Genomic DNA, 60,948 nt, shown 5'->3' with positions numbered 1-60,948 from the left:
AAAAAAATGAAAAAAAAACAAGAAACCAATAAAAGAAAAAAGAAAAGCCCCCATAAGACTGAGTCTATGTCTCTCTCTGAATGCGCTTTATTCTGTTCAAATTCGATACTTTGTTTGCTGTTTACTAAGAACGAGGCTTAATCCTTTGCTTTGTTGAAAGACAAGAAGCAGGCTGCAAGCTTCATCTTTCTCTCTCTTGAAAAAACTTTCTTTATCTCTCTCTGCTGCTGCTGCTGCATTGTCTTGTTCTACCTCAAGAATCTTTAGTCTCATTTTCAAGCATTCAAGTCTTTGTGTCTCTCATTCACTTTCTCTTTCAAGTGTCTTTCTACAAATAATTTTTCTGGGTTCTTTGCTTCTTTGTTGTTTAACTCTAGCGTTTTATTAACATAATATCACTGGAAGAGCAAAACAAGAGGACCCCGTTGCTGTTTGTGTCTCTAAGCTTGTTCTTTTTCGTTTTGCGAAACTTATAATCTTGGGGGATATTTTTGTTGATTCTATGCTAACTGGGAAGTGGGAAAGGGTTAAAAGAGAGAGCCTTATATGAAGTTGAAGTGATTGATTGAAACAATGAGAGATGGCAACTCTAAGAAAAGCAAGGTTTTCTTTTTTTCTATTTTTATATTTTAGAATGATCTCTCTCATTTTTTTTCTTCATTGAAATTGCTATGGAGTGTGCAGTTTATTGTCAGCTGAACTCTTTTTTTTTTTTTTTTCTCCTTTGGTGAAGCTCTCATGGTCCAAGAAAATGGTCAGAAAGTGGTTCAATATCAAGAGCAAGACTGAGGAATTTCAAGCAGATGATCCTGTTTACGGAGGTCGATTTTTTCTTTTTTTATTTCTCTTCTCCTTGGTTTTTCAGATGATTGTGTGATTGGAAAACCTGGTCGGTTGCTGGGAAATGTACATGCTCTTGAACTTCATACATTTCAAATTCTTTAATTTTTCAGAAGGAATCCATTGAAGATTCAACATTTTTGTTCTTTCCTTTTACCTCAATTTCTTAGCAACCAAACAAAGCAAAGTGTATATTCCTTCATTCTGAACTATCAAGTGCAGAACATACTCTGTCTCTGTCTTTTGCTTTTTCTTTCCTTCTTTTATTTTCTCAGATTGTTACTGTGCAGAACCAATTCAGTACACCATTTTTTTTATGTTGAATTTTCTCACATAACCTGTTAATTACTTTGTGTTTTATGATTAATGATTGGTTCATTAACAAATATTTCTTCCTTCAGGAGGTGATCAAGTTGAATATAGGACCAGCTTCTCAGAGAGGGAGCCTTGCACGATCAAAAAGAGTAAAACAGGTACAGTATTGTTAGCCACCTCCATTTTCGTGAGCCACATCCTTACAAACCCACCAAAATTCGGCAATTTCCTTTATAAAATGTCTTAGGAACTTCACCTACCGTGGACTTTTTTATGTCACTATTTCTGAACTTTTCCGTCGTTTGATGCTCAGAGAAATTTAGCAAAAGTGGGGAGCCAGTTCGGCGAGGGAGAATGAATCTTGACCACCCTCGAATAATAGATGTGCAGAACCATAGGTAGTCCATCAAATTCTGTTTTGCTCACAAATATTGCTTTCATGATCGTATATATATGTGGGTCTGGCGTTTATTGCTTTTATTTTTTCAATTTTGGGGCAGTGTTTTTGTTGCCACATGGAATGTGGCTGGAAGATCCCCACCAAGTAATTTGAGCCTTGATGATTGGCTTCATGCCTCACCGCCTGCAGACATTTATGTCCTTGGGTATGATCTGGTCTTATTCATGTTCACATTTCCCTACCAAACTCTTCAAATTAACCATTACTAATAATAGCATTTCTTTTCCATGTCTTTCAGATTTCAAGAGATAGTTCCCCTAAATGCTGGTAATGTTCTCGGGGCAGAAGACAATGGCCCTGCCAAAAAATGGCTGGCTCTCATTCGAAAGACTCTTAACAGTCTTCCCGGGACAAGTGGAAGTATTGGTTGTTATACACAGTCTCCCATTCCTGAGCCTATTGTAGAAATGGATGCAGATTTTGAGGGATCAGCTAGACGGATGAACTCGTCCTTCTTCCATCGTCGATCATTTCAGACAACTCATAGCTGGAAAATGGACAATGACCCTTCCATTCCGCAACCGAGACTTGATCGGAGATTTAGTGTTTGTGATAGGGTGATATTTGGTCACAGACCAAGTGACTATGATCCCAGTTTTAGATGGGGTCACAGGCCTAGTGATTACTCGAGACCTAGTGATTACTCGAGGCCTAGTGATTACTCGAGATGGGGTTCATCTGATGATGATAATGGGCCTGGTGATTCACCAAGTACTGTATTATACTCGCCAATGTCTTACAGTGGATCTGGATCCATGGAACATGGTTATAGGATGCCTGGGAATTCAAGGTATTGCTTAGTTGCCAGTAAGCAAATGGTTGGCATATTTCTCACGGTTTGGGTGAGGAGTGAATTGAGAGATCATGTTAAAAACATGAAAGTATCTTGTGTTGGCAGGGGTTTAATGGGTTACCTTGGAAATAAGGTATGCTCGTGAGGGGGGTCATGGTTCCTTTGATCTTATTTTTTCCCCATTTATTTTGATGTGATTTCCTTCAATTATTAGGACCTCTCATTAAGTAATTACCTATTGCTTTTGCAGGGGTCGATTGCAGTTAGCATGTTATTGCACCAAACAAGCTTTTGCTTTATCTGCAGTCACTTAACCTCAGGACAGAAGGAGGGGGATCAGCTTAGAAGGAATGCTGATGTAATGGAGATCTTAAGAAAGACAAGGTTTCCTCGAGTTAATAGTGCGGGTGATGAAAAATCACCAGAAACAATCCTTCAGCATGAGTAGGTTCCCTTTTCATTATCCATCTATAAGCTTTTGGTCATATACTTGCAATGAGTGAAAAAAAAAAAAGAATTACAACAAAAAGGAGAGAAGGGGAGTCTGGAAGAGCATGGAAATGAAATTGCTTCTTTTTTCTTGGACATCAATTTTTTGATGATAATGGACTTGGAATTATATTGCCATCTTGTGAATAACTCTGTTTATGTCCTTGCATAAGATCCCTATTTTATACATTTCTAACAAATCTTATGCATAACATGTGTGCCCAAAAGGAGAAAAAGTTTTCCTTTCTCATTTCCAATTCAATTCATTACTTATTTACCTTCAGTATTTTCTAAATGTGTTTTGTTTCAATTATAATTGTTGTATGTTATGTTCCAGTCGAGTGATTTGGCTTGGGGATCTGAATTATCGCATTGATTTGGCTTGGGGATCTGAATTATCGCATTGCCCTCAATTACCGATCTGCCAAGGCACTTGTTGAGATGCAAAACTGGAGGGTATTATTAGAAAATGATCAGGTTTGTTAACAATCCTTTCCCTGAACTCTGCCCTCCTCCTCTTCTGTTTAAGAGCCCTCCATCACTTAGGATAAATTTGTAAGGTACTTTCTATCTAACTTGTTGATGGTTCTCTTGCAGTTACGGAAAGAGCAGAGACAAGGCCGTGTTTTTGTGGGATGGAATGAAGGAAAAATTTATTTTCCACCAACTTACAAGTATTCAACTAATTCAGACAGATATGCAGGAGACGATATGCACCCAAAGGAGAAGCGTAGGACACCTGCTTGGTAAGAACATGTCTCCTACCTGATGGCATGAGAGCATACTGAAGGGCAATACTAACAAAATATAACTATGACTTCATGAAATGTAGAGATAAAAAATTCTTCGGATAAGTTACGGGCAGCTATATTTATGAATGTTAACTATCTAAAGTACTAATATAACTACTTTTGTTTGTTTAAGGTGCGATCGAATTTTGTGGTATGGAGAAGGGCTTCACCAACTATCTTATGTACGTGGCGAGTCTAGGTTCTCTGATCATAGACCAGTTTATGGTATATTCTGGGCTGAGGTTGAGTCAAGTCATAACAGATTAAAGAAGAGTATTAGCTATTCTAGTTCCAGGATTGAGGTGGAGGAGCTTTTGCCATACTCACATGGCTACACCGAACTAAACTTTTTTTGAAGGAGGGGAAGGGGATAGTTATGATCCATATGCAAGTATGCTCTGTCTCGGTCTCTCTCTCTCTCTCTCACACACACACACACAAAAAAAATATATATATATATGCAATAGAAGTTCGCATTTTGTAAGAATGGTAGACACTTAGGCTTGTGATGCTTTGCTTGGGCTATAGTTTTCTTGTCACTTTATGTAAGCTTTCCTATGAAGTAATTAAAATGTCTATTCTTACTTGCAGTTACGTGTGCTTTTCAGCAACCAAGTGATTTCAATGGGTTGTAACCAGGTTGTAAATATCAGTGGAAAATTTTTTATGTCTTTCTGCATATCAAGTATGGCTTGCATCCTCAATCAATCAGGTGAAACCCCCTATCAAGCTTTTCAAATATTTTATTTAATTTCTATGGTTTTACAGTATGTGTGGCTGCAAGTACATAGAAGGGCACTTAATCATAGTGGTCCTCAAGATGAATCAGCACTTACACGTTATATAAATCTTGAACTGAATCGTGCCTCTTCCAGTTATCTAGCATATGGATTATGTGAGTCTAAAAGAAAACACATCCCGAGGCAGGATAAATTCTTGACATATCATCAAAGTGTTTCGCATTTACATTATTTTGTAAATTTTCTTGAGGAGATTTTATGCTTCTTCCTGTACTCATGTGGAATTTGGTCCCCATCTGCAGGCCGGAATCACTTCAAAGACCTTCATCCTTGTGGGGTGATGGAGGCATTCCATTGCTCACTAACCAAAAAAGGTTGGTCAGCCTCCTCTCTTTACTTTTCTTTGTTTCACCATGTTTTGGTTTCTTTCCCTAACCTTATCTTTACTTTCCTTTTGATCAGATGTAAATTTTGTATTTGACTGGATGACTAACGCCAAAGATAGCCAACTCAAATGTACCTTTTGATCATCATACATTGTTAGCAAATTAACAAACATGCACCTTCTTGGCATTCAAAAGTTTTCTGCACCAGCGTTTGCATTCTGGCACGATAAAGGGTACTTTAATTTTGAACTTAGTGGTTATCTCTTTACTTAAAAGTTAATGATAACTTCCCTACCTTATAATGATCAAGCTTTTGTGTTTTGCAGGATGAACTCACACTTTAGAAGCCAAGTGGGTAGATGAGGATTATTTTGTTCATGATTCTTTTGTTAGTTTAGGACATTTTTTTATGACTGAAAGAAGGTGAAAGATGGTCAATTTAATCATTTGTGTACTTACATTTTCTTTTAAATGCAAAGAAGTAAAGATTCCATGGATACTCAATTACCAAAGTGATGGAAAAAAAAAACATCATTAAAAATCGATTTTAGTTTATATGATTGAAATCAGAAGGCGTGTTCCTCTCCCTCTCTCTCAGTTGCTGCTAATAATTTTACTGAAAAAGGTTGGTTTCTTGATAATCTCACAGGTTTATTGCCATACACTTTCACTTTTAGCGTGGTGTGAAACAGTGCATAACAAAACTAGAAAAGCACAAGACAGAATTTACAGATTTTGCAGTCATAGTAGAAGCAATGATTAATATAGAGCGGCTGCTCTTTTGAAGAGCATTCTTATTCTATTCTGTATCCACGCTTGCCTTTTACTGTTAGCAGTTAAAACTAGATTATTATTAATTGTTTTTTCTTTCTTTATGGGCAACAAAGGAAAACAGTGAAAGCAATTGTGGCAGAAAATAAATAAAGAAAACAAAAACATGCGTGCAAATGCGACTGATTTATACCTTTCAAGAGCTATAATTGTTGTGGCCTAGGGGTACGATTTGCACGTTTATTGATGAATGAGCTTTCCCTCCTCCCCGCATGCATTAATAAACTTTCACGGGAGGAATGCAATGAACGAAGGAAGCATGATTTTCTTGGTTCTGAAACTTCCTTTTAATATTATTCTTTTCCAAACATGCATGATGAGAAGAACAAAACATAACATTGCAGATTGGCATCGGCTTTATCCTAAATCTATGATGATGACAAAGCTGCTCTTTCTCTCTCAAACGCAAAGACAAATACACTAAAAAAGAAGCAAAGAAAATAAAATACCCAGATAAATTAAACCAGCATTTTGAAAGCCATTTGCCTGTTGCATTACATGCTTTTAAATTTGAAGGTTGTGGGGGCCAACTGGGGCTAACATTGTCTTCTGCTCTTCAGCCAAAGCATGCTGCGTAAATCAAAGGCTTTTTCTCTAAAGTAAAGCTGGACTAGCTGTGCAAACTTGCAATGAAAACATAAAGCCAACCGCTGCGGGTTGTTGCTGTTTGATGTAACTCCATCTATTAACTACTAGCCACAATCTGCAATCCTGCAGGCTGCAGTAGCGGAGAAGAAAGTTGAAAAATAAAAAAGATAAAAACTTCAAAATAAAAGCATAAATTGCACGATGGGAACCTTTCCTGAAATTTTCATCTTATGCAGCCAAATATTATTGCAGCCGGTGCCATCAAGCTTCAACTTAGATGTTACTAATATATACTTTGTCCCTTTGTCTCCAATAAATAATACAATAAACACTTGGATTCTAGTAAGCTCAGATAGGTCCCCAAGTATTATGGAACCTATTGAATTCAGCTGCCCAGAAAAATTGACAAAATCAAGTTGTCTTGATCCAGTTTTGATTAAGTTCAAGAGACAAATGAGTGGCGTGTTCAATTGGTCCCCGCTTGCAGGCGGGAGTGGCTTCCAAAAAAGAAAACACAGATGAGTGATTGAGATTTGAGAGCTCCAGCTTTGCATCAATTGAAAAAGGATGGTCCCTGTGTGCTTTTCTTGATACTGCTGAAATTATTTATAGACAATGTCATTTTCTTTGACCTTGATCTGTTATATCATGACTAATTTGTCCTCTAATTTTCACACTGCGCCATTTACACTATATGTGCTCGATAAATAGCAGCTCTGTTAAAACTGTCAATTAAAGAAAGATAAAAGCTGGCAAGAACAATCATTCTGAAAATATAGATATTTTGTTGGTGGGTAACCAGCCTAGGTAAATAAGCAGAAAGTAAAGCAGAGACCTGCCATTCCTTCACAGTCAAAGCTGCTGATAAAAGTATTATCTTGACCATTCTTTTTCCAGTAAGGACCAAAGGTGAACAACAAAAATTGAAACGCACAGGATAGCTTACTTGTCTAACGGTTGCATTGGAAAGTTTTGAGTTGTAAACTATTTCTCTTTTTAATCTTTGCATTCATATCTGCCGTTTGTTTAACTGACTAGTTTTTGGATTCACGAAGAACATAGTGAAAGTAAATTTATAATAAAGTGAAGTAAACCAGAAAAACAAAATCGACGACAAAAAAATACAAAATCACAAATCTGGGTATCTCATTTTCTTCGTATCCTGCAGAGCTTTATCTTTTTTGAATTTTTTTTTTCTTTTCTGGTCCTGCCCATCAATATTAGAGCTGTCTGCATGATCAGAGGCCTTTAGTGGGGAGTGAAAATAACATTGCATAGATAATTGGTAAAAGAAGGCCAAAGCATGTGCTTTTGGTCTCTGGAATGCAGACAATGGCAATAGTGTGGTCTTATTCTTTGCTTCACAAGTCTTAACTACTTATTCTGTTGTAAAAGCCACTGCTATAGCACAAGTAAAACACACTGCCTGAGTCCTGTTGACAAATTTTCTAATAATTTCTTCACAAATAAAAGCAATATACATCCACAATAGAACTAATGCAAGGTCATGCTACAATGTATTTATGTTGATGGATGATCATGAAATTATTCATTTGGTGGTCATCCTTATTTTATAAGACTGAATTTAGGATCATCTACCATTTCAAACATTATGGGATTCAAAACCTTGAATTTAAATCCTGTCAAATTCATGTATTGCAAACAAAACACAAGAATTGAAACCTTTCCATTTCAAATTTACTTTCATTGAATCATATTCACAATTGATCAACATAACTGAGGCTGTTAACAGACGTGCATGCCACATTTGTTGGCTTTACACGTCATAGGCTTAAAAATAAAACTCAACAGTTGTAACAACGAAACAATGAGTAAAATTTGTTCCAAGATAAGATAGATCGCATATGTAACTCAACAGAACACAAGGACGTGTCAGCTGCAGAAAAAAAAATCAATGTGACATAGCCCGCACTGCAGAAGAGCAAAGCTGAATGCAGAAAAACTAACAGCTCTGCATCTCAGCGGTTAGCAAATGAAGTCAGTCAACTACTTAAATCTTTTAGTGCCAAACCCCTGCCTGTCTTTTGTCGAGATCATTCCACCCATTTCCATTTTTGATGGTTCTCTAGAAACTTCTTTGTCAAACCCATCCAGAGCAATCTGATCATCTCGGCATTCAGCAGAACAAAATGCACGTAGGTAACTGCAGAAGCATAGTTTCATACAGATAGTATAAGGTGCACAACTGTAGATAATCAAAGTCCAAATTGCAACAATAGAAACAAGTAGAAAGCAAAATCAGAAAAGGAATGGTTATTATGGCACAACTATTCTATTTCACCCTCTACCTTTTGACTTCTGATTTATATTTTTTCTGCTTTAAGTTTGAAAATATAAGAGTAGAAAATATATAGTTTGGCTGCATTGCATTTTCAAGGGGACTTATTGCAGCTTAATTATCAAAAGCGCCAAGGAGAACATTCAGCATAAGGTCTAATTTTAAAAAAATTATCGCTAGCAACTCAAAATACTCTACCAAACATGTTCTCACATCTGGAAAAAGAAAAGTTCAATATCTAATTTTTGCTAAATTAAGGAAATTAGGGAAGAACAGATCAAAACTCCATGGTTAATTACCGAGACATTGTAAGGCACAATACTATGAACTACTTCTTACATGATCTCATCAATTATGACAATTAGGATACACCATAATAAAATGCCCAATTGAAGCAATGATCCAAAGAGTTCAAATTTCATTGTAATCTAATCGATTTCTTTAAAGAATTTCACAATTAGGATAACACAAACACTTACCCATACATATAAACATCAGCAGTGACCTTCAACTTTTTCTTGCACAAAGAGCAAGCCTTGAGAAACCCGCAAAACCCATCATCAACCTTCTTCTTATCCGACTGCGAATCATCCGTCCCAGGTGACCCCAACGTCCACTCGACCCGGGGCGGAGGCTTCTCCTCGCGTGACTTCGCGATAGTGACCGAAGGAGCCGGACGTTTCTTGATCTCCAGAAAACTCACTGGAGACTCAATTGGGCGAAGGTGGTTGACCACACTCAACTCCCCCTGGCTCGAGGACCTAAAAGCCCGACGACGTGCTGCCGACATCGCTGGTCACTTTAGGGTTTAGGGTTTTGGCCGAAGTTTCTTGGAAAGCAAGGAAAAGGGATGAATGTTGGATTCTGAAGAAGTTGAAAATTGCGAAAAAAAAACAGGAGGATGATTAATCAATGGGTGTTTGGTTTGGTGATTCTTGAAGATGTTATTGTTAAAAGAGAAAGGTACTGGGCTCTAGGGTTTCAATTTCTAAGTAGGAAGTATGTTTTTTTTTTTTTAGAAGATAAGTAGGAAGTATGTTGATGCGGGAGTTAGGGTTTTGTTTGGAGTGCTGAGAAGTTAGTTAGTTAAGATACGGATCTGGGTTCGCGCCTTTTACGGTTTTGACTTATGTGTTTCGTTGAGGCGGTTGGGATTCCGTGGAACCCACTCTGGAAGATATTTTGGACGAGCGTTGAAACAGTTTATTCAAATTATTGTTGTTATAAATAATGGAACCAATTCGACTATAAAATTTTATTATAAAAAAATAATAAAAAATTGGGTGAATCTAAAAATGTGTAATTTTATTTTTTAAAAAAAGTTCAGATCTACTTGTGTATAAATTTCCTTCAAATGAATATGATTATATTTTGAATCCAAGTTCAACATTACAAATATGCTATATCAAAAATGTAGATTTTGATATAATAATTATCAATAGACTTATAATCTAATATGTAAAATAATAAAAAAAGTGCAAATAAAAAAAGAGTTTGGTCCAAGTTCAAGGAGAAAAAGGGGGAAAAAATGGAAAATTAATGGAACCATGAGTGAAATTATGCTTTGGAGTAAGCAGACTAAACGAGCTTGCCAAGCGCCGAATGAACAACGATAGCAAGTGAGGCATCAAAGATTAGACCGAAAAAGCATATTGGCCCAAATATCACAATCAGAATCAGATAGCCAAATGAACAAACCCAGGAGGCAGAGCCCATACAAATCTGTGACGAGTTGGGCCATTGGCACCCCTACAAAACCCTCTTATTAGAACGCCCTTGGCAGCTAGCGTGCCACAATAAAACCAAATCTTGTTCTTGTGTGTACTTTAACTACAAATGTTATGTAATTCAATAACGTCCAGAGAAATTAAAATGCATCAGGCTAACTCTGCTTCGTCTATTATCTCTGGTATGACCACGTGAAGTGATCATCGGAACGCGGCGCACCATTACCTCTTTACAAAGTGACAAAAAAAGGTCTCTGTCGTTTTATCAAACACATGTCACCTTGCATGCAATCACAAGCCAAATGTAATATGCATGCAAACTCTATAAATCGACTGAACTCCCTTCACTGAATGATCAGCACCCCAAAAAGAAGCAACCAGCTGCTATGGTGATTATCAAATCTTAAGTTTCCTTTTCCTTTGTTATTCTCTTTCCTGTTCACTCTCTTGATCTCTTCCAGCTATGAGATCCCTGCAGGGCAGAAAACGGCGGTCGACCGATGTATAGATCGATGCCGTGAAACGGAGGAGGAGTTGTCAGGCTTGTTTTCTTGTTCAGCTCGTTGTGAGAGGAGGTACAGTGAATGGGAACCGGAGAGCTCTCCACGGGAGCTCGAGCAGTGCCAGCAACGCTGTCTAGCTGATGAGAGAGCTGACCGGGAGCAGCAGCAGCAGTGTCAGAAGCGCTGTAAAGAGCAGCAGGCGATTAGGGAGCGTGAGGAAGAGCGCCACAGAGAGCAACGGGAGCGAGATTGGGAGAGAGAAATAGAACAATTTGAAGACATCAATATCGTGCCACAAGACCCGGAGGAAGAGTACAAGCAGTGTAAGCAACTATGCGAGAAGCAAGAGGCAGTGCAGAGAAGATGTGAGAGACATTACAAAGAACAACAAGGCGGAGGAAGAAGAGATTATGTTGTTGATGATGATGAAGAAGAAGATGAAGGCAATAATCATCACCGGGACCCGAAGTGGCAACACGAGCAATGTTTAAAGCAATGCGAGAGGCGGGAGAGTGGGGAACAGCAGCAGCAGCAGTGCAAGAGTTGGTGCGAGAAACACAGACAGAAAGGGCAAAGAAGAAGAGAAAAAGAGGGAAAGTTTAACCCCTCAAGCAACTGGCAAGGATCAGAAGAAGAGGAGGAGAACAATCCTTACTACTTTCACTCACAAAGATTCCGGTATCGGGTGAGGTCCGATTCAGGTCATATGAGGGTTTTACAGAGGTTCAGTCAGAAATCTCATCTTCTTCGCGGCATCGACAATTACAGATTGGCCATTCTCGAGGCAAATCCCAGCACCTTAGTTGTGCCACATCATTCTGATGCTGAAACTATTTTGGTTTTACTCAAGGGTGAGAATGATGAAATTAATTAACAACAGTTTATATGTTTTTTTGGCTGTTTAATTAAACAATTTAAACATGGTTGTTTAATTATTTATTTAATTTTTTTTTACAGGAAAGGGAGTGATTACACTTGTGTCACATGAAAGAAGGGAGTCATTCAACATGGAGCATGGGGACGTAATCAGAGTTCCAGCAGGGACTACTTACTACCTCAGTAACCAAGATAATGTCGACAGGCTACATGTGGCCAAGCTCCTTCAGCCTGTTAATACTCCAGGCCAATTCAGGGTACTAATTTTCCTCTTAATTATCAGAATTTTTTTTAACTTGTCCGCCAGTCTCCAACATAAATGCACAAATCGCAGAACATTGCTGATGTGTTGTACAGTTGACGTCTAATTATTTTCTCGTGATTAGTGTGTTGCATATGAATTTTTTATCTTGTTTGGCTGCAGGAATACTACGCTGCTGGAGGTGGATTTCCAGAGTCATATTACAAAGTCTTCAGCTATGACATCCTTGAGCGTGCACTAAATGTAGTGTTTTTATTTTCTTATTATTATTATTTCATTTTTGTTTGTTCTCTTTATGTATATCTTTCTAATTAGACTTATGGTCTTGGTTTTCACAAGACACCACGTGAACAACTACACAGTCTGTTTGAGGTTCAGCAGAGGCAGCAGGGTACAATCAAAAGAGCCTCACAGGAGCAGCTCAAAGCATTAAGCCATCATGCTTCTTCACGAAGGCGCCACGGCAGGGGATCTACTGCTCCGTTCAATCTGCTTAGTAGAAAACCAATATATAACAACAATTTTGGACGGTTTTTCGAAGCAACTCCAAAGGATTACCAACAATTACAAGAAATAGATGCCGGTGTCACTTATGTCGAAATCAACCAAGTAATTACAACAGCTCTACTCATCATTTTACTGCAAGTGTATATTATATATATAGAGCAGTATCAGTTCCGGTGCTATTATCATCAATAGGCAGTTTGTCTTTCCGAATACCATAATCATTGTTCATCCATCCTAAGTGAAGAAGAATTCTCTCCTTCCATACTTTATAGTTATCACCTTTCAACTTTGGAGTATCACCTTTCTGGAATCAAATGTGACATTCCCAAATTAAAAGATGATAACTATAAAATATGGAAGGAGAAAATTCTTCTTCACTTAAGATAGATGGACATTAAATGTGCTATTCTAAAAGAAGAATCACTTATATATATATATATATATATATATACTGCGGACACACTTTTAAACTATACGGTTTTAAAGTGTTAAAAATTAATTCTTTTAAACCCTATGGTTTTAAAGTGTGTCTGCATGAAAAAAAAAAAATGCGGGCGCCCGCACTAGAGAAGCACTACATATATATGTAGGTGTACGTAGGTATACGTAGGTATGTATGTATGTATATATGTGTATGTGTGTGTAGATATGTAGGTATATATATACATACATATACATATACATATATATAGGATTTTTCAATCAGAGATTTCTGACTTTAATAAAGTCAGGGATTAGTTAAAAGACAAAAAAAATTAAATTTTAATACAATACATGATAAAATATAGGGTGCGTTTAGCACATTGTATTGTATTATGTTGTATTGCATTATTTTAATGCATGTGTATTGTATTAGCATTGTATTAAAATAATGTATTGAATTAAAAAATTATATTTATTTATTATTAAAAAAAGTAAAAGAAAAAAAAAGAGATGCAAAAGCAAAACGTTAATGCGGCAACTGCCGCATTAAGCTAAATCTGACTCACAATCGGATTTAGCTAATGCGGTAGTTGCCGCATTAGTACACCCCTTTTAACCCAACACAATTTCTTTCTAAACAAGAATTTGATATTAAGGCACACCCCTTTTAACCCAACACAATTTCTTTCTAAACAGGACTTTGATATTAAGTTAACGTGAACAATATCTTAATATACTATAATCCCATGTTCCAAACACATTTATAGTGAATTAGAGTTTGTGTTTATTTTGTCTTTTATCTTAATAAAGTCAGTGATCCCTAATTGGAAAACTACTTTTCTAATAATTTTGCAAATTTTGCAGGGAGGTATGATGGTGCCACATTACAATTCTAAGGCAACAACAATTGTTTTAGTTGTAGAAGGAAGGGGCCGCTTTCAAGCCGGTGGAGCCAAGAATCACAACGTGAACAAGAAGAAGAAGAAGAGGAAGAAGAAAGCAGTAGAGAGCTTCAAAAGATCAGCGCCAATTTGTCGCCTGGAGTCGTCTTCATAATCCCGCCAGGTCATCCTATTGCCCTTGTAGCCTCCCCAAACGAGAAGTTACTAACAGTTGGGTTTAGCCTCAACGCTAGGAACAACCAGAGAAACTTCCTTGCAGGTATAAATAATAAGGCCTATCTATTTATGTGTTCATGAATAGCAAAGACCAAGATTGTATTATTCTCAATTTGTGCCACTTATTTTGAATGATCTGTTTCTATTGTGAAGGGAAAATTAACATAATGAACCAAGTGGAACGAGAGACCATGGAGGTGGCTTTCAATGTGCCAGCAAGATTAATAGAGAGAGTTTTCGGTACCAATCCAAAGGAATCTTATTTTGTTGCTGGCCCTGAAGAACAGCAGCAGAGAGATGAAGCTGGCAGTGGCAAATCCTTGCCCTCAATTTTGGACATTGCTGGTGTCTTCTAGGTAGCTGGGGGATAGAACAATTGACACAGAGAGTTGAGGCTATGTTATATATCAATGTATGTTAGTAAGCAATAAGCAGAGGAAAGGCGTATATATTGTTAAGGGAGTGAAGTTTTGTTGGACTTTGCTATGACTGTCTGGTATAAATAAATAAACTGTGCTGACTTTTTCCTTCTCATGTCCATCTCATTATCATAGGCACGATGCAGGCGTTACTGATTAAGGTCGGTATGTTGCAATGGCTAATGCAGGACAAAATATCTCAATTTTGTACATCACCCTGCGAGATAATTTCATTATCCTTTGATAGCAAGCACACTTTTTCCCTAGGCACCTTGTAATTGATTAAGGCATAGCGCACCGAAGATGAAATAGGGAATCGATGAAATTTACATAGACGATAAATCGGGACCGACGAAATTTACACAGACGATAAATCGGATTTTGGAATATTAATGAGACGAATTGTCGTCAAGAGTATGCGTCGACGCAAAATCGGCACAGTTTTGACATTGTCATAGTTATTATAAATGCATAAAAGAAAAGTCCTCTATGAGTTCAACAAAGAAGCGAAAAAATTTCTCAAGGCCCCGATTTCTCCGCCTTCTTATCTGGTGTCCAAGTTCATTTTACCAACACCTGTTTTAACTGATGGGTGTTTTCAAGGTTCAGAGCAAAAATGGCGGTATCTTCAGTAAAATGATGATATTAGAGCCTGAAATCAATGAGCTTGTTGCCAGTTGCCACTACTGTTAATCGGAATGAATGAGTTTGCTGCGCATAAAACTTGATAAAATTTTCAGGAAGGAGTTGTATCATCAATGCTCACTGGTTTATTCCTCTGAATTATATTTCTGCGCTGAACATAGGCTTGTTCAAGGTGTTTCATATAGACAGCTTTAAATTAGTAAGATCGCACTTGCATCTAAAACATTTCCAGGATGTGTATAAAATATTCCATTAGAGCTAGCTTCTGTGTATTCTTTTTCAGGAATGAACAGAAGAACACAAGTTTATTGCCAAAAATACTACAGTCTGACTGTCTGAAACTGTAACTTCTAAATGAATCTTTTTCTGTAATCAATCTGGTCTCCTGACTACAAAATCAACGGGCCATGAATCGGCACATTTTACTTTTTAGTCCTTAAATTTCCATCTACTTTGGGATGGGCAATAAAATGACGCTTATTGCATTACCACTACACGGGTTCAATATTTTATTTATGAGATAAAAGCTTGATGCAACAAATATTGCATGTACCTGGGATGCAGGACTTTTCTCACATTTATTCAATAGGGCAAGAAAAGCCTTACATCATCAATAGAGTGCAGGGGATAAAAGAAAAGAAAATACAGGAAAAAAAGAACTCCCAATTATTCATCCTGGCAAAGGGAATTTAGACAAAACATACCAAACTCAATTTAAGTAGAGACAATTCCAAGCTTCTAATTGTTCATTTTGGCAAATGAGACTTTGCAATACGGCCATCACCTCCCTTCGGATAAAATCCTCCAGGGACACGTTCATTGCCAGATCCATAAACAATCCTCAGGACTTCTTCAGGAGTTCTGTCATATGCAACTGAGTTTTCATCTCCTGCAAGCACATTGCCTTCGATTTTGCCTTCAGCTCCCAGGGCTTTCGGAACAACAAGGCCTTCATCTTTTAATCCTGACCGTCCAAGAGTATTCCTCAGCTGTGAAATTTTGTTCGTGAATTCTGCAACTCTTATCCCATATGGATGCACTTTCTCATTTGCTTTTTCATATAGGAATGCTCTGATCACGGCATCTTGCCCAGATTCAACACCCAAAAGACCTGCAACAAGCTGATCTTACAAAGCAGACATAAGCCAAAATGTAAAGTGTGTTGTTAATTTCATTTGTTTTGTGAGTTTAGGACCTACCCTTTTGGAAATAGCATTTTGGAGGTTTGGATTTGCACCAACATAGCCAGTGAGTCCAACATAGGGAATAAGATATGATGCAATAAGGTAATTGATGCTATTAGCGTAAGGATCAAAAGGAGGATTTAATGGCTTCCCAAATGCTTTATCAATCACTTTTGCAAATGATCCGGCACTCAAATCCAACAATGGCCTTGGAAATCCTTTCACTGTCTTCTTAATAGCCCTGAAAATCAGAATAATTAATTATTTTTTTTCAACCGTTATATAACAATTGGATAAAGAGAAATCACGGTAGTTTTAAAATTGAAAGTTAGTAACTTCAAGTGGCCAACTTCTTGCCAAGCAAATTGCAAGACAAGGTCTTTAGTGAGAGGATCAAGATTGGCCTTTTTGGCACCAAGGGGAGCTGGGCCTCCCAGTGTTAAGTTAGGTGCAACTTTGTCCAAGCCATAACCCAATGAACCAAACAAAAAGAACTCAGCTTCTAGATACTCTAAATTCAATGGGAACTCTAGAAGATCAACATCAGATTGTGGAAGACTTGAAGAATGGGAGCCTGGAATCAGTAACAGGATTAATGAAGCAAAAACAGAAAAGAAGGTAGCCATTGGTGTACTTTTTCTTTCACAAGTAGTGTGTTGTGTCCTCACAAAGTGGTCTTTATATAGATGTTGTGGAGGACTAGAGGTTATGAGTGAGTGAAGCATAAAAGAAGGAAGCCATTTGTAACGTACAAGTAGTTGTATCCACTGAGGTACATTGGAGTTTCCATATGAGATGTTTTTGTTAGGCATATGATCGATACAACCACCATAGACAAGTTAATTCGAGAGACAACTTAATGCAGTTTCAACATTCTGGTTGGGTTATTTTTTATTTTTTTTTATAGTAATTATCAATTATATATCCTTTTAAAAAATGAAAAAATAAATGAGAAGAGGATTCTATTCCTAACTAGTCAAAACTTATGAGATTTTTATTTTAAGAAATTACACTTTAATATATTAATGATCTTTCCAAATGCATGAAATTTGATAAATCAGCATGCGTTGAGAAGATCAAATTCAAAATGAAAAGGCAATACGAGCGTTGATGTAAAATTTGTTGCTTGGAGTTAAATACAAAGGGATTAATGATGCCGACCAATTTGAATGAAAAATGGCGGCTTCAGTTTTTTTAATTTATGATTGAACGCACTGTATACTGGGAACCAATGCAAAATGGTGATTTAAAGACTTTTGCTATTTAATGTTTCTATTCAAACCATGTCATTCTTTTTCATGAGCAAACCTTTTGACATCTAACAGCCATCAACGGAGGTTCAAAGATAATAATTTTAGAGATGAAACCTGGATCTGAAAAAATTCGAACGTTTTGAAACCAGTCAACAAGGAAGTCATGAACCCCGAAAACCGAGGAAAATCAGAGACCCGACCCACAACTTAGAAGTTAATCAAGCCCAACAGCCCGTGAAATTTTCGTGGAAAATTTTCAAGAGCAAAGAAGCAAATTTTGCCCCACTAGTACTTCCAGGAAAACAGTTGGCATACGACATAAAGAAGTGTAAAACTATGTGTAATTAATAAGTAAATCCTTACGGATGGTCCCGTTTAACACAGCATTTCTGATCTGCTTGGTAGAGGATACACTTCTCATGACTACTTCCTCAAATCCTTGACCTATAAAAATCATCATCATTGCCAAAACATTCGTACACCAATACACTTCTCTTTCATTTCATCTTTTCTTTTGTCTTTGGTCATCCTAGTGCTTGCTTCGGTCTCTCAATATCCATGTACTCGCACACTTCTGACTGCACATAGCTTGTTCTAGTTAATTGCCATGCATTTTGCACTTATGGTTAAAATTGTATTAATATCTTTAATGTTCTTTGCATGCAGTTGAAACTATTGTACCAAAAGTGAAAGCTGGTGCACGTACACAAGCTGCCATATGTGGTTGCTGTCCTGATGCGAAGGCGGGCATGCCTGAAGTATGCCATCCGTTTTACTGGGTAGTCGGTCATATATTTTCAGGCGGTGGGATAAGGAATCGCTGTTTATAAGTGTGTTTGTTCATTTAAACGTGGTATTCCTTGTAATCTACCGGCTACAATAAGATGTCATTATAAAACAATGATAGGTATCTTAACATGTAAATTCTAATTTGAAAAAGTAACGTTGTAATTAATCATTTTATGAACACCGTAAATAAATCAATAAAATGTGTAAAATCATTTAATAGTTGATTTTTTTAAGGTCTAATCAAAATAATAATCTTTAATTTTAGCTTCAAGTTTTAAAAACACTCCTTTATCTTCATTTACTGTTCAAAAGATGAAGACAAATAAAGGGTGCATTGATTTTTTGTTTTGTTTTCCTTTCTTCATTATGTAAAATGGGGTTAAGTTGACTAAATCATATTGGTAGTCGTAGATTACTCCTACTTTACATTAAAAATAGGCTCTTATATCAATGGATTGACATGGAAAAAGCATCATGTTCCTGTAGGGTGTTTATTCATTTGGGAAAGGAAAATGCTAGGGAGCGAGAGGAACGAGAGAATACCGAGAGAAACGCGAGCAACTCTTCTCGTTCTTCTCGCTGTGTTAAGATATTAAAATAATAAGAGAGTGAATAAGAGAGAGAGCATTTTTATCGGTGCGTGCAGAGGGAATCTTATCAATTTATCTCCAGCCTGACTTTCGTCTCTCCCTCACGCTCCTCTCACGCAAATCGCCATCACCAAAGCGAGCTGTAAACAAGCTGGAATTAACAAGGAAGAAGAATGCTCAGAGTGGTTTGCAGGCATGGATGTCGACCCTGTCATCTGTGATCGGAGAATGTGATGATGATTACAACAATGCTTAGATCTTCTCTTAATCCATTTTTTTTAGTACGCACAAGTCTCTGATTTTGTGTAAAGATATAGAAAATTTTGACTCAAAACTCCTGATAAATGTATAGTTGTATGTCATGGTAGTGTATTTAGCAGTTGTACATTATGTATTCGCTGAAAAAGCTCCTGGGACTAGAGTCCTACGAGGGCCTATTGCCAATTTTTGTGGCCCCTTATCCTGAGTTGCTGTAATAGGGATCAAGCTTTGTTTAGTTGTAATGAACATACGTAAATCAATTTGTATTATTTGTCTGCATTACAATTATTGTTGTATTATTCCCAACACCTGTGGTATGGGCTGTTCAATATCTACACACTGCAGATCATGCGTTTGCACGTATAGGAAAAAACGATTGCCTATGCATTTTCATGGTTGGCTTTTCACATCATCTTGAGCCAACTGGCACACCAAATCGGGAGTTTTGACAACATTTAGTTGGAATCTTTATATTCGATTCTTAACAGGGGCGGATTGACTATAGGACCAGTGGGGACTTAGTCCCCACTGGAAAAAAAAAATTCTTTAATAATTAATTTAGTTTTCTTAAAATTCTCAATAATTTTTTCTAAAGCCCCCACTAATTTATAGTCAAGCCTACAATACATAGTTATACTTAAATTCTCATACTCTAATTTTTTAAATTCAAATAAAAAAAGATGGGCTTTGCAAACTAAAATCAAACCCATAAATATTAATATTAATTTAATTTTTAGACGGCCCACAAACTCATTAATAATTTTTTCTATTAATCTTACTTTTCCAATTCCACCACTAATCCAGCGCCCATAAAAAATCCCTAAACATCATTTTATTTTGGTTGTTTACATAGAAAAATTTTTATTTAATAACATTGATAATAAAGTTATAATACAATGTATTAATGTATGAAAACTCGTAAAAGACAATTGTAAACATATGCTGAAGTACTATAAATCTTTTAAATTTATATTTTTATTATTTTTTAAATTTTTTTTATATTACTGTTGAATAAGCCCCAAGTGAATCACTATGATGTCTCCGCCCCCGATTCTTAACGTTAAATGGTTGCGTTTATGTGATTGGTTTGCTATGTATTAGAATATCACTACCACACTTCTGGATACCAGCATCCACTTGAACAACAGATTCAGTAAAGCACTTGCATCATGAACTTTGGTGGCTTATGACGATGGTGTGTTGTTAAAAAAGCGCTGCAGATGAACATATTCTTATTAGGCAACTAACATAAAGAAATCATGACTGTGATATCAGATAGCCCGATAGCTAAAATGCTACATCTAAGTGCTGCTTTTTTCCTTTTTTTTTTTTTTAAAACAGTTCATACTTTGGTTAGGCTGCTTCTGCGTCTTCAGGAAGCACTGAGACAACCATATTTTTTTTTTGAAAAATTTAGCATTTAACATAAAGATTTAGCTTCTTCCTACCTCTGGAAATGCATGCCTTTTGGGATTAGAAAAAAAAATAAAGTTTGCATGATAAACAAAGAGAGCAGAACAGAAGAGGCAACTGAAGAAACACCCGAGAATTCCATTTAAACTAAATCCACTAAACAAAAAACTGATCTGATTTACAAAATCAAACCCCGCATGAAGTCAGAACTCATAATATATCCCTATAACATCAATGAAAAAGACTGCTTCCTTACCCCGTCTTTCTCTGTTGTTGCAATGATTTCTGGAACCAAGAAATGTTCATGATCTTCTCTATGCTCATTCTCGTTTTCGGATTCGGATCAAGGAGCTGATAAATAAGCGATCTTGCGGGCTTTGAAACAAAAGACGGGAACTGATAATCTCTCCGATTAATCTTCTTATACATAGCCAGAAGATTGCTATCATCAAACGACAGGTAACCCGCAAGCAACACAAACAGTATCACCCCACAAGACCACGCATCGGCCACGGCTCCGTCGTACCCGCGCCGAGCCACCACCTCCGGCGCCGTGTAAGACGGCGTCCCACAAGCCATGTGCAGCATCCCATTCTTGATCTGCTCCGGTAACGCCGACAACCCAAAATCAGAAACCTTGAGGTTCTCGTGTCTGTCGTGAAAGGCTGCCTGGACAGGCCATGAGCAGTTGCTGGTCGCTGGCTGGAGAGGGAGGAGGCCGTGACCGGTTGCTGGCTGGAGATGGAGGAGGCCGTGAACAGTTGCTCTAGCTGGAGAGGGAGGTCGTGAACAGTTGAGAAGATAGTGATTTGCGTGAGAGAGGAAAGTGAAGAGTGAAGCCTGCGTGAGAGAGAGAGGAAAGTGAAAGCTGAGGAAAGTGAAAGCCTGCTAGATTTTATGCGCCATTTTTTTATTCAATTTTTTAATATTTTTTTAATGATTTAACAAGTGAGAGTAACGAGAGGCAAAACGGCAGCACTGCTGCCATTTCTCTCGTCATTCTCTTGTCCCTCTCGATACTTAGCAGCACTCTTTAGGAAAAATTAAAGATGATTGGTAATCTAATGTCCCAAAAAACATCATTAGGGTGCGGAGTATTGTAACTAAAAAAATGAGATTAAATAAATTAAATACAACTTTAAAATTTATTTTTAAGGAATGAATCCCCTACTTGAAAAAAAATTTATCCAAGATTATGGACTCGTTTGAATTGAGGTGTTGTAGTTTTTAAGGTACAGCTGCTATAAAAAAAACTATAATTATGAAACAAAAATTAATAATATATAGTAAATATAAATTTTAAATAATAATTTTGACAAAATTATTAAAGATATAATATATTTTTTATGATACAAGTGAAAAATCATATCAACATAACTTCCAAGTTAAAGCAGTTAGTGTTTACCAAACACTTTAATCATGTATTTTTTAAGTTACAATTGTCTAACCTCATTTCAAACGTACTCTATAATTGATACTAGTGGACAACCCCCTATGGCAGGAAACTAATTATAATACATTGATCACATGAAACTTTATATTCATTAATCTTTTCTTTTTTCATTTCTAATATGATAAAAAATCTTTATCAATGATTCTTTTCAATGAAGATATAGTTGCCTAATATTCATTATGGCATTTATATATGTTAAGAAATCATAGCCATCTTATGAATGATATTATATATTAATTTGGAGTACGAATCCATGATTTATGATGATTGGTTACTTACTTTTATTTCACTGAAAATTTTGTAAAAATTAGGCCTTAAAAGCCAATGTTCATCTTCTCTTTATTACATAGTAGTATTCTACAAAAGCAAGTTGTGAGAATCACCTACCGGTCCGTCAAAGAATCAACACAGATGGCCTCTCTCTCAGTTTCAATAATTGCGTTTCTCCTTGTTCTCTCAATAGTCAGTCCAGGTGTGTGTGTGTGTGTGTGTATATGAAATTAATTATTGCTTTAATTAATTACGTTACGTCTTTATTAACATTGAAATTATGGGTGTGTTGTGTGTGCATGCATATACAGTTCAAGGGTGTGAAGTAACGGTGAGGGGAGGCGGGTGCCCCGGTGATGTGGAAGAGTGCATGAAATTGTGCGGGCCGTGCTGGCGGAGAATTGGAAAAGTAACGGCGTTTTGTCGGTCTGCCGGCGGAGGAATCCCCTTTGATGAGTGTGTTTGTTCTTTTAGCGACGGCGCTCCTTGCCCTCCACCAGATCCTCCTAGGTGTCCAGGACCGTGGTCACCACCCAGCCCTCAGATTACCTTCAATCAAACTCATGTTTAAAGTTTAAACATCATTGTTTAATTGCAATAACATATAATAATTATTTATCTTTGTTTTTTTTTTTTTATCTCTTTATTTTAACTCAGTTTGGTGCGCTTGATAATATTCTAGCCTAGGGATGGCAAATTTTTCCAGACCCGGCCCGGACCCGGATAAACCCGGACGATCCGGGCCGGGTTAAACCCGCCCCGGGTACATAAAAATGCGGATCCGGGTAGCATTTTTTCAAACCCGGATACATGCGGGTCCGGTTGCGGGTTCAACCGAACCCGGATTCCGGGAACCCGGACCCGCACTACAGTATTAATAATTAATTAATTTTTATTATTCAATATAAATATAAAAGCCAAAAGTTAAAAAAAAGAAAGGAAAAAAACCAAAAGAAACCCTAAATCCCCACCCCAGCCGCCACCTTTATTTTCCTCTTCCTCAACATCAATTCAATTCATCATCATCCACCCATCGTCAATTCATCATCAACAATAATAACAATCAATAGCATCCTCAACATCAATTTAAATCATTGTCAATTCATCATCAAAAGCAACAAACAATCTTTGGCACCATCAAATTCAACCTTATCTCTCATCTCTCATCAAATTCGATCTCATTTCTCTCTTATTCTTGGATGCTAGATCTCAACCCTTGCTCGGTGCTCTCATGGCTGCCGCCTCCTAGACTCGCTGGTGCCTCAACCGACACCTCAAAGAAACTGCTAATCCACTCTTGCCGCTGCTCGATCTCATCTCTCTCTTGTTCGTGGATGCTGGATCTCAAACCTTGCTCACTGCTTTCATGGCCGCTGCCTCCTGGACTCGCCGGTGTCTCAACCGACACCTCAAAGAAACAGCTAATCCACTCTTGTACAGAGCCAAAAGGGGCATGCACAAAGGCTTCATTGTTCCAGAATCCAACCTTCGGGGTTTAAAACCCGCAATCCGGAAACCCGGATTTTTCCGGGTTGAACCCGTACCGGACCCGGAGAAAGAAAATGCGGGTTTTTATCCGGATCCGGGAAGGAGAATTGATATCCGGGTCCGGAACCGGAAAGGCCAAACCCGGACCCGGACCCGGTTTTTGCCATCCCTATTCTAGCCTAGTAATACGATACAGCTCCCTTATGCTATAATACTCATTACACATGCATAATCTAAGCTGAACACCGTCCATTGAACAATCTTGTACGTAAGTAAAGCATAACCGATCCATAATATTATTAATTCTTTTCACTTTACTTATGATAATATGGTCCCCTGGCATTCATGACTCGATGAGTTTGTTGATCGATACGTAGATATCACTTGATTCACCATTCTTTATATATCAATTACAAAACAAATAAATGCACGTTAGTAGATGTCTTGAATCTTGAATATTGCTATTCGCACGTTATGAAAATAAATATATCACTCTTTCCTACACATGTACACACATACATATATAGAGGTACGGTGGAGTATATTACAATACAATTGATTTCTTTATGGTAGCTAGAAGCTAGCTAGCAAAGGGGCATTTGCTCAATGGTTAGGGATAACGATATATGGCTTCACTAATTAATTAGTTAGTTGACAAAAAAAAGTACAGTATAACTAATTAATTAACTAAGCCAGATCGTTACGAACATGATCTATAAAAACGTATATATAATGTATGACCTTGTGAAAAGAAAATAAAGTTGAATAATATTACAAGCACCGGTTTTCTTGCTGCAATTAATGGGCGTCACACTGCATCTCACAAATGGTGTATCCAATTCCTTTATCGATGCAACCCTTGAGGCATTCTTTGAAGAGTTTAGGGGTATTTTTGTAATTATAAATAAAATAATTATTTTATTTAAATTCTTTAACAAATTCTAACTATGTTGGTGTCAAAGTAGTTGATTATGTAAGTTAAAAAATTAAGATGATGTAGAGAATATGCTAAAAATTTAGGGATGGTAAGGGGTGGGGTAAGGTAGGGTGGAGAGGCCTACCATATTTTCCATCCTACTGAAAAGTTCACACTTATTCCTTATCTTATTCTCTAATAAATTTAGTGGGGGTGAGGATGGGAAAATTATTGTCAATACTACAAAAATAACATTTATTGACACTACAATCACTTACACTTTGTAAAAAGTGTCAGTAATTACGTACATTTGTATTATTTTTTTGTATTTAACAAATAAATATCATAAATTAATGATACTAGTGTGTCAGTAAATTAAACATAAGAAATTATTGACACTAAAGTATCAGAGGTTAAAAAAAAATTATTAAAACTTGTAAATCTTTCAACTCGAACCTATGACTTCTAAAATTTAAAATGCTTACATTTGGTTTGCAAACCACTAAGGCAAGGTATTATGTTAAAAATTAAAAAAACAGAAGACACAAATATCATCTCACATCTCTTTTCCTCCATTTATAATATTGTGAATTAAGACATAGAAAAAAGAACTTACAAAATCCCTAGATCCACCACACCGACGAAGCAACCAAAACCTCTCCCATCACTGCTGTCATCATCTCCCTTCACCAAGATCTGGACTCTTTTGTTTCTGTCATCTCCTAAGCACCAAATAAAGTTACAAATCCACTACCGTGACTTCTGAATTTATACTGTCACTGATAGCTTATCTGCTCTTCTTCTTGGTAGTGACCCCTCTTATCCTTTAATTGTCTTTCATAATCTCTTTCTTGTGTTTAATTTTTTTTACTTTTTTTTCGTTGCAGCTTTTATTATTGTTTTTAAAATTTGCTGACCTCACCTAAAAAAAAAAAAAAAACCTGGACTATCTTTGTTTTTTCCATTTTTATGTGCTTTGACTATTGGGATTTGTAATTGAGGACTATAAAGACTGACATGCAACAATCATCTAGGAAACTAAAAATTGTAGATTTTGATACAAACAATCTTTTTCATGTGATGATGTTAGAGTATGGGAGGAAAAAAAAAACAATAGCCCACATATATATGTACATATGTGTGTGTGTGTGCGTGAGAGAGAGAGAGAGATTTATTCTTGATTGCTCTAATGTAGTGTTAATTAATTAATTAACTAACTATTCTCCTGCATAGGAATATGATACGTACAATTGAATTAGCATTTTCATTTTTTTATTTTGGTTTCTTTAATTCTTTCAATCTGTTGAAAGACACACACACGTGTTTATCTACACACACATAGACACACACAATGTTTACTATAATGTCACTATTTTGGTGATATTATAGTGTCACAAATTATTGACACTAAAAATTAGTGTCAGTGTGTTCTGACTTGAGCATTACTGACACAATTAACAAGTATCAGTAAAAGTAATTATTGACATCAAATTGGTGTCAATAAAGCCTATTTTTCTAGTAGTGTGTCCACATAGGAAATCCACATCATCACTCCATTCCCACTTATTATTTTATAATAGGTATGAATACATAACTTCAGTAAATTAAAATTAGAGACTTAAATAAAATCATCATTATATTAAAAAGTATTTAAATTATTAAAAAAATCTCCAGAAATTTGAATCAATATCCAAACTGTAAAATGTTTAGATAAATAATAACTAAAAATAAAAAATAATAATGATATGGTTTCAAATCCTTCTTTATAAACAACTTCCTCTTTTCTTTATCATTTTCATATTGCCTATGATCGTAAGGTTTATCATTCTTTTTATAAATGAACTAATGTTTTATGGTTGAATAAGAATTATATTGTAGGGTTTCTTTTAGTTACAACAATTTATATTAAGTAAAAAAAATTATTAACCAACATTATAATTGATAAAATAAAAATTAAAAGAATATTTACATATAATGAAGATTGAGATGGGGGTAGAGTGAGGAGTATGAAACTAAACCTTATCCTATTAAGAATTTGAGATTTTTTTTTTCTCATTCTCCACCCCATTTCTAAAAATTATTCAAAATTTACCCTATTTGAGGTGGGGCCTTAAATCTGTGGAGAATTTCACTATTTATAGTAGGGGTGGCAAAAATACCCGCCCGGTCCGGACTTGGACCGCACCCAAGCGTTATAGGTAGGGTATTACCCAGCCCGGGTATGAAGCCGGGCTGGTCTTGGGCATCACTTGGAAAACCCGGAGCTCGGCCCAGAACCCGAATTTTATTATAAAATATATATTATTTTAAATATTTATATTTATTTGACTCATTTATTACACATATATAAAATTTTAAACACTTAAAATTTATATTTTCATGTCAAATTTTATGGAAATAAATTTAAAACTTATAAAATTATCAAAAAATAAAATACACATATAATATTAAAAAATATAAAATCTCAGGTACCCGAATTAAAACCCGACCCGGTGCCAGACTTAAAAAACCCAGCATCTAAAAATTACATCCAGATTGAATCCGGACATTCTTGCCAATCCTATTTATAATTTATAGATTAAAATTTTATAGAATTAAATATACACATCACAAGATATAAACGCAGACAACAAATTATAAAAATATTGAGGATGCTTGGATGGAATCACCGGGTTCGTGAACAGACCCAAATGCCCTCGCACAAATTTATATTTGGGCTGAACTTTTGGGGCTCGGTCCGCCTGCTTGACGCAAATTTATAGAGTGGTGATATTTAACCCCCTTATTATATCTCACCAACCCCCATTTACCAATTAACCCCATTAAAAATTTTAAATTAATTTTTATCTCTCAATATACCCCACTTAATTCCTAATTTACCCTTACTATCATTTTTATCGTATTTCATGCCCCCACCTATAAAACTTATAAAAATTATTTTTTAAAAAAATTCTCATAATCGCCACTGTAAAGATGGAAAAGAATTTAATAGTTCGAGTAAGGATTGGACCACAAACCATGCGGAGCCAATCCTGAAAAATCAAAGTATTATGTTAAGTCTATCAAGCGAAGGGTGAGTATAGAAATACAAGAATTTAGCCAAGGGGGTAGACATGATAATTCTGGTTAGAATTTCCTACAAGTGCAGCTGTGGAATTCATTCTTTACAATTGCAATTTGTGGATTCCATTGTGGTATGTCAATATTAATAAGTACTTTCTCTAACATTTTTCAGCATGGAATGTGTGGTGTTTACAAGTTCGAGAAAGTATATATTTAAAAATTATACTTTGTTTCAATTTGCATTGACTTTTCCAGTTCTTTGAGTATCTTGACTAATTGTTTTTTGTTTACAATTTGGAGAACTTTTGTATTTCATCATAGTTGTAAATAGTCTTTTAAGTGTTTGTCATTTTTACTGAATGAATAAAATTATTAGTTTCATTCTCTGTAAAAATGATCATTACTGTTTTTTTTTGTTCTATATATAATATATGAAGTTTTGCAACTGCGGAGCAGATTTTGACCACCAAAGTGAACAAACTTCTTAAATAAGCATGCATTATAAATCTATCAAAGTAGAAGTAGGTTCAAAAGCAGCTATTGTAACTCACAATGAATACCGCTAAACCAATAATCATGTATATAGAAGGACTTCCTTATGGTTTTTTGTTTCATCTATGATGCCTGTAGGGAATTTCCATTTCTCAAGGATTGTTCGAAGATGTTTTGTCTGAACGTTATTGTTGGCTAAGAATATTATTGATCATTATAATTAGGGTTTAATCAATTATCACCAAAAGAAAATAAAAAGTTAAAAGAAATTAGGGTTTAAAGAATTAGACTAATTTTACTAATTATTAATAAAAATTATTATGTAGGTGTACTTAAAAATTATTTATCCTTTTAAGTCATTTCATATAAGAATAAAATAGGTATTAATATAAAAGTAATTAGTGGGGGTTAGTGAGATATAACGAGGGGTCAAATATCACCACTCAAATTTATATCCTATTCAACACTAGTAACTTTTTCGGCCCCCATCGAATCTGATTAATCATAACTGTTCAAAGTGACCAAACTACCCTTACCCGTCACTGAAAACTCTCTTTTCTTTCTTGTTCCTCAAGACGCTGCTGCTATAATCTGTTTAACTCAAAACCCACGCTCACAACAAAATCAAATCAAAACAGATCCGACAACAACAGAACAGTAAGCAATGGAGTGCGTATTTGGTCTTGTCGGCGACGGCTTCGCAATCTTAGTGGCCGACACGTCGGCAGTCCACAGTATCTTGGTTCATAAATCGAACGAGGACAAGATCATGGTCCTCGACTCTCACAAACTCATCGCCGCCAGTGGCGAACCCGGTGACCGGTAAAATTTATATCGTATTTACATATTTGTTAATTAGTTTTTTTTTTAATTTTAACTTTGAAATTTTTCGTTTGCAGTGTTCAATTTACGGAGTTCATTCAGAAGAATGTGTCGTTGTATCAATTTCGTAACGGAATTCCATTGACTACTGCTGCGGCGGCGAACTTTACCCGAGGAGAGCTTGCTACTGCTCTGAGAAAGGTAAAGTTTCTGTGGTCTCTGATTAGGGTTGTGATTGTTAAAGATATAGCTTTGATTCTATTTTAGTCTTAATGCATTCATTTCTTTAGGTAATTAAGTAAAATAGGTGGTTTCCTCGGTGACTTTGTATGGGTATAATAGTCCCTTTATGGGTTTATGCATCTTTAGTCTTAAGTAAGGGGAAAAAGTTGGTAATTTCTAGGGTAGCTTTGCCCTTGCTGGGAACGATTTGATAACTATGGGCATTACTTTGTGGGGGAACAATAAGCTTGCTTTTTCTTCCTTACTATGGGGTTATTGAGCTTGAACTCTAATGCATGTTCTGGAAACTTGGACAAGATAAGGAATAGTGATTAAGATGTTTTCGCTTTTGTTCTATAGTACCGCTACTAGATAAATCTTAGCTGGGCAGTTGTTTCCTATGACTTAAATTTCTTTGTCCACTGGTGACGGAGAGTGTTCTCAAGTTAATTTGAATTTTGTTATCATTAATTCTTCTTCTTCTCATGCTTCTTTCGCGAAATTTCCTTTTTCTCTTCTCTATAAGTTTGCTTTCCTTTTGGGAATGATGTGCTGTTTCTGTTTTTCATTTGCAAAAGAAACTGAATTATCGAAGTTTATGGTTCATATTGCAGTTAGTTGTGTGCTGTTGATTGTAGAATTCCTTCTTGGGTCTCATTGGATCCAGACAGTGATCCTTGTGCATAATATTCTACAGGATTAAATTTTTGGGATATATTTTGGAAATTGGGCAATCTAACTGAATAGTAATGGCCCTATTTTAGATAGCATGCTTGGTACTTGTTTAACTTGCTTTTGATGTTCTTAAATAAAATTCGTTTATGTTATTCCCATTTACTTTGATCTCTTCTTGTCCATCGTCGTGGTATTGGAGAGTGAGTTTAAACTTGATATCCTTAAATGTCAATATTTGTGGTGCTGATGATAATGGTGAAGGCAACTGAGCTGGGGAAAGTTAAGCAACTTTAAAACAGTAAGCATAAGCATGCACTTTTTATTGTAGACAATAGTAACCGCACAAATGATCACTAGGAGCATCTTAAGTGATTATAAGATTGAGAGGTTCTGTATATATATGTCAAAAGCAGCAATGGAGGAGGAAATAGGTTAAAAGGGTGGATGTCATATTTAAAGTCAACATGTTTTTATTTCACTATCGAAAATTATTATGGCAGTTTTAAAATTTTGCCAATCTGACCTTTTGTTTTTTCAATTTTCCCCCATTTTGTTTTCAACATTCTGTGTCTTATATGTGGTGATTTATGTCATCACTTCTCTAAGAAAAATCTGAAAAAGATCAGAAATCATAGTCTTTAAGATTGTCATCAGAGTTTTGGGTAATCAAATCAACTGTTTATAATTTAGAGCTAGTTGAACTGCATTGCTTTTGGAATTTTCTTTTACAAGTCATTTTCCGTGGCTATTGTTGCGTGCAATGTCGTTGAAGTTATGTAATATTATAGGTTTCAGTTTTACTAAGTTAATTGAGCTGCATATTCAGTCATTTCTTGGGACTAATTTGATATTTCTTGCACATAGTTGAGCGAACAAACAAATGTTCAACATTTATGCCTACTATTTGGTGTGCAGTGCTCTAGCTCCCTGGAAAGACATGACAACTCGTAGCATATGGTATCTGAAAGTTCTAACAATACACGTGTATAGAAACAATGCACACTTTTTAAGTTAGTTATATTTTATGATCAGACACAGGGAGTTGGCAAGTCAATCTAGACACAGTTACATGTCTACATATTTCCATATTTGTATTCATATATTAGGCACGTAAGCTAAAGTCGATGATCATTAATAGTTTGCCTTTGGGAGAACATGGAAAAGTAAGCAATTATCCAATTTATTTTTTCCTTAAAGTATTGCATATATTGCAGGAAATTTAAGTTGTTCTTTTCCCTTATAATTGTGTTTGGACATGCCATATTTTCAATAGGTGAAGTGTTACTAATCATGCTTTATGACTGTTCAAGCATAAGCTAACTTGGGCACAGAGTTTGTTCGCTTTCATATACTTATTGCTGGAACTATTTAGTTTCCCTTATTTCTTTTTAGCTGGCAGGTACTCCTGCTTTGAAAGTTGACTAACCATAGGTATTTGGTTTCACAGAGCCCTTACATGGTTAACATCCTTCTAGCTGGGTATGACAAGGAGACAGGACCATCTCTTTACTACATTGACTACATTGCAACCCTTCACAAAGTTGATAAGGCAGCTTTTGGTTATGGATCCTATTTTTCGCTCTCCATGATGGACCGACATTTCCACAGTGGCATGTCAGTTGAAGAAGCTGTAGACTTGGTTGATAAGTGCATACTGGAGATTCGATCCAGGCTGGTGGTGGCACCACCAAACTTTGTCATCAAGATTGTCGATAAGGATGGAGCACGGGAGTATGCTTGGCGTGAATCTGTCAAGGACACCCCTGTTTCTTCAGCATGAGGTGGTCTGAATCTGAGTCGGACTTATTGGTATAATGTTATATTTGACTGCTCAAAAACTGTTTTGTTTGATTTTTCTTATGTTTCAGATTAGTTCATTAGTTAAAAAGAACTTTAAACTCCTTATCTGTCATTTGAATCTGGAAATCAATTAAACTTGTTTGTGTGGTGATTGTGTTCCTCACGTATTTTCCTCTGTTAAGGTTCATTAAAAAACATATCTCGTGTGTCGGAGTGTTCAAGGGAGATTTGTACTGCTGATGGTAAAACATCAACTGATTTTCAGATCAGGAACCATGATGGAATGTGATCTCTTATGATCATTATTGTAGATTTGAAGTTCAATATTTCCCCTACAGATTTTCTTCAAATATTCCTTCCAGATTCCCCAATTCCTCCTCTCTATTATCTGACATTGAGAGCGTACCGAGTTGGATTGTTTTGAAGTTGTTCCTGGGTTTTCTAAAATAAAATTTCATGATCAAACCCGAACCGAATTCGATTTTGATTTTGTTATATCCGAGAAAAGATGGCAGAAGGGACCCACCTTGCAAGGGAATTTAGGAACCGCTTCCGCTTTGCCTGGTGGCAAGTTAAAACATAGTTACTAAAAGAAAAAGTGAAAACATGACGGTTGATGGGGAAATGAATAATGATAATGATCAAGTGGCTGCAATTCAGTGGGGAAGAAGCGATATTCCATGAACTGATGAAAGATTAACCAGCAGCAATTTACAAATGAGGCCCATTTTATGAAATGAAAGTTACATGTTATTTCAATTTATAGTAATAAAAACATATCATTTCAAAACTTTAATTTTTTGGACCTATCATGCGGTTCATTCACGATGATGATCATTCCTCGACACTAGTAAAACCATAACGAGAGGCCCACAAGACAAACACGCATAGGCAATGCATAGCTTTGTACTAGGAGACTCTTTGTCCTCTGCTCCGCAAAAGCAAAACAGTGACGTCGACGGAAAACAGGCTGGACGGAGCTGAGAGTGAGAAGTTGGAGCAATGAAAACGCGACACGTCGCTCACCACCCCTTAGCAGTTAATATTACACATTTACACTTTCTTTTGCAACTTTAGCCTGGAATGACATACGTGACTATATAATTGAGTACACAAACGAGAAAACAAATCCACAAAATTTTAAAAAGCCAAGTAACCAAACAAGCCTTTGCACTGACTCTCCTTTTGAGTCTCTCTCTCACAATCTGAATTAAACCTTTGGTCTCTCTCAGTTTTCATCAAAGGCGAGTTTTCTTTCATTTGGGTCCCTGCAAACTTCCACATTTACTCACCACACGTATATTTATGTACGAATACATTCTCATACTTATTTTTGGGCATTTCGTTTACTTCCCTGAGTTGAAAGTGTTTCCCGGACCAGTGATTTTAGAACTGTTGTTTCTGCGTTTACTTGTTATTTCAAAAGAATGTTAAGTAATGATTTGTGAATTAAAGTTTTTTTTTTTTAAAAAAAAAAAACTGTGTCCCTGGGTTTAATGTGTGTATTTTTGCTGCAACGTAGTGATGGGTGCTTATGTGAATGGAGGTGGACTTAATGTTTCTTATGTGAATGTATAACCTTTGTGTTTTGTGTTTGGTTGTATTTGAATATTCAGTGTATTCATTGTTTGTTTATGGAAACTCTCAGATACTTGTTGGTGGTGTACTTTCTGTTTGATGATGGATACTGTTGGTGATGATAACTGGGGCAATGAATGGGAAAAGAGGGATATTGGTTTTATTGATTTCGAGGATTATAAATCGGAGTGTAGTTACAATCCAAGTGAAGAGGATCCCGTTCAAATTTCTTTCCCATTCCCTTTTATAGATGGGAAGCCTCAATCTGTATCTGTTGGGGAAACTGCTGTAGAGTCAATCACCATTAAGAACACCACCCGTGAACCTGTGGAGCTTTGGAGTAAAATTTATGCCTCAACTCCTGAGAATACTTTCACTCTCTCTGTGATGAAGCCTCCATCCCCAGGGTCAGATTCAGGTACTAACAGGGGTTTTGTGGAGTTTTTTACGTTGGAGGAACGAATGATCCAGCCTGGTCAGACCTTAACCATCTGGTTATCTTGCAAGCCCAAGGGAATTGGACTGCACACGACAGTTTTGCAATTTGATGTGGAAGATAGGATAGAACGAGTGGCTTTTTTATTGGCTGAAGATAAGATCTCACAGTCTTTGGCTTCAAAAAGGCCTTATTCAAGGGGTGGAAGGAAAAAGCAATTTTCTGTGGATAAATATGTTGTGGGTTCACGTCCTGCAAGGTACAGAGGCCAGATATATCAAAATAGGCTTCCTCGATATGATATTCCAAACGATATTAGAGAATTGATTGAGCGCAAGCAAATCCCAGATGCTATTACAGATGGACTTACACTGAAGAATTATACTTCTTTTTTCAAGACATTATTGATCATGGAAGAAATTCAACTGAAGGTAACATTTTGATTGTGATATTAATGGTGATATGAAATGTTTTTGCTGAAATTGGTGATTTGCTGTTCCAGGAAGACATGAGGGCTTATGACATGGAGAATGTTACCTTGATGAGAAAGGGGCTATATTTGTCCCTTGTGGTTCCAGGGCTTGCTGAGAGAAGACCCTCTCTTGTCAATGGAGACTTTATTTTTGCCAAGCATGCTTATGAAGATACATCATCTGCTTATCAGGTTCATACTCACTTATGGAAACCATCAATGTTTAATTAATTCCTGAAACATTTCCACCTTAGAGTCTAACTAGAAAAGAAATGATGCACGGTCAAAGTTGCTAAAAACAGTTGATCAGATATGAAGTATTTGCTTTCTACTAATTCTGATTTAACATTCTGTCTCATTTTTTGCATATTTGACCTTCTCTTATCTGGCACCTTAATTTATTATTATCATAAATTTGAAATGATCCTATGAATTCAGTTCTGTGTCTTTTGTGATATGGAACTGTTGAAGGCTACCATCCTTCCAGATGTGTTTCATGTTTGGGAGGGTTCATTTGGAGCATATGAAGCAAAGGTCCATCTATTTATGGCTATATGGTTCCACATTTTTCCCCCTTTTAACTCACCAGTTCACATGATTAATAATAGATCTTGTTTTCTATTGTTCTTTATTTTTTTCTTAACTTAAAAATTTATTAGTTATTTGTTTACCATTTATATTGATCCAACATTATAACAAATGCACTTTTCAGGGTTTTATCCACCGTGTTGAGGCAGATGAAGTGCATTTGAAGTTTGCCTCAGATTTTCACTTAAATCACCGAGATGAGAATCTTTACAATGTACAGTTCACATACAATCGAGTAAACATGAGAAGGTTATATCAAGCCACTGATGCTGCACAGGAGTTAGACACAGAATTCCTTTTTCCATCTGAGTCCTCTGGAATTAGATTAATTGAGTCGAATACATTGGTACCTATTTCCTGTAACCTTAACGAGGAGCAGATGTGTTCAATTGAAAAGATCCTTGGCTTGAAAGGAGCACCTCCTTATCTGATTTATGGACCTCCAGGTACGGGGAAGACTATGACACTGGTCGAGGCAATCCTTCAACTCTACGCAACTCGAGAAGATGCTCGGCTTCTTGTCTGTGCACCTTCAAATAGTGCAGCTGATCATTTGCTGGAGAAAATCCTGGGCGAGAAGGCTGTTGAAGTTCGGGAGAATGAGATATTCAGGCTTAATGCACCTTCTCGTCCATACGAGGATGTCAATGCTGATCATATTCGCTTTTGCTTTTTTGATGAGCAAATCTTCAAATGTCCTCCGCTTGCTGCTCTTGTTTGCTACAGGATCATAATATCAACTTATATGAGTGCTTCTCTTATTTATGCTGAAGGTGTTGATCGTGGTCACTTCTCCCATATTTTCTTGGATGAGGCTGGCCAAGCTTCTGAGCCAGAAAGCATGGTTCCCATATCATCTTACTGCAAAAAGGACACTGTCGTTGTTCTTGCTGGGGACCCGATGCAATTAGGTCCAGTAATATACTCCAGGGAAGCAGAGACTTACGGAATGGGGAAATCATACTTAGAAAGGCTGTTTGAATGTGAACCTTATTGCCATGGGAATGAAAATTATGTAACGAAATTGGTTAGAAATTACCGATCTCACCCACAAATTTTGCATCTCCCTTCAAAGCTATTCTACGAAGAGGAACTGATTGCATGTAAAGATGAATCTATTTCCTGCACAGCCTATCTGAACTTTCTTCCTAACAAGGAATTCCCTGTTCTTTTCTTTGGTATTCAAGGCTGTGATGAGAGAGAAGGCAGTAATCCTTCATGGTTCAATCGGATTGAAGTTAGCAAGGTTGTAGAGATCATCCAGAAATTGACATCAACTGGAAATCTGAGTGAGGAAGACATTGGGGTCATAACACCATACAGACAGCAGGTACTGAAGTTAAACAAGGCCCTCGAAAGCTTGTATATGCCTGATATAAAGGTTGGCAGTGTTGAACAGTTCCAAGGACAGGAAAGACAAGTCATCATTGTATCTACTGTCCGGTCAACAATCAAACACAATGATTTTGACAGAAAACACTGTTTAGGATTTCTGAGCAATCCAAGAAGGTTTAATGTGGCTGTTACCCGGGCCATATCTTTGCTTATCATTATTGGGAATCCACACATTGTTAGTAAGGTATGCTTACTGCTAGTAATTCAATATTAACTTGAGTAAACTGAAAAAATAAAAATTTCCTTGAAATGAAATGGAAAGAGAATGATGACAATGGTAGTGATGCTATCCAAAAGATTGCATCTTAACATGATAAAATACCTTCTTGCATGCACATGATAAATTATGTGGGAGGATTTGCATCATTCCTGAGGGACAATGTAGTCAAAAGCTTGCTTCTAAAACATTTTCATTGGCCCTTTTTCCATCTTAGCTCCAGATATGCATTAAGGTCTGGTTAAATTCTGGGGACAGCATTTGGCTGGTTGCAATGGATATCCATTTTCCTATTGCTAGAATTATGAAGGCTTAAGCAATCAACTAATACTTGCATGACATTTTAAGTTATCCAAGGGTTTCAAATGTAGACAAGGTTTTTGGAACTGAAAGCTCAAAAGGGATTAAAAGCAAAAACCAGAAAAGAGAAAAGGAAGGAGGAAGTGGGAGATTGACATGGGTTGTAGGGCTCAATCTACTGTTTTACTTGACATGTCACTGTGAGGCTTCAAAGTGTTTTTCTTTTTTTTTTTGGAGGGGGGGGGGGAGGTTTAGGATGTTATTTGTAAAAGTTTACTTTCTTATTCACCCTAGTGTTCTGTTTAGATTTTTTGCTTTTCAGAAGTTCTGTATGGTTCAAAGTGACTAGACTAATACTCTGTGATTCAACTTGTTATCAGTTATATATATGTACAATAAAATTTCTGATACAATAAATAACATACTCATGACTGTAATTCTTATCAGGGCCACCACTGTTCTTAGATCTTTCTAGCATTTTCTACATTTTTAAACTTGAAAATAACTATTGACAATTTACTCCTGTGCAAAACACTAAGCTGTCATTGTGTAACTAGAAAGAACTCAGTTTCTAGAGAACCCAATGCAACAAAAGAAGGGGTAAAAAAAGGTGTTGAACGGCTTTTTGGGAGAAAAGAAAGCTGAGGGTTGTTAAGAGAATGTTATTGTATGATATGGTCAGGTTATTGATAAGACGAACATCCTAGGGTTCAGTTCTTTACATCACTGATGAGTGACGATAGTTTGTTTGCATTTGGCAGGACCCATACTGGCATCAGCTTTTATGGTATTGTTCAGACAACAATTCTTATCAGGGCTGTGCTCTCCCTGAAAGGGAGGAGTTTGCTGATGAAGATCCAACAGCGGCTGAATGCTGGAATCATGAAGAAGAAATTCCACAATCGTTTCAAGAAGATAATTGGAATCAAGAGCCCTTTCAAGCAGAAAATCTTAAACCTGTTAAAGATGAAGATGAGTGGTCTGATGGCTGGCATCTGTGAAACTCAAAGCAATAGGAAACTAGTAAAGTGTGTTTTCTTTTGAACCTTGTTCTTCTTAGATATACAGATGCTATATATGTTAGAAAATTCCTATCTGTCATGTTTTGGGATAGAGGATGGAGCACATCAACGAATGAACTTGATGAGCATTTGGTTCTAAGAAATTCCTTATGTTTTGGCTTGGATTTAGCATTTAATGATTACTATTGCAGAAATCAAATCAGAGCAGGCAGTTTATAGGCTATGGCTTTACTGGAAGAGAATGCTTTGCTTACAAAACAATTTGTAGCAAGATGGTGCACATACTAAGCATAAACTCTCTTGTTGAAACACTGGGTGATTTTAGTTATCTTTATTTATTCAGTACAAAGCAAGGACGTCTTTGCTTACAGTCATTGAATGTGGGAAGATCCAAATAGCGTAGAATGTACATGATTGAGTGTAGTAGCAGTGTTACACATGAAAGAAAACAAGAAATATCAGGATTGCTGGCAGCAACCAACCAATGCTGCTGAAAATTGGTTTTGTTGGGTAAGAACCAGAGGCTGGTTTCGCAGGTGAGCTTAGTACTGCAGGTGATCTAGCACCATCTGCTGCCGGCAGGCTTAATGTGGGGGACGAGTTGCTACCAGGTTTCGGCGTTATGCTTCTTGAGGGAGCTGATGCAGCAGCAGGTTCTGCAGAATTATGAATATTTTATTAACTGATCCCAGAAAAATAAACTGCAGATAATTTTCATCCAGGTGTTGCAATGTCTTTATTAACCGAAAGAGATGATTTTTTTTTTGAGAATGTGATTGTGTGAATAATGGAAATAGAACTTGAATTTATGAGAAGAGTTCTTTGTGCTTGCTCACCAGAATCAAGAGGTTTTGAAATCTCAGAACCAGTCGTGCTGCGGAGAGGAGGCAATCCCGGCGACCCTATTGCATAAATTTTAGAAATACACAAGATGATTAGTCATTGAAAAATTACCCATCAAGTATTTCTTGGAAAACTAGATTGAGATTGTTTTGTTAAAGAACACAAGCAATTTAAAATGAATAAAATAATGTTAAAGATAATGCTTTATTTACTTCCATGTGGACTATGCATACTACTTATTTCTTCTAACTTGCGCCTCAAATGACAAACAGAACGCCAACTTCCATTTTCTCATCTTGGCGAGAATTTTTTTTCTTTTTTTCTTTTTTAAGTAAAATTGAATTCATACAAATGAAAAGCAAAGGTTAGCGATTGGGTCTGCTGGAGATGCAATGGCGCGAAAATTATAATCAGAGTCAAAATATGACGAAGAAATATACGAAGATTCAAGAAGAGTTACCTGATGAGCAAATCGATTCCAAGGAACCATTCGTGTTACACGCAGAAGACAGCGAATCGAGTCTTGTTTCGTTCAGCGGAAAGCCGAAGATGAGCGGCTGCCGGATAAGGTAACAGAGGCAATTGCCGTCGCCAGAATCGAAAGCTGAGGAGACAGCGTCGCAGCACTGAGACGGCACTGTTTCTGTTAAATTGTTCGGCGGTAACGACACGTACGTCAGGCACGGCGAGAAGGCCACCAGCTCGGTGGTGCAGCCTGATGGCGGCGGCGGCGAAGTGGAAGAGATTTGTGCTGACGTGGCGAGGATGAGATTGAATGTAACGAGGAGGAAGAGTACGGCCATGGGTCGATTTCGAGTTCAAAGGGTTTAGTTTTTGGAGGCTAATTTGTTATGGTGACGGTTAAAGAATTTAGTTAGTAGATGAGAGAAATGGCGCGAGAGTCTATTCAGTTAAAAGTTATGAACGACGCATATGCCCTTAGCTTTAGTGGTAATTTACGTTTTATTCGCTACTCAGGTCAGGGAATCTGATGGCAAGGATCCAAGTGAAGAAATATTGGAAACCATATACTCATTTGCAGTTTTTCAAAAATGGAGGAGCCAAATGTTATTAACCCACTTGTTTACATGATCATATTACTTTTGATTTGCTGATTTTAATGATTTTATCCAAGTGGTATTTCTCTTAGTCTTTATTCACATGAAAATTCAGCAATGCAGAAAATAATTAAAAGTTTCATGGCCCATTCCTTGATCAGCACAATCCAGAGGCAGATAATATCACATCACAGTCCCTTTATTTATGAAGCTGAAAATTGGATGATTAAGCTAATAAAATACAACCAAGAAGAGCTAAGGACAGGAACAAACTTCTGTGCAGCAATTTTCTGGTTCCATCTGATCCATTTGCCGATTCATTTAAACCCCCCTTTGACACGTTACATTTGAGCTTGGGAACATGATCTTCAATTGACTCTGGCCGCATTGCAACTGCTGTTGAGTTATCACCCCTTCTTGTATTCAACGGAACCTGCACTTCAGTCGGAGAGGAAGGCACAGGCGCCGTTTGAGAGGGGGCAGACGGCTGTGTTAAGTTTTCCACTGGAACTGGTGGAATCACTACCGGCATTGGAGCTAGAACTTCATTTTTGGGGGGGATGTATATAAGAGATTTCAGCGGTACGTTCAAGGAGACAGACAAAAGAAATAAGCATTCATTAAAGAAAAGAAGGGTAAAGTCCAGCATTACCTTGACATAGACTCAAAGGAGGAACAGATATCAAGCAATTCGATAATGGCAATGAAAGTGGTGAGCTCAAAACAGGAATGGATGGTGCCAGCAGAGAGCACAAGCAATTGTACCCAGCTCGGACAACTTGATTGAGAGACTTGCAGCAAATATCAATAGAAGAGCTATTATCTTGATTCAAGCACTGCAACAGATCGATACCCTCAATAGAGCAGCCTTGGATTTGGCTGTTGACGATTGGTGTTAAGACCCAAAGCTCCAGGACTAGGAGCCAAGAAAGTCTTTTGGAAACTAGTCTTCTTATATCCATGATCAAATTTAATGGAAAAGATTGTTTGTTGGCTTAATAATCACCGTCAGTTATATATAAAATGTTGCTTGTGACTTAAGAAGCAGAAGTAAGCCAAAAGTCACCATTTTGTTCCCTCTGTGTGTGTTTTTCTTTTTTAAACAGGATGCTATGACTACGTTACATTTATCATCTCGTAATTTAATAAAATAAAACTTAGTTTCCAAATTAAATTAAGAGGGTAATTCTAGTTCTGATTGAAAATGCATGACAAAGTTAAGAGTTGGGTTGGTGAACTGGGATGAGTCATGCATACTGTGAGGAGTTATAAAATTGTGAAAGTGGAATATGTGTCATGACCGGGGCATGAGTGGGGCATGAAGGTGGAATGATATGGAAACGGTTGAATCGTCATCAACCCTGATTTTGGCTGAGCAGTGAGCTTGATTCAGGATCCTGGATCAGGATTAAGTTCACAAAACTATAATTTTCTTCTGCTTTTTTCCCAAAGGTAAATTTTTTAAACAAGTTCAACAAAACTTTTGAATTTGTACCACAAAATAATTAAAATAGCTTCCTAGATTTCATTAGGCATCCGCAATCAATCACTAATAGAAAAGCAATCCTTTTCTAGTGAAAATATAATCATTTCTTACAACACTAATGTATTACAAAATATAAGTTTATTAAATAAATAATCACCCAATATGGGTGTCAATAATCTGAACAATCCCAAAACATTTGACACTCCCCAAAAGAATAATGCTAAATGTATTAAGTACATGAATACAAACAGAAAGGTAGAGGCCTAGTAGTACTTCAAAACTACAAATCCTAGTACAAATAGCAGCAGAGATGGTGAAAATATATAAGAGGGCATGGCTGCTGATGGAGTCAGATCAGGGCGGCTGGCTGGAGTCCCCGTAGGGGTTCCAGAACCAGAACCCACATCTGGTGATGGAGAAGATGGAGGAGTTAACCCTGGTGTTGTGTCTGATTCTGGTGCTTCACCAGATGGCGTCGGCTGAGGAACAACAGGAGCTGCTCAAAGAAACAAAATTTTTTATGTAAAAATGATAGCTTCAGCAATGCCAAACACGCAAAATGGTTTCTTTTGTGTCAATGAAAAGCAATTTGTATGACTATTGAGCTTAATGAGCAATTTACCTTTTGGACTAGCAGCCGGTGACTCTCCAGGAGAAGGGGCTGACCCAAGTGAAGCCGGACCTGCAAATTACAAAGCATAGTTAATAACCATAAGCATTTTGATTATCAAATTCAACCCCACCAAAAAGAACATGGAAGAAACAAATTTGCTGATTAAAATATGTCGGTACCTGGAGCAGGAAGAGGTGCGCCAGAGGCTGCAAATAAGGAAAAACAAAATTGATATAAGCAACTAGATAATATAAATTAAAAATGAAAAACCAATAATTCAAGTAAACGAAATTATACCTTTGCATTGAACAGGCACGCTGGGCATGTTACAAGCGCGAGGGAGAGAGATGGCTAATGTTCGATTAATTGGTACTCGAAAAGGGACGCTAGCAGTAACAATGAGGCATACACAGTCCATGCTGTTACCCGTAAGGTTCTTGAGAGAACCGCAACAATCCGAGGACGGCGATGTACCACTGCCGCTGCTGTTTGTGAGGAAATTCATGCAAGGAGTGAATGTTGTAAGCATTGTAGGCGTGCATGGGTTATTAATCTGGCCATAAATTGGCAAGACCAAGGCCACCACCAGAAATGGCACTAGGCGCTGAACAGACAATAAAAGCTTCATCTTGTGATGTAGTTGAAGAATTGAATATGTAATTTTGTTTATGGGTTGCTGAGGAGATGACTGAATTTTGGAGTTTGATTAATGATTTGAAATTGAGAAATTGTGAATGAATTTATAGACGAAGTAGGGGGTTTTGGTAACTGACATGGAGGGAAATATAGGTTGATTTTGAGTTGGTTATGAAGCTCAACTACCTTAACTAATTTTTGTGAAACAAAGGGGGTTGAGTTAGACAGTGGATAATCTTTTGGACCTATATTTGACTTGAGCTTAATATGACTGAAGTGTCGTTCTGTGATTGGAGATGGACCCATATTTGATGAATCAGCCAATAGTGGTTAATTGGTTATGGTTACCAAAAGTTGTAAGCTAGTTTGAGTTCATATTATTTTAAACCCATATTTAATTAATTAAGTTATTTTTTTTAATTACATGAGATTAATGCTCAGATTACACTTATATTATATGAGGTTTACAACTAATATTTACAATCAGACAATTATTGAGACTAGTTTATATTAATTTTTACATAGCACAGCTCAGATTTTATCTTCTCAAATATTCGAGAAATATTTACTCCACTCACATTTCGAAAGGGAAAAGACTGTATTCACTTAATTATATACCATAATTAATGAAGAAAATAAGTCTCTACATGCGTCGCGGTGGTTCGAACTGACTGTGAGGGGATATTTAATTAAGCTAATTAAGTTCATTGCTTTGGAATCATTAGCCACTAGGCACGTCTGTTAGCCTCAATTCCTAATTCATAAGTTTAGGTTTTGGGTAGGTGATTTCACGAGGAGCAGATTAAAGTTAACGAATCAAATATGAGTACTCGTATCCTCCTAGAACCTGATCAACCAACCAAGGGGTCTAGATCCTAACATTATTTTGGTACAACTTTTGAAATCCTCTCGTGAGATTTTTCAAGTAGGACAAAATGGGCACTACTCAGCGGATTGAGACGCCGCAATGCCGTAATTAAACAAGTAATGGTTTACTTTTTTTAATTAAATTTCCTCATTAAGAACGTCAAATTTGCAGCAGAAGTCGTTTTCTTGTTTCTAAGAAGATTTGAAAATTATTATCACGTTTAAAATATTCGAATTAAGTTGACCTTTTCCTCAGTTTCCCAAAAAAAAGTTTACCATTTCCCCCGCATTTTCTTAACTTAAAAGCCTACAATATATTGTGTAATAAAACTATGATATTTTTTTTTTTCATTGAGGAATTTTATTTTTTATAAGGAAGATAATTTCTCTGGTTTAAAAAAAAAACTGATATCGAAGTTTAACTCTAGTGAAAAAAAGCAGTTTTTCTAAAACTTAAATTTTGATGAGTGAGCCTCATTAGCTTGCGTACATTAATTTAAAAAAATTAATGAGGTTTTGACGACCTTTATTTTTAAAAGTTAATAACTAAAGTTTATCAATTCAAAAAATATAATATAAAATTTCAAAAACCTATCAAATCTATATGCATTTTAGATGAAGTATACAAATACATCCACTAAAAGAAAAAACACATGCTATGACAATTTCAGTGAAATTGCACAGTTTTTGGTTTGAATTTATTTCTATCATGAATTTATGACATAATTGTAATATAAATTTCGTCTATCAATAATCTACAATAGATTGGTGAAATATGCCCTTTCCTTTAGAGTTTGGACAGTGGTTGAAGCATATAGGTTGTATGAACCTATTCAACCAAATCTTACCCTTTATGACAACTAAAAATCACAATTACTCTTATATATATATATATATATATATATATATATATCATATGAATTAGATAACCTTTATTTTGAAGTTAGGTCACTGACTGCTCATATCCTCTAAGGTCACTTTCCATTCCCAAAAGTTCGCCCACAATAGCCGCCTACATACGTATCAGCATGCATGAAAGCTAATGAAGATAATTTTCTCTGAATATATAATTCCAAATCTTACCTCATAGGGCTGGTAATAGTTTACCAAATAACCCTTGATTCAAAGGACTCAGCACACAATAAATACCGTACCAATTACATCATTCCATGCAAAATTGCAAATCAATCTCCCCTCGCAAAACAATCAATTAAACATCAAAAGTGTCTTTGATTATGAACATGATGACTACTCTAGTCCTTTTTATAGCGACCATGCTCTGTGCAAGAACCATGGCTCAATCCGATTGCACCAACGTGCTAATAGGCATGGCACCATGCTTGAGCTATGTGAGTGGCAGCTCCTCAACTCCATCAGCTCAATGCTGCTCACAACTTGCTAGTGTTGTTAGATCAAACCCACGGTGCCTCTGCATGGTCCTCGGCGATGGGGGGTCATCATTGGGTGTGTCGATCAACCAGACGCTTGCTCTCGCGCTCCCCGGTGCTTGTAACGTGCAGACTCCGCCTGTTAGCCGGTGCAACGGTATAGGAAAAACGTTACCCTTTGAAAAATAACGTTACTTACTTTTATTTCGAAATTTGATGCTTCAATTTTGGGCAGAAGCTGCTGATGGACCTGATTTGTCTCCAGCTGGTCCTCCGGAAGCTTTACCTAGTGATGATTCTGCAGGTACATGTGTTAATCTGGAGTTTGCGATTATATGATGCAATAATTAATTTCATCTCAAAAATAGTTAAAAGCATTTATTGAAAAAAAATCTTCTAAGATTTCACAATAAACCTATTTTCAGTAAGAAAATCTTAGATTATTTCGACTTATACACAAGGTTTTGGACGTATCATCATCGGTTAAGCTTACGCTTGATACCATAGTGGTATACAAAATAATGCATCTGAATTATACTACTGAAATATTAAAAATGTGTAATTATCTAGTTATAACACAGATCACAAATTAACTTGTAACAATAGACGTGGAGTCCTTAAAAATGTTGAAAGAAAATTACACATATAGAAGACATAAGAATTGCAAAAGTTTCAATGCAGTGAGGTTGTTTATCTTTTAACAATTTTGACGTACGAACAATTAAATATTTGTACGAATCTTAACCAAATGGGGACATTCGCAAAAGGGCATCCAAACTTGGAAGATAAAAAATCATATGATTACATATTCACACGTTTCTGAGAAACCCGAGGATAACAAAAAAATAAGAAATCTCCTACAGTACCATATTTAGCTGGCGATTATAACAAGTTGGTTAACAAGTTCATGCTTCAGGAACTGGATCAAAAGCAGTCCCATCTACGGGAGGGAGCGGCGCTTCCAATGCCTTATCCGTAAACGCACCCTTTCAGCTCATCCTCTCAGTTGTGTTCATGGCTTCGTATGCCCTTATTACGAGCAGCCTCTGACTTCTCCTTGAGGTGCCTCGGAGATGTTATCATTATATGTTAGTATTTAATAAAATTTGTCGTCGTACCAGCTTCAGCTTGACAGGTTTTCTTTTCTTTGGCATTGTCTGTTTTGCTATTATTACATTACTTGTGCGAGCGATTTTTGTGTTTCTGTACCGTATGGAAGACTTGTTTCAGATATACTAATGAATAATTACAAGCATTTAAGTTACATGTGATATGTCAATCCGAAAGATGATCTAGCTAGTGAGCACCAGTTCTCACCGTATAGTGTGGTAAAAATTGAATACGTAGCATAATTATGTGGTTCTTGTGCATAAGCACAGTTAATCACCAGATTATTACTCATATCAATCCTTCTCTAGTGCCTACAATACTTTGAAAAATGTGAAAAATTCAGCTACATAAAACAAACAGCAAAAGTATTTACTCCAATGTTATAGCTTGTTACATTTTTTGGAGTGAGAATTCCCACTCCTATTGATTCTCATCATCTATTCTTTTTTTTTTTCATCCTTCTTTTATTAAATATAATATAATTATATTTAGTGAAATAAAATAATATTATATTCATTTAAAAATAATAATATCATATTTAGTTGAAAATAAATCATTTATGTAATCTAAGTTAAAATTATTTAAAAATTATATTATTATATTCATATAGAACTAATAATATTACTATATACTATCTTTATTTGAAAATATAATATTATTATATTTATTTAATTATAATAGTCTCATATCCGTTATATTCATTTAATATTAATAAGTAATAATAATAAATAGTTTATTCTAAGAAAATATTAATTTTGTGCTAGATTATTTATATTAATGTTTCATTTGTGTTGCTCTTGTCAATAATGTGATTTACATAATTAAGAATATTAATAATTATTATTAATTTATAAAATTAAAATTAATAATAAAATAAATAGTTTATTTTACAAATATATATTTTTTATTTACTTTGTAATTAAAAACTACAATGTTATATATAAGGGTAAAATTATAATTTGAAACAATTCACTCTGAATACAAGGCAAAAAGTAAACCCATAAATGAGATTCTAACTTCTATTTCGTATTCCTATTTTAGTGTAAATAAACAACTTACTATTAATCTCACTTTACACTCTTAATCCCAAGATTCTCACTCCGATCCAAAAAGTAAACGCTACATTAGAATTTTACCATTTGTCGTCAATATTTAAAATACCTCATTGCCATTCTAACATAAAAAAGTTTACATATAGATTTCAGTAAAATAGTATTTAAGCCATAGCAGTCATGCTGGGATCATGCTATAACTCTAAATTTCCTAAATTTCTTGAAAAATTTCAAGTACTGGAATGGCAGTGATGCGCCAGATAAGCAAGGTCCAGCCTCATAGCTCTCCGGTGCTCGGGAGAGCTTAATTATTTTAAGTAATTGACCATACGACGAGGTTATAATTTTGGCTGATAATGGAATTTAGACAAACTAGAAATAGTTCGCTTACTTGATTAAACAACTTAAATTGAACATGATTTGTAAGAGTTATTCAAGAAATTTGAAGTTCGAAATAGTAGTGATATATTTATAAAATTGAGCTGCAATCTTTTGTATCTCAATTGAAATGGTGACTAAATTTATTATTCGGATGAGAAGTTACAAGACTTAATAACTAACTAATTATCAAATGTTTTTAAAATAAAACCACATCATTTACCACATCAGTTGGGATACAAACTTTACATCTTAATTTTATAAATCTATTATTATTGATTTGAAATTATAACTATAATACGTCGTGTAAGTTCTCAATTTTTGAGCTGTATAATTGATCTTGATCTAGGTGAATTTTATATATATTTAGTCTAAGTGAAAACAAAAAATAATAATTGTATTACGTATGTATCTTACAATGAACGACCTTGCAAATATTATGTAAGAAATAAACTTAATTATAACATCCATGTTTTACTTATTAAAACAAAAAAAAAATCATGTTTAGGGGCTAAATATTTCAAGGTCCCAAGTAACAATGAATCAAGATAACTATCGCACCACTGATTAGTAATTTGATGTAATGAAGCAAAATGCCAATCTTTAGCTCTTGTTTGGTACTGAGATTGAGTAGTTGTAGCAAACAATGTTAAAATATTTAGTAAACACTTGCTATTTGTAACTTAGAAGGTGAGTTAATTTGATCTTACACTTGTATGATGAAAAATATATAATATCTTTACTAATTTTGTCAAAATTATTATTTAAAAGTTATATTTAATACACACTATAAACTTTTACTTTAAAATTACAACATTTTTTTTTTCCATAATAACAACTAGCAGTTGTGAATTAAAAACTAGTTTACCTCAACTAAGTAAGGCCTTAGTAGACATTTATAATCCCAGATAACAGGGTATCGTATGAGCAAAGAGAGCATAAGTCTAATATTCAGCTGTCCCCCACAGGGTATAGTCCTTAAATTTGCGGGGAATTTTCTGCTTTCTGAACTGGTTTCTGATTCTAAAATGTGTAGAAGTACAAAGTCAAATTGTACAAAAAGGTGGAGTTACAAGCAAGTTATGCTTTCCAGCTTGAGACTCAAAACTTCACAGTTGCATTATTGCCAAGAAAGGCCACTCAATAACTAGAAGTTGGTCACCAACATAGCCGCCAACTTCCTAAGTCACCTAATATAAGCCTTTGACAAGTCTCTAAAGTCTTAAGTTTGAAAACCTCAATAATCAATATTCATAATAATACAGTTAAGCGATAAGGAGTAGGAAAGTTGGTCGCCCACATTCCTGTCATTGCTGTTTGTGTCTTCTGTCATCCCTCCATATAAACCTCACTACTCTCTCTGCTCTCCCTCAAAAACCGAGCAAACTTCAGAAATTTGGGATATCTCCTTGTTGTATCGGCATATCCAGTACAAAACCAACACAATTACAATGGCATATAAAAGTTCAGCGGCTGGTCTGATTCTGATTGTGGTGACTGTGTTCTGGGCAGGAGCCACGGCTCAGTCATCAAGTTGTACAAATGTGTTAATCAGCATGTCACCGTGCCTCAATTACATTACTGGGAATTCATCAAACCCATCTTCCCAGTGCTGCCAACAGCTTGCTAGTGTTGTCCGATCATCACCACAGTGCTTGTGTGAGGTTCTGAATGGCAGTGGCTCTTCGCTGGGGATTAACATCAATCAGACGCAGGCTCTAGCTTTACCTGGTGCTTGCAATGTTCAGACTCCACCCATCAGCCGCTGCAATGGTAAGAATGAAATTAGAAATTCTCAGTTCAATCACAATCTCATGCAAACTTACCACTAACTGAAACCACCTGTTTGTTGCAGCTGCTTCTCCAGCTGACACTCCAGCTGAAGCACCAGAATCTCAAACTCCCGGCACTATTCCAGGTACTAAACAATCAACAACTTGATAAATTACAAATAAAATTACTGCCTTGCATTTGTCTTGAGTCTTGATTCTACTCATAACTTTAGTTATAGTGTTTAACCATGAGTCACAGTATCAGGGAGCATAACTTTTATAATACTAACAGCAAGATTTTAATACCTGTATTTTCTCTCCATTCAGGAACTGGATCTAAAACTATACCATCAACAGAAGGAGAACCCACATCAGATGGAAGCTCCATCAAGTTGTCATTTTCTCTGCTTGTTTTCCTGCTATTTGCAGCATCATATAGTTCAATCTTCACATTATACTGATTGCCCCAACATACTTTTGTGATTAGTACCATTGTATTCTATTTTTTATTATCGAGTTTTCTTTTGATTGAGTTTGTATGTGATAATTATTTTTCACGACCCTCAGGGGTTATATAGTTTTGTATCTACTGAAGAGGCTCCTGACTCTCTTCCTTCCTGAATAAAAGATTATTTCTGGCTTAAGAACTTAACAGATCAAGCCTTTTTAGGTATATATCATTTCCAATTCAAACAAAAGTCGATTCTGCCATTCGATAATGCCATGTAAAAATCTAATTGGAAAAATAAAATGATATAGAAGTATAAACATTTATGTGGGCATCACCTATGGAACCCTTGAAATAAATATCAAACGTGATCCATACACATTGCACAGGTCAAAACTATCATCAAATTACTCTAATGGTCAGAACAACATGTAACTAGTAGAGCATTCATACAGTCTAAACGAAACCTACTTGTAAATGGGGCATGCATATGCTTTAAAACACAAGCAACAATCAAAGAAGACAGATGACTTTACAGAACACTCAACTAACAAAATGGATTATGATCTTGAGTGAAGTTTTGAACTTCCAGCAAACACTTAGTACGATGACATATCAATCCAAGACTATTGTACACAGTAAATTAGCAACCAAACAAAGATAGGACATTTGATTTATTATAAACAAATCTGGCAAGGGCCAAATCAACATAATGGAAGAAAACTGTTTTAAGTTAGTAACTAATAACCCTAATACATGGGATTACTACGTGATAGAAATCTAACTCTTCAACTGATATAATTACTTGAAAAAGACATCCTTATCAACAGGAGATGAAAAAGACAAAACATTTGCAGAGAAAAATCATAACTATGACTGCAGCAACGAAATATCTCATGAAAGATGATGGTATATCCATATGACCACTTCATTTCCTTCTTAAACAAAGTCTGCACAAGCTCGCTTCATGCACAAGAAAATTCCCATTACATAGTCCGACAACATCCGGATAGCAAGCTCTGAGAAGATCAACTAAAAGTTAGCAGTTGCATCTGGTTTAAATGCTGCATTGAGCCCAGCAAAATTTGTCATCCAGAAGCAGAATCAGCTCTGATAAATCCTCTCTCACTGTGAAAACTGCAAAGAAAATTTAGCTGGTCTCAGTATCTCCATGTAGGAGTATTCGTCCAAAAAGAAACATAAATTTTCTAAATGTCTTCCACCAATCTACAGGTAGAGCATGATAAGAAGTTCATTTATGGTTACTCAACAAAGACTTATTTCTTGCAGTCCAAATTTTGACAGCCAAATTGGCACAGTTCTTAGTAATAAAGCCAATTTTAGCCACACAACAACATCAGTGCATGAAACACTGCAATGAATTATAAGAAAAGGATTCAAACTCTTAAATCTATGTATTCAACAAAACAGCACTTTACTTCCAACCTACCCATTTTTAGGAGTTAATTTGACTCCGTCAATTGTATCTTACAATCCTCGTATGTTATCTTACAATCCTCGTATGTTTAGATGCATTCTCAGAATCAAGGAGTAAATGTCACTACATTATGTGAGCTAATCCGCACACTAGAGAACCAAACTGTCAGACATGGATTTGCTTCAATATGAGCTGTAAAGTTTTGCTCTTCAAGACTGATTCTGGAAGTGGATTTTTTTTTATTACCAACAGGTTCAAACAAGTTAATTGTCAAGCTGAGCATTGACTTAAAGCTAGCTTGTTTCACATATCATCCTCAAACTTAAACCCCTGTTCAGGCAATACAAACACCAAACCAAATGAATGATTTAGCAAAGCCAAAAAGAGGGTGGTGACAAAGTCATTGCAAACACCCTGGATCTCAACTCAAAAGTTATTAAGCTAGGACAAAGCAGCTTTAGATGAGATATAATCAGATAATAACACCAATCTTACATATAGACTCATCCTTTGCTACAAATGAATGACACCTTAAATTCATTATCACCCTTCCGATGATCAAACTGAACTAAAGCGGACAGTAGACTACAAACCCACATCAACTGTACTAGCAAACTGAGTACCAACAGAGAGCCTTTAAAACAAACTAATAATATTGCAACAAAATTGCAAGCTACATCCGAAAGTCAGAATTTCAGCAAAATTTTGTATAAGCATACATACAAATATTCTTTGAATCTCAGGAATGTGACCGTGACCGCACAAATTCTTCTAGTCTGTCCCATACTTCCAAGGCTGCGGCCCTGTCTTGGTGTCGCTTGTTCTTGCTAATCTGCACATTTGAGGCATATTTTTAACCCGTGGGGGCTATGAAACTAAATTACAAAGATGTTAAAACTAACTCAACTCCACCAAGAAACACAGGCCTTACAGAACTTAGATCAGACACAAGCAGCTGAAGGGGAAAAGTTTACTCACTGAAATGATTTTTACATTCCACTGCTTCACAATCTTTGCAGACTCTACACTGTCATCTTCAAACCGCATGTAGAATCCAATAACTGTATAACATTAAAAGGATACCAATTAGCACAGATAAGTCTTCAAAAATCATATCAAAACATACCATATATCTCGACTCTCATTTTCTTAATCCAAATAATAAAATCAATTCTACATTGACCGTTGAAATGCAAAATCAACCTACTACACTAAACCATAAAAACCCTAAAAGAAAATTCAAATTTGACTTAAATAAAACTTCTTGTTAAACTGAATTTAAATTCCAAAAGTGCATAAGTACCACCATGTATGTCATTCCATTGAACCCCAGGTCACAATTCCTAACGCAAATAAAACAAAATATATTACCATTCCAGATTGAGACAACCAAATTAACCCAACCCTAGTAAAAATCAGAAATCAATGCAACCCCAAATCAAATTATATAGCTCAAATATCAACTTACTTTTATTAAAAATCTCAACATGATCCTTAAAAGGCCACTCCTTGAACTGCCACTCTTTCCCCAACACAAAAACTGCCACAACTCTATCCCAATCCTCGGACTTCATCGTGGACGGCTTATCCCTCACCTCATAAGCCTTCACCACCTGGTCCCTATCCCTACTGAACTTCTTCTGCACCGTCACACACTCGGGCCTCATCCCATTCATATTCTTCACCTTCACATCAGTAGGTATATAAACCCCGTCCTCCAAAAACTCCTTCACATTATAAATCGTTATCAAGGTCTGAGAAGCACTGGGCACCAGAATTATCGGCACTCCTTCACCAATCTTCCCACTTTTCAACTGCAACAACTTCGGCTTCGGATTCGCCTCATAAGCTTCATCACCAGCACCGCCGCCACCGCCTCCACCGTACCCAATTCCCCTCTCATCAACACCCATCAACCTATTCTTCGCAACCAATCCGTCCTTCCTCTGCTGCGACTCAATCCTCTGTCTCTCCTCCTCCCGCCTCGTCGACGAAACAAGCACGCTGTAAAAATCAATACCCTTACACTCCAACAACGCTTCTCTGTCCTTCAACGGCCTCTCACATGCTCTAATCAAACTTATATCGTCCAATTCCAAATCATCCCCGCCGCCGTCGGTCTCGACAATCTTTCCGTCGTTCAACACGTGGTCGTTGGCGATGACGGTTTCGATCTGGTCGGCGGAGTCGGTAACGCCGGTGAGGTACTCGTAGAGGGGTTTGCGGTCGGGGAGGGTGACGGCGGGGAGCTTGTTTGAGCGGGCTCTTTGAATGTAATCGGTGTGCTTGAGGTTGTAGTGTTTGATGAAATACACGACGGTTTGGAGAGTGTAGAGGTTGCCCTGCTTGGACCGGTAGGCGGTCTCGATCGAGCTGGGGAATGTGTAGTCCGACCCGAACAGGATTTCGTCGCCGGTTTGGGTGACCTTGTCGAGTTCGCTGCGAATTGTGAAGTCGCGGAGAGCCGATAGCGGGTCCATTGGAAGGTTGTGAAAGTACAAGGAAACGGGACTACTGAGAGACCCTGAGCGAACGAGGTAAGACAGATTACGCTTGCAGCTCCACACTCAGTACTAGATGGTCCTTTTTGTGCAGTACCTGGCTGCCGACTGGCGAGTGCTGACCCCTAACCAATTGATGTCATCACTAATTTATATTACCACTAGCCATTGGGCTCCCGATACCCGGTTAGATCGAGATTGTTATATAAATGTTGCCGATTTAATAAGCTATGCTAATTTTATTATTTTTTATACCAATATTTATTTATCTACTCAATCATATATAATAAAAGTTCGACAAATAAATTCAAGTTATCCAAAACCTATTTTCCATCCTTTGCTTCTCAAAAGGGAAAATGAGTATAAATGTATAATTCACCCGTTATTTGATGAAATTAAGTAAAATCTCTTTAATGTTTTAAAAACGAAATCCTGCTATTATAATACTGCTAATTTGTTATAAATTTTGCTAATATACCCCTTAAATTATTAATTAACAGATTTTAAATACACTCTCTTAATCATTTGCCTTAACCCAACAAAGCCGAAAGCAAGAAAATTCTTAATTAACAGACTCTTTAAATATTGTAATATTTTTTATAATAAAATAAATTTAAAATATACAAATGATTATTTCCCCCACTTTAAAACATCAATAAAATTTTATCCCATTTCAACAAATAATTGGGAGTCATTTCTCATTTTCCCCTTCTCAAAAATTTTGGAATTAGCCCTACAAAATTGTCTAAATGAGGTTAGACAATTTATTTATCTGGTTGCACATTTTCCAAAAAATAATTTATATTAACATCGTAAAAAGTAAATGGAGAACTCGAAACAATAAAAAATAAAATAAAATAAAAACAATATGTCGCCAAATGCATCTCCGCTGACACTACCGGCAGCCCTAAATTAAAGACCGCTTTTTTTAAAAAAAAAAAAAAATCTGAGTACATTGACAAACCCAAGAAATAACCAACTAGAGTCTCCCCCGAACTAAAAATTTTCTTCTAAATTAAATTACTTATTTAGTATAAGTAATTGATTTTAATATTAATTATATTTATTAAAACTCGTCGCAATTAATTTTATAAAGGCTCATATTAAAGTAAAAAAAACCTAATTTCTTGAAATAATTAAAAAGTTGCCACTTGGAATTTAATCAAATTAATTTTTCTATTTTAATCTAAAAAATAATTCAACTCATTAACTTCTTTTCTAATTCAACATCCCACATCAAAAATTGCAAAAGCCTACAAGAATTCAACGACGTTTCAGGTCTGCAAATCTCTAAGGCTTAAGACTAATAAATACAAATCATCTTCCAAGTTAGCCGGACAAAACAATCATCTATCTTCTAATTAAGTTTCAACAGATATTCTAAATTCTTTATTTTCTATTCATAATTATCATTTCATATGATTATTTTTGTTAAGTTATGAAGCAATAATTTAATTATTAATTTATGAATGATAAGTGTAAAAATATACTAAATTAATTTCAAGTCTTGTATTTTTGTTTCTATTAAAGTTGTTGAAAACTTGAATTAAGGCTATTATTATAAAGATTATCATTATTTTTTATTAAATTAGTTTTATTATCTTATTGCTAGATACAAACATTGTTAATAAGGATAGCTCCCTCCCAATAAATTATCTGGGTCTGTGTCTGAATAAGTCTAAATTTAACTAAAATCTAAATAAATTTGAATGAAAATATCTAAATGATATGTTATTTCTCTTTTTCTAACATCTGAACAGAAAAATTTTAAAATTAATAGTAAACATAAATATCTTTTTAAGTGGTGCATATATTTATTCTTCACATTTTAGAAATTTAACAAGTTGATTAGTTTGATAGCATTAAAATAATAATAATAATAATAATGCTATCTTGTTTCTTAATTTAATTTTGTAATAAAAGATGCAATTGCAACATAAACTTTTTAGTCTTTCATTATAAAGTTAACACTATTGTTTTAGTTTTGATTCATTACAATGAACAATAATCTAATTTGTTTAATATTTTAGTTTAGTTAATGTTATCTTATGAATAAAAATTTAAAGTAATTAAAAAAATAACTTTAAGGATAATACAAAAATATTAGATTTATACATCATATAAGAAATACATAACTTATTAAGGGTATTTTTGAGATTTGAAATTAACATTTTTCATTTAAATTCTAGACTTTAAATAAAAATAGACCTTTTTTTTCAATTCAAATAAAATTATATAAAAATAAATAAACAGTATAAAATAAATAAATATCTGAAAAAAATTAAATTCATACTTAAAAAACAAACGGCACCGTACGTGTGTATTCAATGGTATAATCAATGCCACTGTGTTGCCACCATTAATTAAATTTTGAGCAAAGCCAGAACCAATTTGGATATTAAGCACTCTGTAAGTCCGTATCCATCCCTTCGATATGTTTTGACCAAATGAAAATCACAAAGCCAGCCAAGCGACCCCATTAGCGATAGTGGTTTCGACGTGGGGCCCGAACTCAATCTAGTTGTAGGAATCGTTTTTGCCGATGAGGTAATCGAAGACCGGTTTGCGATCGGGGAAGGGGATACCATGGGTGCGGGAGCTCTGCCTGTAATCGGTGTGCTTGAGGCTGTGGTTTCTGATGGAATCGATAAGATTAGGGTTTGGAGAGATGCTTGGACCGGAATGCGGTTTCCATCGAGCCGGATCTGAGCCAAGCGGAATTCCGTTACCGGTTTGGGAAACTTCGTCGAGGTCCCCGCGGGTCGTGAAGTCGGGGTTAGCGGGTCCATCGACAGTGTTTTAGATTAGAGTAGGAAGAGAATAATAACTTACAAATTTATTTATGGTAATATTATTTGCGCGTAAAATTTTTGGTAAACATGCACAAAATTACTAAAAGGCAAGAAACATTTTTTTATTAAATAGCAAACTTATTTATTTTATTATTTTATTCTCATTCAATTTATTTGGTCAGTAATTCTGGTAAGACTTAAAATTTTAAGCAGATGTGATCAAGGAAATTAAATAAATAAACAGAGCATTTGCTTGGAGAAACAAAACAAATCATCATAATCAAATTCTGGGATCGGTAGAGAGAAGACTAAACATGATCGTGTCTCTAGTTTTACCCTTGTGAATGAAATACTTTCTCAAAACACCTTCTTGCATGAACCCAGCCTTGAGCAGCACCTTCTGTGACCCAACGTTTTCAACATCTACAAGAGCCTCAAGTCTCTCCAGATGCGGCCACTCGGCAAATATCGCGTCACTCGCCATCTTCACAGCCCTTGTTGCAATCCCTTTGCCCCAGTACTTCGACCCCAGAACATACCCAATTTCACCTCTACATTTATCATTACCCTGGTTTGCTGACACTGAGATGGCTCCGATTGCCCTGTTATCAACGCAAATTGCCATGAACCACGGGTGAGGTATGACTTTATTTTCGATGTGTTTGATGCCTTGTTCTCTGCTGGTGTAAGGTCCATAGCTGCAAAAATGTGTCACTTTATCATCACTTGCCCACACCATGAAATCATCGACGTCTGAAAGGTCCATTGGCCTCAGAGAGATATCGGAGAGTTCCCCATCGCCTTCTTTTATGGTTGATGCCAAAGAATTATCCTCCATGGATGCTCCTTCAATAGCTTAACTCTATAATTGATCATAATACGCAACTTACTGGAAGGCTATATATATAAGAAAGGGAAAAGATAGGCAGAATGGGGACCAGAAGAAACTGCTTGGAAACTAAGTTGAAAAGCAAATGATATGTGGTCATTACTCATCGAATGTAAGTGGCTGCCCTTTTTGACCACTTCAGAAAACTAAAATAGAAGGATCTTAAGAGTTAAGTCTTTACTTTATGTGAGTTCTTTGCATATGATTGCTTAGTACTTAAGATACCAAATTAACCATCCAATCAAAAGCGGTGACAATGTAGTAGGAGTGTTTAGAATCCAATCCGATCCGCTCAATCCGTGAAAATTCGATCCGTATAAATTCGATTTGTGAATCCGTGGATTGGATATGGATTGAAAATTTAAAAATCTGCAGTCGATGGATTAGATATGGATTTACTTCTGTAAATCCGTAAAAATCCGTGAATCCACAAAAAAAAACAAATATATATATATATATATATATATATATATATATATATATATATATATATATATATATATATAGTTAAAAAATTATTATAAATTTAATTAAAGAATATTATAATTGTGACATTACATAGTTCCATAAGCACTATAACATATCTTAGCAATTACCCAATAATAATATTAAATAAAAAATAATAAAATAATCAAATATAACTTGTAAAAATTATAAAACAAAATAAAAGCAAAGTCACCCAAAAGCAAAATAATAGAACGTCAAGTCACCAACAATTTACAAACAAAAAACTCTAAGCTTCTCTGTCGTTACACGCACTAGCAACTCCCAATACTGGTTCGATACACTCTCAACACCGATTTGAAGGACGTCAGCCGCGTGATTCCAGCGAGAGCAAGCCATCTTCTTCCTCGAGTCCGTCGAGCCACTTCACAATCACTGGTTCCAGCCAAACAATTGCACTATCACAACCTTCAAGATCGCCACCCGTACTTCTCTTGGTTCCCATCGCTGACGGCTCCATAATCACTACTTTTTGACAAGTGCAATAGCCCTAGGGATGGCAAACAGCGGGCCTGGGCCGGGCTATTTCAAGCCCATGTCCAGGCCCTCTGTTAGTTAAGTGTATGGGCCTAGGCCTGGGCCGGGCTTGGGCTTTAGTTACTTATTTTAAAAATTTTAAATTATTGTAAATTTGAAATAAATTAATGATCAACAAGTTATTACAATCATAGATAAATTAAAGAAAATCAATATTTCAAATTAAAATAATAAATAAAGCAAATAAAAACTCATAACTTTAATTTTCTTTAATACTAGATTTTCTAATTCAAACGCTCTCTTAATTAATTGACACAAAAGAGAGAATTTAGTATCATAATTTTAGTTTTTTTGAATCATAATTGATTTATAAGTTAATAATTTAAGTTTTCTTTTTTATTTTTAAATTATTTTCAATTTTAATTATATTATTCTAATTTATAAAATTATTTTTTTTAAAAGTAGTGGGCTTGGGCTTTGTCCAGACTTTTTTTCTTGGGCCCTTGCCCAGGCCCTCATGGGTGAGGGCCGGGCCTAAACCTGCGTGCTTGGGATGGGCCCGGGCGAGCTTGGGCCGGCCGGGGCTTTTTTGCCAACCCTAAATAGCCCTGGTGAAGGATCAGACTATGTTTAGTTTCAGAAACTTCGTCATTTCAATTAATTGTGGTTTTATTTGAACAATTAATTTTAGTGTTATATTAATGTATTATTGTAACTTTATTTGAACAATTAATCTTAGTGTATTATATTTTGAAACTTTAAACGTATTATTGTAGGTTTATTTGAGCAATTAATCTCGATGTGCTATATTTTGAAACTTTAAATGTATTATTTTAGTTTTATTGAAACAATTAATTTGTTTAAATTTTATTCATTTTTAAATTTAATTGGTAGTAAAATTATTTTTATATTAGATTTTTTTTTAATTTCATTAGTTCATGGATTGGGGTGAACTAAAAATTTTTAATTCGGAAACTAATGCGCAAAATGGTGGATTGGATATGGATTAAGTTAAATCCGCATCTGATCCGCAGACGTATGGATTTGATATGGATTGAGTTAAATCCGCATCCAATCTGCAGATGTATGGTTTGGATTTGGATTGAGTTTAATCAATCCGTGTATTGGATTGGATTGAAAAATTATAATCCGCAAAATTATGGATCGGATATGGATTGATGTCTAATCCGTAAAATCCGATCCGCGAACACCCCTACAGTGCAGTGCCAATAAAATAAGGACGCCATCATCAGTTATCGAGAGTTTATAATCAATGCCAGATGATGCAGACAGAACCCACATTTGTATGTTAAATAATATGATTTATTGATTTAAGGGGAAAAACCCAACAAAGGATGCACATTACACATTACAAAGGCAGATAAATTTTTTTTCCCCTTTTAACGGATGATCAAGTTTTAGGATCAGTGGAGAGAAGGCTAAACACTACCATGTCTTTGGTGCTTCCCTTCATGATGAAATACTTCCCGAGAACACCCTCTCTCTTGAACCCAGCCTTCTCCAGCACTCTTTGTGAGGCCACATTCTCAACATCTACTACAGCCTCAAGTCTCTCCAAATGTGGCCATTCATCAAATATTGTCTTAGTCACTATCTTCACAGCCTGCGTAGCAATCCCTTTGCCCCAGTACTTTGAGGCCAAAACATAGCCGAGTTCCGCTCTACACATATCATTGCCTGAATTCGGTCTCACTGAAGTAGCACCAACTGGCCTATTGTTTACGCAAATTGCCCGGAACCACGGGTGCTGTGGAACTTTGGTTTTGATGTAGTTTATGCCATCTTCTTTATTAGTATATGATTCCCAAGGGCAGAACCGAGCCACTTTAGGATCACTAACCCACACCATGAAATCATCAATGTCTGAAAGTTCTAATGGCCTAAGAGAGATGTGAGACAATTCAACAAAACCGTTTTTCATGTATGATTCCGAAGAATCACTCTCCATGATTTGTAGTTTTTACAATGATGGGATGGTATTAATTGAGGTTTTGGGTATGCCACCCCAAGAAGTTAGATTGGCTCAAGTAAAGATGATGAGTTTATAGAAAAAGAACAACTTATTAAAAAGAAGATATATTATACCAATTGGTTGGAGCTTGCCTTATGCAATTAAAGAATGACCACAAGCAATTACCTGGAAGGAATTAAAGATCGTGACAATTGGTTTCAAAGTTTTCCTGGTGGTCAACCTTGCCTTTGCTTGGAGTGGGGAGCAAGTTTATATGTTTGTTTTTTATTTTTTATTTTTTAAATTTCTTCTATAGTCTCTCTTTCCATTGGTTTGATTAGGCGCAAGAAGTCCGTCTATAAATACTATAATAGTGATTCTCATAGTCATTGACAGTTCAATTTGATTTCCATAATATCGAAGCTATACGGTGATATCCATATTCATTTTGTCTACATTCTACACATCTCTATCTGTCAGCTCCAATTCCAAAGAGAGAGATGGTTTCTCTCAAGCTCCAAAAACGGCTCGCAGCGAGCATGCTCAAGTGCGGCAGAGGGATGGTCTGGCTCGATCCAAATGAAGTCAACGAAATCTCCATGGCCAACTCACGCCAGAACATCAGGAAGCTGGTCAAGGGTGGTTTTATCATCAGAAAACCAACCAAGATTCACTCCCGTTCACGAGCTCTACGGATGAAGGAAGCTAAGAGGAAGGGTCGCCACTCTGGATATGGTAAGCGCAGAGGTACGAGAGAAGCAAGGCTGCCGACAAAAATCCTGTGGATGAGAAGGATGCGTGTTCTCAGGCGCTTGCTCCGCAGGTACCGGGAAGCAAAGAAGATTGACAGACACATGTATCATGACATGTACATGAAGGTGAAGGGTAATGTATTTAAGAATAAGCGAGTTTTGATGGAGAGTATCCACAAGTCCAGGGCTGAGAAGGCTAGGGAGAAAATTCTGTCTGACCAGCTTGAGGCTAAACGGGCAAAGAACAAGGCAAGCAGGTAG

General features: G+C 36.0%; 15 protein-coding genes and 1 pseudogene across 16 annotated transcripts; 7 read left to right on the top strand and 9 right to left on the bottom strand.

Annotated features, from left to right (window-relative positions):
* Nucleotides 1–254: 254 nt before the first annotated feature.
* Nucleotides 255–5,252, top strand: LOC18032633 (type IV inositol polyphosphate 5-phosphatase 7). Its single transcript, XM_024191875.1, has 14 exons — nucleotides 255–603; nucleotides 734–821; nucleotides 1,242–1,313; nucleotides 1,469–1,553; nucleotides 1,656–1,760; nucleotides 1,854–2,541; nucleotides 2,659–2,852; nucleotides 3,266–3,374; nucleotides 3,495–3,643; nucleotides 3,822–4,079; nucleotides 4,280–4,400; nucleotides 4,731–4,802; nucleotides 4,891–5,047; nucleotides 5,141–5,252. The coding sequence occupies exons 1-10, from the start codon at nucleotides 574–576 to the stop codon at nucleotides 4,042–4,044; spliced, it is 1,743 nt and encodes a 580-aa protein (XP_024047643.1). The 5' UTR covers nucleotides 255–573; the 3' UTR covers nucleotides 4,045–4,079; nucleotides 4,280–4,400; nucleotides 4,731–4,802; nucleotides 4,891–5,047; nucleotides 5,141–5,252.
* Nucleotides 5,253–7,982: 2,730 nt separating this feature from the next.
* Nucleotides 7,983–9,607, bottom strand: LOC18032344. The gene is made up of 2 exons (XM_006419926.2): nucleotides 9,012–9,607; nucleotides 7,983–8,397 (listed from the first exon to the last, which is right to left on the bottom strand). Exons 1-2 carry the CDS (start codon nucleotides 9,320–9,322, stop codon nucleotides 8,241–8,243), a joined length of 468 nt encoding a protein of 155 aa, XP_006419989.2. The 5' UTR covers nucleotides 9,323–9,607; the 3' UTR covers nucleotides 7,983–8,240.
* On the top strand, nucleotides 9,434–14,304 carry LOC18032249 (vicilin). Its single transcript, XM_024180298.1, has 8 exons — nucleotides 9,434–9,495; nucleotides 10,721–11,613; nucleotides 11,720–11,895; nucleotides 12,063–12,143; nucleotides 12,216–12,483; nucleotides 13,695–13,698; nucleotides 13,747–13,991; nucleotides 14,102–14,304. The coding sequence occupies exons 1-8, from the start codon at nucleotides 9,434–9,436 to the stop codon at nucleotides 14,302–14,304; spliced, it is 1,932 nt and encodes a 643-aa protein (XP_024036066.1).
* A 1,306-nt stretch (nucleotides 14,305–15,610) lies between these two features.
* On the bottom strand, nucleotides 15,611–16,822 carry LOC18032447 (desiccation-related protein PCC13-62). Its single transcript, XM_024189560.1, has 3 exons — nucleotides 16,533–16,822; nucleotides 16,212–16,437; nucleotides 15,611–16,133 (listed from the first exon to the last, which is right to left on the bottom strand). Exons 1-3 carry the CDS (start codon nucleotides 16,820–16,822, stop codon nucleotides 15,759–15,761), a joined length of 891 nt encoding a protein of 296 aa, XP_024045328.1. The 3' UTR covers nucleotides 15,611–15,758.
* A 3,417-nt stretch (nucleotides 16,823–20,239) lies between these two features.
* On the bottom strand, nucleotides 20,240–21,351 carry LOC18032607 (CBL-interacting serine/threonine-protein kinase 4). Its single transcript, XM_006419923.2, has 2 exons — nucleotides 20,759–21,351; nucleotides 20,240–20,303 (listed from the first exon to the last, which is right to left on the bottom strand). The coding sequence occupies exons 1-2, from the start codon at nucleotides 21,088–21,090 to the stop codon at nucleotides 20,240–20,242; spliced, it is 396 nt and encodes a 131-aa protein (XP_006419986.2). The 5' UTR covers nucleotides 21,091–21,351.
* Nucleotides 21,352–28,659: 7,308 nt separating this feature from the next.
* Nucleotides 28,660–31,866, top strand: LOC18032435 (proteasome subunit beta type-2-A). Its single transcript, XM_006419921.2, has 3 exons — nucleotides 28,660–29,006; nucleotides 29,084–29,207; nucleotides 31,351–31,866. Exons 1-3 carry the CDS (start codon nucleotides 28,849–28,851, stop codon nucleotides 31,681–31,683), a joined length of 615 nt encoding a protein of 204 aa, XP_006419984.1. The 5' UTR covers nucleotides 28,660–28,848; the 3' UTR covers nucleotides 31,684–31,866.
* Nucleotides 31,867–32,636: 770 nt separating this feature from the next.
* On the top strand, nucleotides 32,637–38,101 carry LOC18032492 (probable RNA helicase SDE3). 2 transcript variants are annotated; one of them, XM_024179974.1, is made up of 5 exons: nucleotides 32,637–32,947; nucleotides 33,352–34,148; nucleotides 34,220–34,381; nucleotides 34,902–36,356; nucleotides 37,451–38,101. In XM_024179974.1, the coding sequence occupies exons 2-5, from the start codon at nucleotides 33,381–33,383 to the stop codon at nucleotides 37,688–37,690; spliced, it is 2,625 nt and encodes an 874-aa protein (XP_024035742.1). In that variant the 5' UTR covers nucleotides 32,637–32,947; nucleotides 33,352–33,380; the 3' UTR covers nucleotides 37,691–38,101. The 2 variants fall into 2 exon arrangements, with proteins under 2 accessions (XP_024035742.1, XP_006419983.1); XM_006419920.2 differs by having other exon boundaries at nucleotides 32,899–33,010.
* Nucleotides 38,102–38,122: 21 nt separating this feature from the next.
* Nucleotides 38,123–39,444, bottom strand: LOC18031964 (non-specific lipid-transfer protein-like protein At5g64080). The gene is made up of 3 exons (XM_006419919.2): nucleotides 39,015–39,444; nucleotides 38,548–38,613; nucleotides 38,123–38,367 (listed from the first exon to the last, which is right to left on the bottom strand). Exons 1-3 carry the CDS (start codon nucleotides 39,355–39,357, stop codon nucleotides 38,144–38,146), a joined length of 633 nt encoding a protein of 210 aa, XP_006419982.2. The 5' UTR covers nucleotides 39,358–39,444; the 3' UTR covers nucleotides 38,123–38,143.
* A 349-nt stretch (nucleotides 39,445–39,793) lies between these two features.
* Nucleotides 39,794–40,738, bottom strand: LOC18031186. Its single transcript, XM_006419918.2, has 2 exons — nucleotides 40,265–40,738; nucleotides 39,794–40,155 (listed from the first exon to the last, which is right to left on the bottom strand). Exons 1-2 carry the CDS (start codon nucleotides 40,572–40,574, stop codon nucleotides 39,839–39,841), a joined length of 627 nt encoding a protein of 208 aa, XP_006419981.1. The 5' UTR covers nucleotides 40,575–40,738; the 3' UTR covers nucleotides 39,794–39,838.
* Nucleotides 40,739–41,361: 623 nt separating this feature from the next.
* Nucleotides 41,362–42,404, bottom strand: LOC18032630 (leucine-rich repeat extensin-like protein 5). Its single transcript, XM_006419917.2, has 4 exons — nucleotides 42,009–42,404; nucleotides 41,891–41,917; nucleotides 41,721–41,780; nucleotides 41,362–41,594 (listed from the first exon to the last, which is right to left on the bottom strand). The coding sequence occupies exons 1-4, from the start codon at nucleotides 42,337–42,339 to the stop codon at nucleotides 41,362–41,364; spliced, it is 651 nt and encodes a 216-aa protein (XP_006419980.1). The 5' UTR covers nucleotides 42,340–42,404.
* A 2,102-nt stretch (nucleotides 42,405–44,506) lies between these two features.
* Nucleotides 44,507–45,652, top strand: LOC18031879 (non-specific lipid-transfer protein-like protein At2g13820). The gene is made up of 3 exons (XM_024180288.1): nucleotides 44,507–44,759; nucleotides 44,838–44,906; nucleotides 45,519–45,652. Exons 1-3 carry the CDS (start codon nucleotides 44,507–44,509, stop codon nucleotides 45,650–45,652), a joined length of 456 nt encoding a protein of 151 aa, XP_024036056.1.
* Nucleotides 45,653–48,092: 2,440 nt separating this feature from the next.
* LOC18032588 (non-specific lipid-transfer protein-like protein At2g13820) lies at nucleotides 48,093–50,493 on the top strand. Its single transcript, XM_006419915.2, has 3 exons — nucleotides 48,093–48,915; nucleotides 48,998–49,060; nucleotides 49,242–50,493. Exons 1-3 carry the CDS (start codon nucleotides 48,594–48,596, stop codon nucleotides 49,373–49,375), a joined length of 519 nt encoding a protein of 172 aa, XP_006419978.1. The 5' UTR covers nucleotides 48,093–48,593; the 3' UTR covers nucleotides 49,376–50,493.
* Nucleotides 50,494–51,523: 1,030 nt separating this feature from the next.
* LOC18032282 (protein CDC73 homolog) lies at nucleotides 51,524–53,478 on the bottom strand. Its single transcript, XM_006419910.2, has 3 exons — nucleotides 52,269–53,478; nucleotides 51,779–51,861; nucleotides 51,524–51,632 (listed from the first exon to the last, which is right to left on the bottom strand). Exons 1-3 carry the CDS (start codon nucleotides 53,278–53,280, stop codon nucleotides 51,540–51,542), a joined length of 1,188 nt encoding a protein of 395 aa, XP_006419973.1. The 5' UTR covers nucleotides 53,281–53,478; the 3' UTR covers nucleotides 51,524–51,539.
* A 2,866-nt stretch (nucleotides 53,479–56,344) lies between these two features.
* LOC18032677 (uncharacterized N-acetyltransferase p20) lies at nucleotides 56,345–57,109 on the bottom strand. The gene has a single exon (XM_006419908.2). It carries the CDS (start codon nucleotides 56,929–56,931, stop codon nucleotides 56,374–56,376), a length of 558 nt encoding a protein of 185 aa, XP_006419971.1. The 5' UTR covers nucleotides 56,932–57,109; the 3' UTR covers nucleotides 56,345–56,373.
* A 2,265-nt stretch (nucleotides 57,110–59,374) lies between these two features.
* Nucleotides 59,375–59,982, bottom strand: LOC18032598 (uncharacterized N-acetyltransferase p20). The gene has a single exon (XM_006419907.2). The coding sequence runs from the start codon at nucleotides 59,930–59,932 to the stop codon at nucleotides 59,375–59,377; it is 558 nt and encodes a 185-aa protein (XP_006419970.1). The 5' UTR covers nucleotides 59,933–59,982.
* A 396-nt stretch (nucleotides 59,983–60,378) lies between these two features.
* The window catches only part of LOC18032337, a 799-nt pseudogene continuing 229 nt past the window's right edge, over nucleotides 60,379–60,948 (top strand).

The sequence above is a fragment of the Citrus clementina genome, unplaced genomic scaffold (genome assembly GCF_000493195.1).
Source record: "Citrus clementina cultivar Clemenules unplaced genomic scaffold, Citrus_clementina_v1.0 scaffold_9, whole genome shotgun sequence".
NCBI classification, from domain to species: Eukaryota; Viridiplantae; Streptophyta; class Magnoliopsida; order Sapindales; family Rutaceae; genus Citrus; species Citrus x clementina.
The sequence above is the reverse complement of the archived record's forward strand: the minus strand, read 5'-3'. Positions and strand labels throughout refer to the sequence as shown.

Bases quoted from the DNA above. Each gene is read 5' to 3' on its own strand.
- LOC18032633 (XM_024191875.1), top strand. From the start codon at position 574: ATGAGAGATGGCAACTCTAAGAAAAGCAAG. The intron at 1,554-1,655 runs GTAGTCCATCAA...ATTTTGGGGCAG, and splicing joins ATAGATGTGCAGAACCATAG to TGTTTTTGTTGCCACATGGA. The intron at 3,644-3,821 runs GTAAGAACATGT...TGTTTGTTTAAG, and splicing joins AAGCGTAGGACACCTGCTTG to GTGCGATCGAATTTTGTGGT.
- LOC18032344 (XM_006419926.2), bottom strand. From the start codon at position 9,322: ATGTCGGCAGCACGTCGTCGGGCTTTTAGGTCCTCGAGCCAGGGGGAG. The intron at 8,398-9,011 runs GTAAGTGTTTGT...ATGCTTCTGCAG, and splicing joins GCTGATGTTTATATGTATGG to TTACCTACGTGCATTTTGTT.
- LOC18032249 (XM_024180298.1), top strand. From the start codon at position 9,434: ATGATTAATCAATGGGTGTTTGGTTTGGTGATTCTTGAAGATGTTATT. The intron at 11,896-12,062 runs GTACTAATTTTC...GTTTGGCTGCAG, and splicing joins ATACTCCAGGCCAATTCAGG to GAATACTACGCTGCTGGAGG. The intron at 13,992-14,101 runs GTATAAATAATA...TCTATTGTGAAG, and splicing joins CCAGAGAAACTTCCTTGCAG to GGAAAATTAACATAATGAAC.
- LOC18032447 (XM_024189560.1), bottom strand. From the start codon at position 16,822: ATGGCTACCTTCTTTTCTGTTTTTGCTTCATTAATCCTGTTACTGATT. The intron at 16,438-16,532 runs GTTACTAACTTT...TCTGATTTTCAG, and splicing joins CAAGAAGTTGGCCACTTGAA to GGCTATTAAGAAGACAGTGA. The intron at 16,134-16,211 runs GTAGGTCCTAAA...TTGTAAGATCAG, and splicing joins AAAATGCTATTTCCAAAAGG to CTTGTTGCAGGTCTTTTGGG.
- LOC18032607 (XM_006419923.2), bottom strand. From the start codon at position 21,090: ATGCTGCACATGGCTTGTGGGACGCCGTCTTACACGGCGCCGGAGGTG. The intron at 20,304-20,758 runs GTAAGGAAGCAG...GTTCATCTGCAG, and splicing joins CAACAACAGAGAAAGACGGG to CGCTTTTTTAACAACACACC.
- LOC18032435 (XM_006419921.2), top strand. From the start codon at position 28,849: ATGGAGTGCGTATTTGGTCTTGTCGGCGACGGCTTCGCAATCTTAGTG. The intron at 29,007-29,083 runs GTAAAATTTATA...TTTCGTTTGCAG, and splicing joins AGTGGCGAACCCGGTGACCG to TGTTCAATTTACGGAGTTCA. The intron at 29,208-31,350 runs GTAAAGTTTCTG...TTGGTTTCACAG, and splicing joins TTGCTACTGCTCTGAGAAAG to AGCCCTTACATGGTTAACAT.
- LOC18032492 (XM_024179974.1), top strand. From the start codon at position 33,381: ATGATGGATACTGTTGGTGATGATAACTGGGGCAATGAATGGGAAAAG. The intron at 34,382-34,901 runs GTTCATACTCAC...TGCACTTTTCAG, and splicing joins ATACATCATCTGCTTATCAG to GGTTTTATCCACCGTGTTGA. The intron at 36,357-37,450 runs GTATGCTTACTG...TGCATTTGGCAG, and splicing joins ATCCACACATTGTTAGTAAG to GACCCATACTGGCATCAGCT.
- LOC18031964 (XM_006419919.2), bottom strand. From the start codon at position 39,357: ATGGCCGTACTCTTCCTCCTCGTTACATTCAATCTCATCCTCGCCACG. The intron at 38,614-39,014 runs GTAACTCTTCTT...TTTATGCAATAG, and splicing joins GGAATCGATTTGCTCATCAG to GGTCGCCGGGATTGCCTCCT. The intron at 38,368-38,547 runs GTGAGCAAGCAC...ATAATTCTGCAG, and splicing joins TTCAAAACCTCTTGATTCTG to AACCTGCTGCTGCATCAGCT.
- LOC18031186 (XM_006419918.2), bottom strand. From the start codon at position 40,574: ATGGATATAAGAAGACTAGTTTCCAAAAGACTTTCTTGGCTCCTAGTC. The intron at 40,156-40,264 runs GTAATGCTGGAC...CCAAAAATGAAG, and splicing joins TCCTTTGAGTCTATGTCAAG to TTCTAGCTCCAATGCCGGTA.
- LOC18032630 (XM_006419917.2), bottom strand. From the start codon at position 42,339: ATGAAGCTTTTATTGTCTGTTCAGCGCCTAGTGCCATTTCTGGTGGTG. The intron at 41,918-42,008 runs GTATAATTTCGT...CCTTATTTGCAG, and splicing joins CGTGCCTGTTCAATGCAAAG to CCTCTGGCGCACCTCTTCCT. The intron at 41,595-41,720 runs GTAAATTGCTCA...TTCTTTGAGCAG, and splicing joins ACCGGCTGCTAGTCCAAAAG to CTCCTGTTGTTCCTCAGCCG.
- LOC18031879 (XM_024180288.1), top strand. From the start codon at position 44,507: ATGGCTCAATCCGATTGCACCAACGTGCTAATAGGCATGGCACCATGC. The intron at 44,760-44,837 runs GTATAGGAAAAA...AATTTTGGGCAG, and splicing joins GCCTGTTAGCCGGTGCAACG to AAGCTGCTGATGGACCTGAT. The intron at 44,907-45,518 runs GTACATGTGTTA...TTCATGCTTCAG, and splicing joins ACCTAGTGATGATTCTGCAG to GAACTGGATCAAAAGCAGTC.
- LOC18032588 (XM_006419915.2), top strand. From the start codon at position 48,594: ATGGCATATAAAAGTTCAGCGGCTGGTCTGATTCTGATTGTGGTGACT. The intron at 48,916-48,997 runs GTAAGAATGAAA...TGTTTGTTGCAG, and splicing joins ACCCATCAGCCGCTGCAATG to CTGCTTCTCCAGCTGACACT. The intron at 49,061-49,241 runs GTACTAAACAAT...CTCTCCATTCAG, and splicing joins AACTCCCGGCACTATTCCAG to GAACTGGATCTAAAACTATA.
- LOC18032282 (XM_006419910.2), bottom strand. From the start codon at position 53,280: ATGGACCCGCTATCGGCTCTCCGCGACTTCACAATTCGCAGCGAACTC. The intron at 51,862-52,268 runs GTAAGTTGATAT...AATGTTATACAG, and splicing joins TGTTGAGATTTTTAATAAAA to TTATTGGATTCTACATGCGG. The intron at 51,633-51,778 runs GTGAGTAAACTT...TCAAATGTGCAG, and splicing joins GGAATGTAAAAATCATTTCA to ATTAGCAAGAACAAGCGACA.
- LOC18032677 (XM_006419908.2), bottom strand. From the start codon at position 56,931: ATGGAGGATAATTCTTTGGCATCAACCATAAAAGAAGGCGATGGGGAA.
- LOC18032598 (XM_006419907.2), bottom strand. From the start codon at position 59,932: ATGGAGAGTGATTCTTCGGAATCATACATGAAAAACGGTTTTGTTGAA.